Source organism: Sorex araneus, chromosome 1 (genome assembly GCF_027595985.1).
Source record: "Sorex araneus isolate mSorAra2 chromosome 1, mSorAra2.pri, whole genome shotgun sequence".
NCBI lineage: Eukaryota > Metazoa > Chordata > Mammalia > Eulipotyphla > Soricidae > Sorex > Sorex araneus.
The window spans coordinates 94,522,645-94,594,733 of NC_073302.1; the positions used below are offsets into that span (position 1 = coordinate 94,522,645).

Consider the following 72,089-nt stretch of genomic DNA (forward strand, 5'->3'; position numbering starts at 1 on the left):
CCTCTGGGACAGGCACCAGCACCTGCTGCGCTTATGCTTCTCTCTTGGCGGGTCTAGTAGTTTAGAAAACGGCAGAAGCAAGTGGCACTGGAAAGCTGAGTGAGAAGCATGGGGCACTCTTGCAACGTCCTCCCTCCCTCTGGCTTCAGAGCTGGAGTCTGAAGTCAGAGGCTCGTGCGTGACTAGGAAATGTGCTCTCCAGTCCCAGAGCAGTTCTCAGATCAGCCCTGGCCAACAGCTTGACCCCACAAAAGGCCCTGAGCCAGAACTGCCCTGCTAAGCCATTCCCAGATCTGGAAGTGACTCTGAATACAGATGAGATCATAAACGCTTGCTATTTTAAGCTACCAAGTTTCCCCCGGCACTGACTCACTAAAGCAGTGCCCTCCTCTGTGCTGTAAGTATTCTACCCTACCTGGTTGTGGCACTTCAGAAACTGTGCTGCAGTTACCTGTCTGCCTGTCTGCATCCCCCCGAGAGCATGACTTTCAGTCTCTGGATACTCATCTCCAGCAGAACGATCAGAACTCTTTGTTGAATGAAGAACTTGGATTTGTAGACAGAGAGAAGGAAGAGAGCTTCTCCCTTTCCAGTGCAGGTAACCTCAGGAGCAGAGCCAGACTGTGCCAAGTATCCAGCTAAACTATTGTGAATAGAATGACAAAAAGAAGAGAAAGGGGAAAAGAGAATAGGCCAAAAAAGGGGGGGAGAAAGAGAAAAGGAAGGGAAGAGGAGGGAAGAGAGACAGAGGGAAGGAGAGATGGGAGGGAGAGGAGAGGCGGGGGAAGAGAAGAGACTAACCTTATAGAAAGCTGAGCCAGGTTTGACCCCCAGCACCGCCTGGAGTGATCCCCAAGAGCAGAGTCGGGAGTAAGTCCTGAGCATAGTTGGGTGTAGCCCAAAACCAAGAAAAAAAGAAAAGGAAACAATTTTTCAGAAACATCACCTGACTCCTAGGACCATGCATTCCAAGCTCACCTCAATGGCAATTAGTACCAACTAATTCTGTTCAGTTAAATATGAAACATCAAATAATTATTTTTAACATATTTGTGAGCGTGTAACATGGGTAGCTCATACTTGAATGTGGTTTAATTAGCACAACTTGCAGCATCAATTCAAAATTCTGAAAACCAGGGATTTTTCTTTACTCACAAAAGAATTTGAGCTTGACTGCATCCCTCTCTCATGGAACATTTGTGATAACCCTAGAAGGTAAGCCTCGATGTCACCCCCACTCCATAGATGAGGAAACTGAGGCACATTGAGGCACTTAAATATCTCGTTAGAAGTTAATAAAATCAAGCTGTAAATACATACCATTCAATTCCTAGTCCGTTCTCTTCTCTCTACAGCAAATGACTCTTCATTTTGTTGTGAGTCAGGTGAGATGGTAGAAGAAAAATTGATGTGGACAGTGGCATGCTCTGCCTAGACAGAGCTAGATGGAAGGAGCAGAGGACAAGAACTCGGCTCATCTGGACACAGGCAGTTCTTTCTGGGTCCTCTCTAGCCCACATTTAGTCTCTGAATCAATCCTCAGGACGTGGGGCTGGAAGATGGCACAGCTGCTGGGGACCTTCTCCGGCACAGCCTCCACTCAGCCTCACTTGCCTGCACGCCGAGCCTCCCAAGAACGTTAACATGTAGGCGACGCCATAGCCATGCTTCCAGACCCTGTGCCAGGCTCTTTCATGTGGGGCAACCCGGAGGGGGCAAGTGAGGCCCCTCCCGCCCCAACAAAGCCAACCCCAATGGCTGAAAACCTTCAGAACTCAAGCACTTCCAGGCTCACAGCCACTCTCCACACTCACGGACAGGCCGCACCCATGAGGGAATCTATTCCTGAACATCTCACTTCACAACACTGACATGCCCAGAGTAGCACAGCACATATGAGGGGGCTTGAAGGAGAAGGCAACCGAACTTAGGGGGAAATATATTTATACAGATCTATATATGTACATATGAATGTATATATACACATAAGCACACAAGGGTCACCTTCTAACAACATGTTACCAATCTCTTATAGAAGAGTTTAATGGCTCCTGGGTGAAATAGAACAATCTTCACACACTTTCTCCTAAGAAATCTTTTTGGATCATTTTTAGCAGTTTATTCATAACAAGCAACAAGAAACAAATAATTTCAGTTCTGCTCTGGGGGCAGGGTTTGGGGTTCATGCTGGAACATCCAAAATATGGTAGTGGAAAGGTATAATGGTGGGATTGGTGTTCAAATATTAAATGTAACCAAATATTATGAACAACTTTTTTTAATTAAATTAACTTAAAAAAATAATTTCAACGTGTAGCCCTGGTGGCCCCCCAGCACTACCTTGGCGGTCCTGGTGTCCCTCAGCACTGCAGAGCCCAGGCAGCACCTGGCACTAACATCCTCAGACCCTGACACTCAACCACTGTCCAGCTGGCTGAGCATCACCAGGGGTCCACAGTACACTGCCCCCTACTCCAGCACTGCCTGGGAAGCCCTAACAACAAGCAAACACAACACAACAAACAAAAAAACCTCTAAAACTGGAAGTCAGTTTCTTTCTTCCCACTTTACAGATGAGAAAAATCAAGGCAAAGATCTCATATTAAGTAACAGAGCTGGAACATAAGCAAAAGTGCTGTAGCTCCCCATTCAGAACGTTTTTTGTAAAACTCTGGCTGCCTTTTTTAAAAAATTGAATCACCATGAGTTATAGTTCCAAAGCTTTCATGATTGAGTTTCAGTCATACAATGTTCCAACAGTTATCAGTGTAAGTTTCTTCTTGTTCTTGTTCTTCTTCTTCTTCTTCTCCTTCTCCTTTTTCTTCTCCTCCTCCTTCTCCTCCTCCTCCTCCTCCTCCTTCTCTTCCTCCTCCTCCTCCTTCTTTCTCTCTGTCTCTCTCTCTGTCTCTCTCTCTCACTGAGTCAACCATCATTGTCATAATGGTTTCTTCTCTATCCAAACTGTTCTCTGTCCTTGTCTCTGAAGCTTCCAACCATGAACCAATCCTCCTGGCCCTTGTTTCTACTCAGGTAGGGCACACAGTGGAAAATCGCTCTCAAACAAGGAGCTTATGTGACTAGCCAAGCTTTACCTGTGTGGCTTTGTTCCACCTCAAAGGTTGATTACTATTCTTTTTATTTATTTTTATTTTTATTTTGCTTTTTGGGTCACACCCAGCGATGCTCAGGGGTTACTCCTGGCTTTGCACTCAGGAATTACTCCTGGCGGTGCTTGGGAGACCACATGGGATGCCAGGGATCGAACCCGGGTCGGCCGTGTGCAAGGCAAACGCCCTACCCGCTGTGCTATCACTCCGGCCCCCACTATTCTTTTTATTAATGTAAGAACATTTGCCTTTGTGCATTTCTTGTTTGTATATATTTAAAATGGGGAAAATAATAGTAGTAGTGATGAAGTAAGATAACATGTAGAAAAAGGATTACACATAACAGGAATGCAAAAACTGCATGCAGATTAAAGAAACTTTGATACAATCTACACAATGGAATACTATGCAGCTGTTAGAAAAGATAAAGTCATGAAATTTGCATATAAGTGGATCAACGTGGAAAGTATCATGTTAAGTGAAATGAGTCAGAAAGAGAGGGGCAGACATAAAAAGATGAGTGCATAAAAAGATTGGACTCATTTGTGGAATATAAAGTAACAGGATGGGAGACTAATACCCAAGAATAGTAGAGATAAGTACCAGGAGGTTTGCTCCATGGCTTGGAAGCTAGCCTCACATGCTTGGGGAAAAAGCAGCTCAGATAGGAAAGGACCACCAAGTAAAGTATGTTTAGAGGGCCCGCTCAGGATGGGAGATGTGTGCTGAAAGTAGACTATAGACTGAACATGATGGCCATTCAATAATTGCATTGCAGACCACAAGCCCCTAAAGGAGAGAGAGAGTAAAGGGGAATGTGCCTGTCACAGAGGCGGAGTGGAGGGTGTGGCCGGTAGATCATTGGTGGTGGAGAATGGGCACTGGTGAAGAGATGGGTACTCGAGCATTGTATGACTAAAACGTAAGCATGAAAGTTTGTAAATTTGTAACTATAGACCTCACAGCACTGTGAGTTATCATGGATGGTCTTGGTCAACATGATGAACTCAGACAATCTCTCACCCTGTTCATTCCATTTTAAGTCATGGGTCCCAATGTGGAGTTCTTCGGGTAACCTTCTTGGTCCTATCTTGGCATTAAAATCACCAACAATGATCTTGTAGAAGGTGTGGTCTTCTTTATAGAACTTCTCCAGCTCCATGTAGAACTTCTCAATTTCTTCTTTGTCATAGTTGGATATTGGTGCGTAGATGACGAAGATAGAAACTGCCAGCAATAAGCCACATCTATTCAAAAGTAATCATCCATGCAGATCAAAACAACCATGAGATACCACCTCACACCACAGAGACTAGCACACATCCAAAAGAACAAAAGCAACCGCTGTTGGAGAGGATGTGGGGAGAAAGGGACCCTTCTACACTGCTGGTGGGAATGTCGGCTAGTTCAGCCCTTTTGGAAAACAATATGGACGATTCTCAAAAAACTAGAGGTTGAGCTCCCATTTGACCCAGCAATACCACTGCTGGGAATATATCCCAGAAAAGCCAAAAAGTATAGTCGAAGTGACATATGCACTTATATGTTCACCGCAGCACTGTTTACAATAGCCAGAATCTGGAAAAAACCCGAGTGCCCTAGAACAGATGACTGGTTGAAGAAACTCTGGTACATCTATACAATGGAATACTATGCAGCTGTTAGAAAAAATGAGGTCATGACGTTTGCATATAAGTGGATCAACATGGAAAGTATCATGCTAAGTGAAATGAGTCAGAAAGAGAGAGACAGACATAGAAAGATTGCACTCATCTGTGGAATATAGAATAATAGACTATAAGACTAACGCCCAAGAATAGTAGAAATAAGTACCAGGAGATTGTTTCCATGGCTTGGAGGCTGGTCTCTCATTCTGGGTAACTCAGGGAAGGGACCACCAAGTAAAATGTGGTTGGAGGTCATGTGGGGGAAGGGTGATGCGGGCCGAATACAGACTAGAGACTGAACACAATGGCCACTCAACACCTTTATTGCAAACCACAACACCTAATCAGAGAGAGAGAACAAAAGGGAATTCCCTGCCATAGTGGCAGGGTGGGGTGGGGGGAGATGGGACTGGGGAGGGGGGGAGGGGGGGAGGGATGTTGGGTTTACTGGTGGTGGAGAATGGGCACTGGTGAAGGGATGGGTTATCGAACTTTGTATGGGGGAAACATGAGCACAAAGATGTGTGGATCTGTAACTGTACCCTCACGATGACTCTCTAATTAAAAATAAACTAAAAAAAAAAAAAGGAAAAGGTTATCCACGACTTCTACTCGGATCTTTTTGAAAGCCACGTCCACCTGCCCACATAACAAATTCCCCAGGATGGACATATCATTCCCAGCGTTCTTCCTTCCGAAATCCGACATGCCATTTTTTCAGTAAAGAAGCATACAGCACTCGGTCCAGACAAGGTCAGACCCAAACCCCTAAAGACTCTGCCGCCAGTACTCGTCATTACACTGACTCAGCTCTTCACATGCTACCTGTCTGAATGCAAGGTTCCATCCCAATGGAAAACCAGCAGGACTGTCCTGTTGTACAAGAAGGGAGACATCTACAACATCAGCAACTATCGCCCAATCTGCCTGTTGCCCGTTGTCTACAAGTTATTCACTCGAGTCATCCTGAATAGGATTGGCAGAACACTAGATGAAGGACAACCATGCAAGCAAGCCAGGTTCCGAAGAGGATTCAGCATGATCAACCATATCCATATGGTGACCAAGTTCATTGAGGCTTCACAAGAGTTCAAGATGCCGCTCTGTCTAACATTCATTGACTTAAAGAAAACCTTTGATTCTGTTGAGACTGAAGCAGTTATCGAAGCCCTAGCCAAACAGGGCATTCAAACTCAATACATCAGGATCCTCCACGAGCTGTATTATGGATTCACCACCAGGATCTCACCATTCTACAAAGAAGTGATCATAGACGTAAAGACAGGGGTTCGGCAGAGTGACACCATTTCACCGAAATTCTTCATTGCAACCCTTGAGACTGGAATGGGAAGGAATGGGAATGAATGGGAATGAAGATAGATGGTCGGCAACTACACCACCTCTACTTCGTTGATGACATCATTCTCATAACACCATATATCAGCCAAGCAGCACGAATACTAGCCAACTTCAACCGTGAGTGTGGAAAGGTTGTACTGCAGCTGAATCGCACGAAGACAATGTTCATGAGAAACGGTCTAGTTCCTGATGTTCCATTTGCCCTCAATGGAATGAACATCTCTGAATGTGGCAGTTTTGTGTACCTAGGTCGAGAACTCAACATGACAAATGACCTGGCATCTGAACTGCACAGGACGAAGAGAGAGGCGTGGAATGCCTTCAAGAGCGTCGAAGAAGTGGTTAAGAGGATAAAGAACCTCCAGCTCTGGGCACATCTTTTCGACTCCACCATTCTTCCTGCACTAACATATGCCTCAGAGACCTGGGCCCTACGAAAACAGGATGAGAACGTTATTCGGGTCTCCCAAAGAGGAATCAAAAGAGCTATGCTTGGAGTATCATGTTTCACTCAAGTGAGAGAAGGAAGGAATCCGGAGTTCCGACCTCTGTCAATGATCAAGAATCAAGGCATCGAAAATCAGATGGGCCAGACACGTAATGTGATTTAGAGACGACTGCTGGACTAGAGCTGTTATGAACTGGATTCCATGGGACAACAAAAGACCACATGGCCGCCCACCTATGAGATGGTCAGACTTCTTCATCAAGATCCTGAATGAATGAATGAATGGTATGAGGCTCTTTGTGTTCCTGGAGTGAGCAGACACCATTGGGCTACACTAGCACGCGACAGGGACGAATGGAGATGTTACTGGCACCTGCTTAAACAAATCGACGAACAACAGGATAAAAAATGATACAAGTGAACACTGTGATTTACCAAGTTGTTCAAATGTCTAATGTTTCAACATCAATTCCATCTCCAGTGTGACATTCCCTCCACCAATGTTCCCAGTTTCTCATCACCTTAGCCTGCCTGCTTACAGGCACCAACAGATTTACTTCATGTTGTTTGTTTCAACACAAAGGCAGAGCCGGAGTGATAGTACAGCGGGTAGGGCATTTGCCTTGCACGCGGTCGACCCAGGTTCAATCCCTGGCATCCCCTATGGTCTCCCTAGCACCGCCAGGAGTAATTACTGAGCACAGAGCCAGGAATAACCCCTGAACATCACTGGGTGTGACCCAAAATGCAAAAAAAAAAAAAAAATGGGAACCAGAATTATCAAAACTTAGATCATTAAAAGTCACTGTCACTGTCATCCCATTGCTCATTGATTTGCTTGAGCGGGCACCAATAAAGTCTCTCATTGTGAGACTTATTGTTACTGTTTTGGGCCAATTTATGATAATTGTTAGATCTCACAATGGTGTTAGGATTTACTGGGTGGTTGGTGCTGGCTGAGCCATCTTTGTTGTCTTTGCTCATTGAGCCTGGTGTTCTTCTACACCACGTTCCCATCAGATTTGCTGTGATCCAACTAAGCTGACAGTATGGTGAAATTTGGAGGTGTCACATGGCCGCGTGTATGGAAGTCTGGTCAGGGAGCTCTGGAGCTGGAATGATTCGGTGTCTTGGGGCTTAATGAAGTTCTAGGTTGGAAGGTGTGGCAATTGGCTGCCTTGCCTTAAGGCAGGAAGAGAAGGCCCCAGAGTTGCCAGCCCAGACCTCTTTCCCTGGAAGATTCAGCAGCATCATGTTCTCTTCCAGATTAGTTGTGGAACTGGACAGTTTCTCTACTGGCAAGATGGCAAGTGGAGGCAGGGGGTGCTAAGCTTTTCAGAGATGGGGGTGGTGCGGTGTGGGGGCTATCCACCCTCCCTCTTTCTAAAATCATGCCAGAGTCTAAATGAAATGTTATTATAAGCAGAAAATGGGCAAGAGAAAGGAAGAGGAAAGTCTTTCAGGCTGAAATAGAAAATGAATGAAAATCTTGTGACTGAATGTCTTATGTTCCTTTGGAAAGTGCAGAAGATGGGTCATATGACAAAGTCCCATATGACCAGTTAGGACTACATTGCTGGGAGAAAGTTGAAACCACAAGGGTCTGAAACCACAGATAAATATTAAGTCTTGATGGACGTAGTACAAAAGTCTCACTTTGGGCCTGTTTTCTTTTTAGTAGATGATCGAGGGCAGTGGTAGAGGTAGCTGAGACTCCGGAGTCCAGCATCCCTATTCCTAAGGCCAAACACATACTCTGCCTACTTCCCTTGTGCACTTCAGCTCTACTCTCTAGTTAAGTCCAGAGACGGGGCAGAGCCCAGATCCATCCCCGGCATCCCACATGGCCCCTCAAGCACCACCAGGAGTAATTCCTGAGTACAGAGCCAGGAGGAACCCCGGAGCATTGCCGGTATGATCCCATCACCCACCCCCCAAAAAAGACTAAGTTGGTGCCTAATTTTCCCCCAATGTGCAGTTTCCTTAACATTTTTGACTTCTCATTTGGTGCCAAATGAGGATATGCTGAACTTTTTGCTCTGTACTGTTCCTCTAGCCATCACATACATCAGCTCCCTGGGACAATGGCCCAAGCTCCAATCTTGGCCCTTATTTCCCTATCAAGCCTTAGCTCGTGGATCAAATTCTGCTCTTCTTTCTAATGGTTTTACTTATCAAGTCAGAAAATTCTTCTTTCTGCCACTTATTTCCTATCAAGCAACTATAAGCATTAGGTCACCAGGCTTTCTACATTGGACATTTCTCTCCTCACCTGACTGATCCTCTGTGACATGCATCACTTCCTTCCCCTTCCTCTAGGTGCCTTCTGTGACACCTCCTTCTCTTGGGTCACATCCTACCTCTCTGGCATCCCAATGGGTAAGGGATGGTCATGACAAGCATCAGTCACAACTTTCAACCACACACCCCATAAACCTGTGTGGTACTTGTCTTTATCTCCTTAGCACACATGAGTACACATTTGATAAATGAATGGTCCATGAAAGAATGAACTGAAGACTCTGCCAAAACACAATGACTCTCAAAGGTAGGATAGAAAGTCAGAATGGTGGTTCAAACAGCTAGAGTACAAGTCTTGAAGATTAGAGACCCTTGTTCCATGCCCATGTTCACTCCTGGGCACAGTAGACCACACACATCCCTAGTACTCCTGGGTATGGCCCTGGTATTGCTGGCCCTCCTGGGCCTGAAAACTACTTCCTCATAAAGCGAGGAGCCATCAGGCCTGTTTAGCCAGGCATCTATCACCAACAGTGGCCCCTGGGTCCCTGAGCACTGCGAGGGAGTGCTGCTCCTCCAAATAATAGAGTGCAGAATAGCAAGCATCAAAAGAAGGAACAACTTTTGTCCACTGTGCCAGTGATCCAGAGATTGGGCTGGTCCACAAGTGTAAAAGTGTCCAGAACTAGGTAAGTTGAGAAGAAAGAAATGTTACTACTTAGAGCAAGGAAAAGGAAGCATCCAACATCTTCATTTCTTTGCACCTTCTCTGGTATAGTTTCTCCAGGCCCTTTTCTGTGCTACTTTGAGTTCTTATGCATGACCTAGGAACTATTAATGAAAGTTAATATAGTATCACCAGGAGCTGATACTATACTTGACCTGAATTGTGTTTTAACATCAAAGCTGTGAAATATTGAAGAATAGAAGGACCAAACTGGTATTAATAATCACTAAAAAGAAAATGATTAGTCCCTGTGCTATTATTAGAAAATCTCAGGCTTTGGTCTGAAAGAGGCTGGTCTTTTCCATTAAGATCTAAAATTAGAAAAAGCCTAACTGAAGAGCTACATGAAGCATATGTTGAGAGTCCTTAGCCAAAGCCATATATGTGAAAAGTCAAACAGTGTCTAGGAAACAAATAAATGAGTTGCAGTGTTGAGTAAACTGCTGTTTGGCACAAATCCACGAAAACAAAAGTGCCTGAGCAAAGATGTGAGAAATATCTGTGGAAAACATCTCAGCAGCAGATGCTAATTTGACCTGAAGCTATTGCCCTCCTCCCTCTTGTCCTTGTTGCTGCAATGACCTGGTGACCCACAGGAGCCAGGTCGTGGTTCTCACCATGGGCCACAGTCTCAGCAAAATTCCTCTGTACATTTCTTCTTCTTCTTCTTCTTTTTTCTTTTTTTAATGTAGGAGTACTGCTATTCATTCAGTCACTGATTAAACTGACTGAAGCAGACAGGCATGAACTCCACTTTACTTTTTTAATTTTCAAATTTTATTTTCATAAAGTTGTTCACAATAATTGTTTACATTCAACATTTCAACACCAATCCCACCACCATTACACCTTCCCACCACCATCATTTCAAATTTTCTCCACCACCACCCAAACCTGCCCCACAGGCAGATGCAAAATAATTTATTTTGTATTGCTTGTTATGGATAGTATGAGATGTCATGCGGCCATGAAAGCAGCCAAGTGCTTCTGGAATTCTAAAATTTTTTGAGTATTTGGGGTCAGAGACATCTCTGTGGCGTGCTGCTCTCTTCCTAGATTCACTTGTGAGTCTCTGAATTATGGCCATTAATGTGTTTAAGTGGCCTGATTTTGATCTCTTTCAAGATTTATTTATGTGTCTCTGAAATAGGGCCAATAAATGTGCTTGTAAAGCTGAGCAAGAGGAGGTTTGTATGTTCCACATACCTAACTTTTAGTTGTTTAATTTTCTCAGGAAACTTAATCCCAAGTTGTTGGGGTCTAGCCAGAGGCACAGCGGCAAATTTGGGGCATCAGGAAGCCTGAAGGCACCATCAGGCTGTGATGCTCTCGCACCGCAGGTACAGGTTGACCTGTTTGGGCTGCACTGTATCCCCCTCCTCTGCACATTTCACACTGTGCACGTGCCACCCCTTGGCTCAGTGTTCCACAGGTTACAAACTCTACTGTGGAACCAAGGCCCCAGACAGCAGAGCAGCCTGGACATGGAGGCAGCCCTGGCTCCGGCCGACACCTCACACTTGACAGGGGGCGCTTGATCCTGTGGCCCCTTGACCAAAGTCTTGACTTCAACATCATGAACAAGTGGTTTCCTTTAGTGCCAGTTTTGACCATTTGTTCTTGGATCACAGATGATGCTACTTCATGCAGAGTGTACCACTAGAGAATGGCCTCAGCAGGGCTAAGCTAAGGCTCAGTCATGGGAAACAAAGGGGATAGCATCTGACTCAGAGCAGTAAAGTAAAGCAGTAAAGTAGGACAAAATTAAGCAATGTGGAGCCCTGGGTTTGAGTAAAATCATCATTTCTCCCCACATGTATCGTTCATTAAAATATATGTGTATATTTTGTATATATATGTATATGTATATTTTAACGAACAATACATGTTCATTATATATACATATACATGTATATATGTATGTATGTGTATATATATATGTGTGTATATATACTGGGGCTAGAACTGGAGTAGGGTGCTTGCCTTGCATGTGGCTGACCAGATTCAATCCCTGGCATCCTATGCAACCCTCTGAGCACTTCCAGAAGTAATTGCTGTGTGAAAAGCCAAGAGTAACCACTGAGCACAACCGAGTGTGTCCCAAAAGCAAAAATCAAACAAGAACCTTCTGGGCCACATGCAATAGTATGCAATTAACTATAGACTGTCAGTCTAATATCTATTTGATAATTGATTATAATATGTATTTGCTAATTGATTAAATAATTTATGTCTTGGTTAGAATCAGCTCATAAACATTGGGGATGAAAAAGAAGAAATGACTTTGGCCAAAGATTCCAAATCTGTCAGATAATTAGCTTTGTATAGTTCTAGGTACTACAGGAGCCAGGAAGAAAAAAAAAAGAGAGAGAGAGAAAGAAAGAAAGAAAGAAAGAAAGAAAGAAAGAAAGAAAGAAAGAAAGAAAGAAAGAAAGAAAGAAAGAAGGAAGGAAGGAAGGAAGGAAGGAAGGAAGGAAGGAAGGAAGGAAGGAAGGAAGGAAGGAAGGAAGGAAGGAGAGAGAGAGAGAAAGAAAGAAAGAAAGAAAGAAAGAAAGAAAGAAAGAAGGAAGGAAGAAGGAAGGAAGGAAGGAAGGAACGAAGGAAGGAAGGAAGGAAGGAAGGAAGGAAGGAAGGAAGGAAGGAAGGAAGGAAGGAAGGAGAGAGAGAGAGAGAGAAAGAAAGAAAGAAAGAAAGAAAGAAAGAAAGAAAGAAAGAAAGAAAGAAAGAAAGAAAGAAAGAAAGAAAGAAAGAAAGAAAGAAAGAAAGAAAGAAAGAAAGAAAGAAAGAAAGAAAGAAAGAAAGAAAGAAAGAAAAGAAGAAAGAAAGAGAGAGGGAGAAAGGAAGGAGGGAGGAAGGCAGGAAGGAAGGCAAGAAGGAAGACAGGAAGGAAGGAAGGAAGGAAGGAAGGAAGGAAGGAAGGAAGGAAGGAAGGAAGGAAGGAAGGAAGGAAGGAAGGAAGGAAGGAAGGAAGGAAGGAAGGAAGGAAGGAAGGAAGGAGAAAAAATAATGGTGGAATTAGACCTATAGTCAAAAGGTTAAGGCACTTTCCTTGCCTGCAGCCATCCAACCCTGATCCAAGCCTTGTCTCTGCATCTTGTCCTGAGCACCACCAGGAATGATCCCTAAGCTTAGAGCCAAGAGTAAGATCTGAACACTGCCAGGAATGGCCCAACATATGTTCATTCTATCCCTCCATAAAAAAAAAAGGAACAGGGGCAAATCTTTGTGCTCTTGTGAAATGTAGAGTTTAGAAGAAAGTCTAAGACATAGATATTATATTTGTTAAATAAAGTAGAAGAGGAGTAAGATTGATAACCAACATCTATCAAATAAACACTAGGGGCAAGGCAGTATTTTAAATGCTTTATGTTTACTAATTAATTTCACCCTAGCAGAAACCTTAAGTCAATGGTACCATTTTCTCAATTTTATAGATCACGAACCTGGGACATGTAGAGGTCACAACCATGGACTCAACAGGGCCATGAGCTCAGGCCATGGAACCTGTGTGCCTCCCACCTGCTGTTTCTCAGCTCAGCTCACTGAGAAAGGCATCCCAGAACATGTCTGGGAGTCCAGCTCGGAAGAGAATCACTGCACCCCAGCAGGAAAATTCGTCACATTATGTGGAGACATGACATTTACAATAAGCCTTGAAAGATGGAGAGAATTTGGGCACACAAATATTGCCATGGGCATGGAAATAAAATTCAGAGAGAGAGAAAGCAGTATTAGCAAGTAAACATAAACCATGAGCAGCATACACACAGATTTTAAGAAAGTAGCCCAAATAGGCCAGCTTATACAAGAATGAGTGGAAGCGAAGTCAAAGGTGGGGGCTCTGGGAAGCTTAGCAGAGTGGAGTCAGAACTGAAAGGTTAGTAAAGGTGATTTTAATAACCTATTCAGTAATTTGTCCAACCAACAAACTTGTTTTTAAAAACTGTCTTCAGAGATGGCAGATGAGATCACCAAGGCTCAGTTTGCCCAGCCCGGCGGCGACACCATCTTTGGGAAATCCCAGCCAAAATCATTTATGAGGATGATCAGTGTCTTGCCTTCAACGACTTTTCCCCTCAAGCACCAATACATTTTCTGCTGATACCCAAGAAACCAATAACCCAGATTTCTGCAGCAGAAGATGAAGATGAAAAGCTTCTTGGACATTTAATGATTGTTGGCAAGAAATGTGCTGAAGAGCAGGGTCTAAAGAAGGGTCACCGGATGATGGTGAATGACCATTTAGATGGGGACAGACTGTCTATCATATTCATCTTCATGTTCTCGGAAGTCAGCAGATGAACTGGACTCCTGGTTAAGCACATTTTAGGAATAGTTTACCTTCTCTGGGCAATATAAGCTTCCAAATTCCAATGTTTTAATTATTAATATGCTTCATTTTGCCTGTCTGTGGAATGAAAAAATGATGTTAAAAATTCACATGTAATAAAAGACATTGCTAAAAAAAAAACTGTCTTCACAGGGGCCAGAGAACTAGTACAGTGGGTGGGGCTGTTTGCCTTGCACACAGCCAACCCAGGCACAATCCCCCGAACCCCATGTGATCTCCTGAACACTGAACCAGGAATGATTTCTGAATGAAGCCAGGAGGAACCCCTAAGCATTGCCAGGTGTGACCCCAAAACAAACAAAAAGTGCTCTCAGAAAGTAATTTCTTTGCTATCATGTGCAAGATGATTCAAATTCTGGTTCCAGTTTTCTGCTCTCAGGTGTGAATTCCCTTCCAGATGTTTCCTATCAGATGTATCAAACTGATACATCTGATCAGTTTGATCTTCTTCAAGATCAAACTCTTGAAGAAGTAAGTTCACATGATAGTATCAGATGATAATTGGATTTTTGGCAATAAATGTGGATGGTTTTAATACATTTGGATGGTTCTAGAACTTCTCTAGAAACAAATGGGGTTTGACTTATTGTGATAGATATGCAAGTGACATATAATTACTGGATTAAAATTCATGTACTTATTTTAGAATTGGCAGGATTTTTAGAAGCCATGTAATCTAGGTCCACTTACCCTACAAAGAAGCAAACAAACCTAAAAAGATTTAATGATTATTTCTAATCACTCAGTAAATCAACAGGAGAGTCATTTCTTTTTTCTTCAATGTAGGAGTACTGCTATTTATTCAGCCATTGATTAAACTAATTGAATGGGGCATGAACTCTACATTACTTTTTTTACATTCAGAATGTTAATTTTATTCTATTATTTTATTTTATTGGGCTAGAGTGATAGCATAGCTGGTAGGGCATTTGCCTTGCACATGGCCAACCCAGGTTTGATTCCTCCTCCCCTCTTGGAGAACCCGGCAAGCTACCAAGAGTATCTAGCCTAGTATCATGACAGATACTAGCTACCCGTGGTGTATTTGATATGCCAAAAACAGTAACAACAAGTCTCACAATGGAGAAGTTACTGGTGCCCGCTCGAGCAAATCAATGAGCAATGACAGTGATACAGTGATTTTATTTAATGACAGTGACAGTGATACAGTGATTTTATTTTACTATTATTAATTTTTTTAATCACTGTGAGATAGTTACATAGCTTCACTGTTTGAGCTTCAGTCATACAATGATCGATCACCCAACCCTCCACCAGTGCACCAAGGTCCCCAGTATCCTCCCGACATCCCACTCCTTCCCCTGCCTCCATGGCAGACAAGCTTCCCCATACTCTCTTTCGTTTTGCTTGTTATGAAGAGCATAAGATGTCCCGTGGCCACTCTCACAGCCACACGCTCCTGGAATTGTAAAACTTTAGATAATTAGAACTGCTCGGTTTGGAAATTCTTCTGCGTGCCTCTGGATCATGGCCATTAAGGAGCTTAGGTAGCAGGCAGAGGCAGTTTGTGGGTGTGACCTCCATGGTCCCATGGGGGGAGGGGTTGAGAGGGACTGGCCCATCCGCTATCCCTTGAGGCCTGGAGATTGCTGTCACTGAATCCACATACCTGCACTTCTCACTGGGTTCTGGAAGTTGGCAAGCCGCTGTGGGTTTTAGCAGGCAGAGAACAACTCCTGCCCCCATCTAAGGTACCCAGTGAAGTCGGCCTGGCTCAAAGTCTGGAGGCATCTCTGCAGCAAGCTGATGGGTTCAGAGACTTTTCTGTGTGTCTCTGGATCATGGCCCTTGTTTCCATCTTTTCCAGAGAAATAAACTATTGGCATCTGCCCTGCATATGCGCTGCTGGCCCTAACTGAGGCTGTTGATCTCTGTTGAGATTTATGGGTCTCTGATAAAAAGGCCAGTGAATGAGCTTATATAGCTGAGCGAGCCAGAGGTGGTTTGTGGGTGTGTCTCCCACATAACTAACTTTTGACCATTTAATTTCTTGGTAAACTTGGCCCCGAGTTTTTGGGGTCCAGCCAAAGGCACAGCAGCAATTTGGGGGTATCAGAAAGTCTGAAGGCACTATCAGGCTGCTGATGCACTCACTCCGCAGGTACAGGTTGACCTGCTGGCAGCACCATACCCCCAGCAGGTCATTTCAGGGGTTGTTTGTTTGGAGGGGACCCACACCCAGCAGTGCTCAGGGATTACTCCTACCTCCGTGCTCAGGGATCACTTCTGAGAGTGATCCCTAAGTGGTGCTGGGGATTGAACCAGTGTCAGCACTTGCAACTCAAGCAACTTAACCCCTGTTCTAATTCTCTGGCCCCTGCAAAATAACTTTTAAACACATTTAAAAATAATATTATTTTATTTTTAACACAAAATTTGGAAAGTACAAATTGTTTTATTGCACACTTATAAAAATTACATATGGTGTACTCGATATGCCAAAAACAGTAACAACAAGTCTCACAATGGAGACGTTACTGTTACCCGCTCGAGCAAATTGATGGCAATGAGATGGCAGTGATACAGTGATACAGTGATATAGTGATACAGTGATACATATGGTGAATTCCATGTATAGTTGCCTCAAAATACCTTCATGAAAAAAATTCAGTTAAAGCACAGTATCTAAACAGGGGCTTTTAAATGTGTGTAACACAATTTTTTCACTCCTAGTAAAACTATCTTATTTTATATACCATAAAAACTAAAATAATTTATATAGATATTAAAATTAGTAACAGTTAATGCTAGGTAACAACTTGCTTTGGCAATGAATAACTTTGTGATGAGCACTGTCACTGTCACTGTCATCCCGTTGCTCATCGATTTGCTTGAGCGGGCACCAGTAACTTCTCCATGGTGAGACTTGTTGTTACTGTTTTTAGCATATCGAATATGCCACAGGTAGCTTTCCAGGCTCTGTCGTGATACTAAACTAGATACTCTCGGTAGCTTGCCGGGATCTCCAAGAGGGGAGAAAGAATCAAACCCGGGTTGGCCATGTGCAAGGCAAATGCCCTACCCACTGTGCTATCGCTACCATTAAGACAACAAACCTCACTCTTCCTGCCACCTTCTGTGTCATCATGTTGGTGTATGTCCTCTTGAATGTTCTCAAGACAATCATGCCAAGAAAAGGAGCAAATGCAAAGTTCAGATCGGGCCTTGCTACAGTTACCATCCAGTTCCTAATACTGATGATAAAGTCTGGTTACAATGGTGAATCTGAAATCACAGATGATAGGAGATGTGGTGTAAAATTCCAAGATGCAGGGAAAAAAGAAAGAGAATAATCTCTTTATGAGTCATCAGTTTGCCTTTGTTTTACAGATAACGTCAGGCAGTATCAAAGAAACAAGCAGATCAGAAGAAATGGCAAAGGGCTTACAGCACCTGCCTGGGAAACCTATGGTCACAGATTCAAATCCCCCGTGTCCCTCCTGCCTGCAGCTCTGCTGTCCCCGATGCCTGGCACCAGAAGCAGTTTCTGGCTCAGCCAGAGGTATGTAAGTGCCACAAAGGGGGAGAAGGCTGTGAGCCCTGGCAACCACAACTGAAAAACAATCTGTGAGCACCAGAAATTTCCATTCCTTTGAGCACGATTGTGAAGACCCAGAGTCCCCCCGGCGAGTGACAGAGAAGGGACAGGGGCAGAGACTGTGCATCTGTATAAGATAAAGAAGATGAGAGTACATGGGTGGTATCCTGCTGTGAGTCTTTTTGTAAGGATTCAATACAGACATGCAAAATAAAAAATATAAAGCCTCAATGGAAGGGGTAAAAAGGTAGCAAAAAAGATTGTTCCTGTCTCATAGCTGCAAAAAACATCAAGAGATTTAAAAAGCTGCTCAGGGTTATACAGTGACTACTAGCTTGGGCTCAAACCCGGGACCCCTGGCACCAAAGACTGTTATCAACTTTAAAATCCTTTTCTTCCAGGGCTTGGGGGATATCACAGGGCTCAGGTTCTTGCCTCTGTGCCACAGCATGCCTGGTGGTCCCTGGCACCACATGGTCCCCTGAGCACAGCCAGATGTTGCCCGAACTTGTCCCCCTAAATAAATAAATAAAATACGTAACTTCCTTAGCTAGTGGGAAAGGGGCCTTACCTTTTATAACTGGGGATTTTTAATTGTCCAGATGAAGTGCAAGCACTAGGTTTAATCTTAAGGATTTCTGCTTTTAATTGAAACTCTCCAGGTGACTAGCACATCTCTCTCCATGTCATACCAGCTCTTTCTATGACATTATGCTGGGCAACCAGATATCTTTGGTTTACCATCGGGCCATAATTTCATGACCACTAGTAACTGCTAGTAACTGTTGGCAGCTTTGGCCTGCCCTGTGCTATGACCGTCACATACTAATCGTGAGTGAAGCCTGCCCGAAGCCCTAGCAGGAGTCTAGGATCTTGAGAGGTTGCACCTCTGCCCTTCCCAATCCCACCCATCGCGCTGCTGACTACAGACAGACTACAGCCACTGCTTGTGTGTTCATCTCTTGGTTTTTCTTTCTTTGTTCCCTCTCATTGTTGTCTTTGCTGTGAGGCCTCGGGGGTCACAGTGCCAGAAATCCCAAAGGCAGTGTTCAGGGTCTCACAGGACCTTGGTTTGTGGGACGGTGTTGGGGATCAAACTTGAGGTGTGAGGCTGTTCTGCCAAGGAGCCACTTCCTTGCCCCCTGAATGAAAGACATAGCCATTGAAAAAATTGCCTTGGGGGCCGAAAGATAGCTCAGAGGAACGGAGTATGTGCCTTGCTGTGGGAGACCTTGTGTGCCACTGCCCCACCCCGTTCCCTAGCTTCCAGCATCACTGGTTGTGGCCCTGGTGGCCCCCACACCACTGCAACATCCTGGGAGCTTCTAGCACTTGCTGTCTGTGCAGCAGCACTTGGCCAGGAGGAGCAACAACAGTGAGGCTGGACTCCAGGCCAGACCTTTCAGGAAGTGGTTCTTTCATATCTTCAGAAAATCACTAAAAATTTGGAGAATTAGCAAATGTTCTCCTTTTCACCCGGATAGCCTCAGTGTGATGAATTTTAACACTCACTGTGTTTTTACATCGGATCATGAACACAACTATGGACATGGATTTGGAATCTTGCATTTTTGTGCAACTCTGGTCTTTCCTCGGTCTGTGGATTTGGTCAAGCCATTGCCCCCCCTCTTGCACTGCCTCTCAGGCTCTCATGCCCACCCTCCAGCTCAAGCACAGCACTAACACTGAGATCTTCAGTGGAGGACCGGAGAGGGGTTAGAGCAGGTGAGGTGCCCACCTTGCACACAGCCCACCGTGGTTGATACCCAACATCACATGGGTTTCCCCAGCATCGCCAGGAGTGATCCAGAGCACAGAGTCAGGAGTAAGGCTTGAGTACCACTAGATGTGGCCCCTAAATTAATTGATTTATTAAATCTTCTATCTAATTTTAGGCTGGGTCAGAGAGATATTATAACACATAAGTGGATCAATCCCTGGCGCCACATGCAGTCCCCCAAGCAACTACCCTGAGCTCTGATGGGGGTGGCCAAAACACAACTAAATAAATAAAATAATAAGCCCTGGAACTGAGGCGATCAAACTCTGAGAGCCTTCAAATATGATCTCATCTTCTGACCAAGATTGTTCTGGTCTGATTGCTCAGGCCTAACCAGAAAAGGGGAATTTAAAAAGATTTCTTTTTAAAGCCCCCTTTTTCAGGAAGTGCTAGTGTTGACTCAGCACACTCAGGGCTAGGGTTGGGGCAGGAACTGTACAGACTGGCGAGAACTGTACAGGCTTCAGCCCAAAAGGAAAAATCCAAGCCCAGGAGAAACAAAGAGGGCAAAGAGATTTCCAGAAAGGGAAGGCAGCAGGGGAAGCGTGAGGGAGAGTCTTTTACCGAGAACCTCGTCCCTGCCAGGTACTTTCAACAGGGCCGACAGCCAGGCGTCCTCTAAGCTCCAGAGAGTAACTGATATTACTCTCAGTTACTGTCAGGATCCCGGGTTACTCATAAGGATTACTCATAAGCAGCTGAGGAGAACACCTGGGAGGAACTTGGGACATTTGAAGATAAATTGCTCAGAATCTCAGGGTTCACTCACCAGATGGCTATTTTAAGGACATGCACAAGGTACTGAAGAGGAGATAGCATGGGAAAATCAGCAGCAGCTCACCGGGAGGAGAGGGAGAATCCCCATCACCATGCTGGCTGGATTTTGGTGATTAGTGCATGCTGTTTTTTGGCAAAGGATTCAGGATGATGTTGTTAATCCCTTGAACACGATTGTGACTAAAACTCTGGGTGTGACCTCAGGCATCTAGTCCTCACAGCTGTCTGGGCCCGCTAATCTGTGGCAGGCATCCGGTCTGCCTGGTGACGCTCTCTTCTAATCCCCAGCATCTCTGCTGAGTCTGACTCATTTGTGTCCCAGCTTTGGTTGTTCTGTGCTGGTGCCGACTATTTGTACAGACAGGATGTGAGCGTTGGCCATGCTGGCCTGAGACGGTATGGAGTGGGAGCCCTTCTTGATACAAATGCAGGCTTGCACCCCACACAGGGTTTGGTGACATCTGAACTCCAGTATGTGATGTGTGAAGGATATGTGGCCCCTGCAGCCGGGGGTACTGGCCGTGGTGAGGAAGCGGGAACTGCTGGGAGCTGGTGACAGAAGCCTGCTGTATGGTTAGGGGCTGTGACAGGGCTGATAGACTGGGCAGGGCCTGGACTTTCACAGCAGGGAACTGTGGGGGAAGCGGGGGCAAGTCTGAAATTCATTTAAAAGGACAGTACCCAAGAAGGCAATGGGTGGAAAGAAAAGTCATAACTCAGACTATTGAAGTGCAGAGTTCAGGGGCTGGAGCGATAGCACAGCGGGTAGGGCGTTTGCCTTGCACGAGGCCAACCCGAGTTTGATTCCCAGCATCCCATATGGTCCCCTGAGCACCATCAGGAGTAATTCCTGAGTGCAGAGCCAGGAGTAACCCCTGTGCATTGCCAGGTGTGACCCAAAAAGCAAATAATAATAATAATAATAATAATTTTTAAAAATAATTAAAAAATAAAGTGCTGAGTTCAGCTGAGGTATAGTAAAGTAAGACTAGAAGCAGCCTCCCCACACCCTAAGGCCAACCCCCCTGCAGTGGAGGAAATAGGAGTCCAGCAGGGAGGCCAGGGTGTGTCCATCTGCCCTGCGCGGAAGTGTCCACCCACTCTGCCCCCCAGGGCTTCAGGGATGCCCCTTCCATTTCTTTAATTGACTCCAGCTCTGGTCATCACCTCCTGAATTAGATGTGCTAGCTTCTGGGACAGCAAGTAGTGCCAGCTGCATGCCTCAGGGCGAGCCAGGTTTGATCCCTGAACACTGCCAGTTTCGACCTCTAAGTACAAAGCCAGGAGTCAGCCCCGAGCACCATCTGGTATGACCCAAAAACAAACAAGAAAGAACTTAAACAATGAGTGATCATCTTTTACCACTGAGATTGGCCCACATCAAAGAGAAAAAAATGAAAAACAAAAGGAAAGGAAAAAACAGTGTCCACATAGCTGTGGGGAACGGGACCCTCAGCCAAGGCGGTTAGAAATGTTGCATGGTCCAAACATTTTGGAAGACAATATGAATCCTTAGAAAAACAAACACTGAGGGGCTGAAGCAATAGCACAGCGGGTAGAGCGTTTGCCTTGCATGCAGCTGACCCGGGTTCGATTCCCAGCATCCCATATGGTCCCCTGAGCACCGCCAGGAGTAATTCCTGAGTGTAAAGCCAGGAGTAACCCCTGTGCATCGCCGGGTGTGACCCAAAAAGCAAAAAAAAAAAAAAATACACTGAAAAAATTATTGATCAAGCTTCTATCCCTGGCAACCCATATGGTGCCCTCAGCACATCCAGGAATAATTCTTGGTTTCAGGGCCCAGAGTGACCCCCGCTGAGTGGTTGAGCTGAAGAACAAAAGCTGAAAACAAACAAACGAACGAAAGAGTCCAGCTTCCATATTCCAGCAGTTCCGCTGCTTGGCAGCTGCCTTGGCATCTGCCAGCAACCTCAGAGAACAACAAAGGGTGCGGCTATAGAAGCACCGTGAGCACAGAACCCTAACAATAACAGTATTGGATAAAGTTTTTAAATGAAATTTTAAAATAAATTTTAATGATTCTTTTATTTAAATGTTTTACTGAATCACCTTGACATAGAAAACTACCACAGTTACAAAGTTTTCATGATTGGGTTTCAGTCATGCAATGGTCCCACACCCATCCCTTTACCAGTGTACATTTCCCACAACCAATGTCCCCAGTTTCTCTCCTGCCAACCCCCCCACCACCCCCCCACCCCCAGCCTGCCTCTATAGCAGACACTTCTTTCTCTCTCCTTTTGGGCATTTTGATTTGCAATACAGGTACTGGAAGGTTATCATGTTTGTCCCTTTACCTAGTTTCAGCACTCAGTCTTATACAGAGTGCTCATTTCCAACTATCATTATCATAGTGGTCCCTTCTATACCCCGACTGCCCTCCCCCTCACCCTTTGTGGCAAGCTTTAAATGAATTATTTTTTACTGAACTCTCTTATCCTTTCTTTCCTCAAAACCTTCCTATTGTCACCCTGAGTGATATTTCTATGGCCTATCAGCATGCCCCTTGTCTTCCAGAAAGGGCGGCTGACTTGCTTTGCCTAGCAGCCTTTCTCAGCTGATTGTGTGAGAATCAAACCCTGTGAAAACTCAGGGTGAGTTTCTTAGTTCTCTTCAGTATGGTGCATAATTAGCATAATTCATGTCAAACTAGGAGATTCATACAATGGGCCCCTTAAATATAGATGATTTGGGCTGTTGTTGTTTACTGCAACCCTATCTGAGAAAGGCTGGAGAAAATAAAGCCCAATGTCTATACCTGACACAATCAGCACTTTAGCACTCCACAACCTTCAAGCCTGACGTCCCGCTTTTTCTACCAAGCCTCTTGGCCTCTGATCACCACAAATTCTTCCATTTTTTCATAAGGCATTTTGTTCATGTCTTAATCTTCTTCCTTCTGCCTGGACTTCTTATTATCTTGGAAAATGTTAGGTATCCTTCAAAGCACAACTCAGAAGTCATCTATTGTCTCTTATTGTCTTTCACCTTCAAAGTCTGATTTAATTGTCCTTTCCTCTACATACCCATTTTTGGTTTGTGGATATGTGTATCAAGTAGCACATTATTCACAGTTGTAGGGTTACTGCTTTGTGTGACTTACAAAATTTTGAGTTTCTCTACAGTGGGAATAATCCCCCTTCTTCTGACCTGAATAGACATTTGTTGCATGGAATGGGCCAAAGTTCCCTGGAGAATGATAAGAAAAACTAATTCTGAAACATAAGAGACTGTATGTAGTCCATCATTAGTTGGGTTTCTGCAGAGACAACAGGAAGATTAAACATTAACTATGGCATCCTGGGTTTGCAGCTGGGTGTTGTGATAAAACAGACTGGGAGAAAGCTTCCAGAATGACTCCTCTCAGAACGAGGGGGCAGGCACTGGTAGGCCCTCAGGAAAAGAAAGGTGGATCTAAAAAGATGTTGGCAAGGTTTAGGAGTAGACTCCAACAGGTGTGGGCATAAGACCAGTTTGCTAATTGCTGTAGGAAAGTTTTTAAATGGTGGTGAAAAGGAGAGAGAGTAAGAGGTAAATTGTCTGCCATAGAGGCAGAGGGAGGGGTGGGATGGGGTGACGGGATACTGGAGACATTGGTGGTGGAAAATGTGCACTGCTGGAGGGTTGGGTGTTCAATCATTGTATGACTGAAACTCAAACATGAAAGCTTTGTTGCTGTATCTCATGGTGATCTAATGAAAAGGGAAAAAAAAGAAAGAAAATGGTGGTCGGGCAAAGTGAAGGAATGAATTAAGAACTGAAGTCTGAAATGACTCATCAAAGTCAAAATGTGATAATAATGAGGACTTACATTTCCCTGGCGCAGATACTGTCACGCACATGAGTTCATATAGTTTTCAGAGTAACCCCTGTGGCGGGGGGTGAGACGTGAAGTGTGCGGTATGTGAGTACCATGCCTGGTGGGCATACACACACGCACACGTGCTATTGCTACCACTCCCTGTGGCAGAGGAGAAGACTGGAGAGGAGTGACACCCCCACCACTCACGGTCCCCAAAGTGCACAGCTGGAGCTGGAAGGCAGGCCTCTCTGCCCAGGACCAGGTGCTTAACTCAAGAATAAGACCATTATCAATGCGAAAAAGACGGCATGTAGAGTCCTGACCCAGAGGAGCGATCCCTAACTCATGACCTTTCGGGGCTGTTTGAAGATAAAGGCAGAAAACCACTAGTCCATACGCCAGCAGGAAGCTGACTGGCACACAGCAGTTCTCGGCTTGAGTGAAACTGGACTCCGGTTTGGCTGAATAATCTGGGACAGGAAGAAACACAGAGGGTGCTCCTGGCTCGTTCTCATCGTCCTGCAGCTCTGCCAGGGCACCCTACACTTCAGGTAGAGAGAGACAGGCCTCTGCTGGAGAAAGTGCAGGAGGGAGGCTCTGGCCCTGCATGCTGCAGACCTTAGTTCAAATCCCCGCACTGCAGATGCTCCCCCTGGAGCCTGCCCAAAGTGCTCCCTGAGCAGAGAACCAGGACTAAGCCTGGAGCTCCGCTGGGTGTGGAGTAAAGACAAAGAAAAAGAGAATGAGTCAGAAACACAGAATGAAAAAGTTAGGACCACAACAGTGGCTTGACTGGTGCTCTTGCTCTCAGACTTATCCCTGAGCGTAGAACCATTAAGGCCTTTCGAATACAAGGACCACCAGCGCAAGCCTGTCAGGAATTTTCTCTGCAGTCATTTAGTGCCTGCTAATGTATTTCTTGTTGCCCCAACAGAAGAAAGAGCCCTGGGGGGACATCATTGGTTTAAATAACTTTGTATCCCATTATATAGTCCTCTGACCTTATATAAAAAATCTCAGGAAATTCTATTTTACTAGAATAAGATTTCAAGTTGTTGTTTTTTCAAAACCTTTCTACATAAACTGGAAACAGTGATCGTGGGAAATGCACACTGGTCAAGGGGTGGGTATTGGAGCATCCGAAGACTGAAACCCGATCATGTAAAACTGTGTAACTGTGTATACCACAGTGATTCAATTAAAAAAATTTTTTTAATCTTTCTACATGACTCTACAGATGAGTGTTTTCTTTCACACCCTTTTCCACCACTTTTCTTCCCAGCCTTTCAAAAGTTATGTAGGTTGACTTTTTCAATTCATCATTAATTTTCAATGCTAATATTTATCTAGTATCTAGTCTTTGCTTACTGCTACTACACTGCTCATGTGCTATATTAGATGCCTAGAAATAAACAAGAGACAGTTGTCTTCATGGAAGTTCAAATTTAAAGTGACAAAGATGGGGTGATTGAAAAATAACACAAAACCCATCTAATTCAACAGCCTCGTGTTTTTTTGTTGTTGTTGTTTGTTTGTTTGTTTTTACTAGCAAGGTCAAGCATTGAACTCAGGACCTCATATATGCAACGCAAATGCTCACCACTGAACTTCATCCCTGGCTTTTAACAGCCTCCTTTTAACAGCGAGAAAATGAAGGTCCAGAAAATGGCAGTATCTCACTGAATGTCCTATGGCCAATTCACCTCAGAGCTAGATAAGTTGGGCTTTGATTAAGATCCTGATGTGAAATTATTCAAGAGGCCAAGGAAAACATTAGTCCCTTTCTGCTTTTGTACTGAGTCAATAAATCTCTTTCTTGGCTTCTTAGTTATTAAAAAAAAAAGTCAGCATTTTCCACCCTATATTTTCCCAAACTAAACATTGTCTATTAGTACCTGAGATCTCTTATTTTCTAGAACTCTTCTTTGTTCTTTGTAAACCACCCTCTCCATAGAGGCTCTAGGTTGAAAAAAAGCTGGTTGAGTTTTACTTTTTCAAAAGAAAAAACATATTAATACTCTTTCAGAAAATACCATTAAGTTCTGCTTCACTGTTACACAAAATGTTCATTCTATAATAAATCTAGTAATACTGTATTAGTTAGGGTTCTCCAGAAAAACAGAATGAAGATGGGGAATATATGTCCCCAAAGAAGTCAAATAATGACCAATAGGTAGAATACAAAAGTGCTTATAATCACTCTTAGTTAGAGAAATGCAAATCAAAACAATGAGATCTCATGCTTGTGAGAATGGCACATATCAAAAAAGTCTGGTAACAGTCAGTAATGGCAGAGTTATGGTGAGAAAGAGACTCTCATTTACTATGTTTCTGGCTCAACCTTGATGAAAAGCAACATAGAAATATCTCCAAATAAAAGTTCCACATGACTCAGTGATACCGCTTCTTGGTTTCTACCTCAGAAAACAAAAACATTAATTTGAAAGGACATATGCAACACCTATGTTCATTGCAGCAATTAGTACAAGAGCCAGGATAAGGAAACAACCTGAGTGCCTACATCCACATGAATAGATCAAGAAGTTAGGAGATATATGTATCTGACAATTGGACCTATTGTGTCAGTCAAGAGGTGAGCAATAGACAGACTCTTCTCTCAAATGTGAGATTTGGGGGCTGAAGCGATAGCACAGTGGGTAGGGCGTTTGCCTTGCATGTGGCCGACCTGGGTTCAATTTCCAGTATCCCATATGGTCCCCTGAGCACTACCAGTGGTGATTCCTGAGTGCAGAGCCAGGAGTAACCCCTGTGCATCGCCAGGTATGACCCAAAAAGCAAAAAAAAAAAAAAGTGATATTTGCAGATGCAAAATAAGGGAGCAGCAACTAGAACTGAGTTGGTGGAGGTGAGAGGGTGTGGGTGTTAAAAGGGATAGGAATTTAGGAACTTTGTGAGGGGAAAGTACTCTGGTGACAAGTATGGGTATTGAATGTATGGTGTTGGGTGTTGGATGTATGAAACCATTATTGTGAATCACAGTACATCAATAAAAAGTCAAAAAAGATGGAGGTGTTGAGGGGTGTATGTATAATGGTGATGATGACAGATAGATAATAACTTATCTATTTAAATCAGTGTTTCACTTAATTCTAGAGATCAGCAAACCCAAAATCTAAAGGACAGGGAGCTGGAGGTACAGGAAAGCGACATTGTTGCAGTTCAAAGCCACAAGCCATGGCTGACAGAATTCCCTCTTGCTTGAAAGGATCAGTCTTACTCTTCAGACCTTTTAACTGCTCCAACCAGGCTACCCATATTATGGAGACCAACCTGCTCTATTCCAAGGCCGCTGACCAAACATTAGTTTATCCAGAAACATTCTCACAGAAACACCCACGTTAACTTTCACTTCATATCTAGGCACCATGGCCTAGGCAAGTTGAAATCTAAAAGGAGTTATCATGATACTCTAAATTGTATTAATGCTATAAATTTTATACTCTAAATCTTTTTTTTTTTTTTTTTTTTTTTGCTTTTTGGGTCACACCCAGCGATGCTCAGGGGTTACTCCTGGCTTTGCACTCAGGAACTACTCCTGGCGGTGCTTGGGGGACCATATGGGATGCCGGGGATCGAACCCGGGTCGGCCGCGTGCAAGGCAAACGCCCTACCCGCTGTGCTATCGCTCCGGCCCCTATACTCTAAATCTTAATAATATTATCAGAATTTTGCAGTAGTTTGGAGGTGTCAGTTGCTGGGGGAACCACAGGATGTAAAGCACTTGTGAAACCATAGTCTGGTATGAAGAGAGGAGGAAGGAAGCCTGGCAAAGATGGAAAAACTGTCAGACAGGCAAAAAGATCTGAAGAGGAATTTATTTAGGCCAACCTAAAGCCCACAGAGCCTCAGCCTGTCCTTTTTGTCTATGAAATGGAAAAAAAACAGAAAGAAATGAGAAATGCACTATCTTCTCAGCAAAGAAATGGCCTGGTTCCACAACTAACTCCAAAGGAGCACAATGCCCTGGGATCTTCCCCGGGGGACAGGTACAGGCTGACAGCTCTGGGGAAGAGGCAGGAAGGCAGATTCCGGCCATACGTAACACTCACCACATAGACATGCCCAGCTGCACAGCTGGACCTCATCACACCGCCAAGCCACCGAATCATTCCAGCTCCATAGCTCCTGGAAAGCACAGGCCCCACACTTTCAAATTTCGTAGTACTGACAGCCTAGTAGGGTCATAGCAAATCTGATGGGGAAACTGCACAGAAGTCCACCAAGCTCAGTGAGCAAAGGCTCAGTCAGCACTAACCAGCCCAGTAATCTTCAGACAAGGACTGCAGCAATGCATTGTGAGATATAACAATTATCAGAGTCTTATTGATCTAAGTTTTGATAATTTGATTTTCCTTTGTGTTGTAACAAGCAATATAAAGTAACTTTGTTTGTGCCTGCAAGGGGGGAGGCTGGGGTGGTCGGTGGGAAATGGGACATTGGTAGAGGGAAGGTCACACGATGGTGAGTTTGGTGGATGCTGAAACTATTGTATTATGAACAATATGGTAAATATGGTCTATAATGAAAAAAAATTTATTAATGAGCAGACAGGAGGACAGCCTTGCTCTTCCTTTAGAAATGTTTAGTACTAGGAAATTCTAGTTTCCTCATAATTTCTTTCTTTGAGAATTGAGATATTTAAACATGTGGCTGTTGGGGCCAGAGAGATAGCTCAAGAGGTTTTGCCTACAGGTCTGACATTTCATGTCCTCAGGCACTGCCAGAAGAGACCCTTAAATACAAAACCCCTAAGTACTGAACCTAAGTTTCCTGGCTGTAGCCTTCCACCAAAAACAATTATTAAAAATAAATAGATAAATAAAAATAGAGATTGTAGAATCAGGTCTGTTGGGTTCTGACCCCAGTATCCTTGCAGTAGTATCAGACTTCTAAGTATGTCCCATGAGGTACTTGAGTGTCAGACTCTTGCTTGCCTGTCCAAATGTGATGAGTTTCCTTGGTGTTCGACACTGTTCTATTTTGCTGGCAATTCATCAGTGGACAAATACCAACAAAATGCCTGCCTTCCCAGAATTTATATTCTACCAATGCAAATTATCAATAAATTAAATATAACATATAATGTGCTTGTGACAAGGATGAAAGAGAAAAATTTAGCAGGAGAGAGGACTAGTAAATGTTGAGAATGGATGTTACCAAAGAAGATTTTTCTGAGAGTATGACATTTGAGTAAAAAGCAGAAATAGTTTTTAAAAAATTGTGGATATCTGGGGGAAAACATTGCAGACAGAAGAGGCCACGACAAAGACCACTGTTGAGGGTTGCATTGTATTTCCAAGAGAGGTGATGAAATCCTAGCCCTGGTACTGCTGAGCAGGAAATAAGGTCTGTGCAAATACAATCAAGTTGACAGGGCCCTGGTACTGCATCGCCCCTGCAAACATCTCGTCCTATAACAATAAGATGAGGTCAGCTGGGGATGGGCCCAAACCCAGTTTGTATGACAGGCATCCTTTAAAAGACAGAGTCATGGACAGAGGAAGAATGTCATGAGGTGGCACGAGCAGACTTGAGTAAGGCAGCATCACACCAAGGAAAGCCAAGGTGCACTGCTCATTATCAGAAAAGAAGGAGGAGCTGGAGCGATAGCACGGCGGGTAAGGCATTTGTCTTGCATGCAGCTAACCCGGGTTTGATTCCCAGCATCCCATATGGTCCCCTGAGCAGCACCAGGAGTAATTCCTGAGTGCAGAGCCAGGAGTAACCCTTGTGCATTGCCGGGTGTGACCCCTCCCCCCAAAAAAAGAAAAGAAGGAAAGGCAAGCTTCTCCTTTTGGATTCAGAGGGATCATACCCCTGCCAAGTCCTTGATTTTGATTTCTTGATTTCTGGGCACCAGAACTGTAAGACAATAAATTTCTTTTTGTCTTATGTCATCTAACTTGTGATCCAAATAGAACTAAGATAGCCTGAAGAGAAGTGTGCTGGCTTTAGGAAGGTGTGTGGAGACCAGCGTAGCAAGGTGGGAGTAATGGGAGCTAAGAGGGTTGTCTAACAGATGGAATGATAGCACAGGCCTCAGGGGTCAAAGGCAGCTCTGCCTCATCCTTTGACACGCTCAAATAGAGTTCTATGTTGTGATCATGGATGAGCGGAAGTATGGAGAAAAACCAAGATTAAGCAGATGAAATAATGATAAATTTTGAACAAAGCATTAAATGATTTAAATCCTATCACTATCATCCATTGATCATTAATTTTCTCAAGTGGGCCCAGTAACGTCTCCATTCGTCCTAGCCTTGAGATTTTAGCAGCCTTTCTTTACTCATCCTTCCCAACGGTGCTGCACTAGAGGCTCTTTCAGGGGCAGGGGAATGAGACCCATCATTGTTACTGTATTTGGCATATAAATATGCCACGGGGAGCTTGCCAGGCTCTCCCGTGTGGGCAGGAAACTCTCAGTAGCTTGCCAGTTTCCCTGAGAGGGAGAACCAGGCTATAAGATGTCGCACTTCCAAGAGCTTGGTTTTAAGTCTCTGGATGTTGGCCATTGATAGGAATTCACAGGGGTTGGGGGGGAAGATCAGTTTGTGAGTGTGACTGCCTAGCTACTGGAAAATCTATTTTCCAGATTTAAATCCTAATACCATTAAATCTTTTATTTGTATTTTAAGTAGTTTTAATCTAATATTTGATGTGAAGTTAATTTTTAAAATATAAAATTTTTATATTCAAAGAGGATTGGGTGAATTACTCTTGTCTCATCTCAGTTGATTGCACTTTAGTTAATAGGGTTGTTCACTAGAATTGCATGATTCCAAGAGAAGCGCCCAAACGTCGACCTCAGTTGCCCTTATTCTGGCCACATCCTAGGTCCAATTCTACAGACTCAGATCAGGCTCTCTGAGTCGAAGGGGAGACGTCAACTGGCTTCCCTCCCGTCAGACATCTGTCACTGAGCCATGCTGAGCTCTGGGTCATTTTCACTGGAGACTTTTCCTTGCCAGTGTGGTAGGTGGAGCTGATTTTCTAGGGAGAGGATAAAAGGGCAGAACAGATATGAAGCAAACTTCTAGCACAAAAATCCTCAGAGCTCTGAGGTTGTGTAAGAAATGCTCAAGTTGTAAATCAGATAATAAGTTTTGAGTCCCTCTGCTATTTTTTGTTGTATACAAAGAGTGGAATCCTTTAACTTGGGCCTCTGCTTCCTCAGCTGGAAAATAATAGAGATAACATCTTAACTTCAAAGGTTTGCTTTCTTTCATTTATTTTTAAAAAAATATCCTCATCTTTTGTTTGAGACGGTACTAGTCTAGGCACCAGAAATACAATGGGAAAACACACACACACACACACACACACACACACACACACACACACACACACACACACACACACACACCCCTACTGGGACAATGTTTGCACTCTGGTGGAGGCTGTGTAAAAGCACACGGTTATGTTTCTAGATGATACGCAGTGAGAGAGAGGCACATGCACTTAGGTGTTTTTTTGGTTTGTTTTTTGTTTGTTTGTTTTTAGCATGTCTCCAGGGGGCAGGCATCTCTGTGTGTGTGTGTGTGTGTGTGTGTGTGTGTGTGTGTGTGTGTGTGTGTGTTTGGTAGACATGATAGAAAAGAAAAGCAGGGTATGTGGAAGGCTTTCAGAAGAGGACAGGCCTGGATGGAAGCCTGATTGACAGTAGCTTACTTGGAGATAAGCATGGACAAGAGCAGTGGGTGCTGGATCACAGTTATAAAAACCACTTGTCATTTCAGCGGCGTGCCTTGGGAGAATGGGGCCAAAGTGAAGAAGGCCTCACATCATGAAGAGGGCTAGATCCAGAGGAAGCTGAAGAGGAAGGCTTAGTTCTGGTTAAGAAGAAAAAAGTGAAAGAAGGTAGTGGTAAATTCTCTAAAAGTCAAAAGTGGTACCCATGGAACAGTGGATAACACTTCCTAGGTGCTAGTTATGTGCCAGAAATCAGGCCCCACTCTTTCAAGAATTTACTCTATGGAGTGAATATCTTATCTTCGTTTTACAAGTTGCTCTTACAGTAAACGTCCCCAGTCAGAGGGTGTTAGCTTGGATTTCCTTCAAAGCAGAAACCAAGAAAATGATTTAAGGATAAGATGCTTATTAGGGGGTTAATCCCAGGATGTGCTGCTAAGGAGTAGGTGAATGAGTGGAAAGAAGTGTGAATGTCATGTATGATCCCAGCACATTGCTAAGGGTAACTGGAGCTCCATCCTATTGGAGAATTTAGAAGGCAAGAGCATTCCTCTGAGTTATTCCCATGAAGAGTGACAATGCTGGTCCATTTTTCACCACTCTTTATCATTGTCAGAGGACCATTCCTGAGGACATGGGCTCTGGTACATGAGTTCTGGTATTCCCAGAGCTTCCATGCCCAGAAAGTAAGCACCCACTGTGGAGGGTGAATCAGTGTTCTCAGTAAGCAGGTGAAGAGATGATGGGCAGAACACTTGCAGAGTGCCCTATGGGCAAGTAGTAAGTTTGGCCCCAAGAAACCTGTCTTAGATTTTAGCACTAAGATTGTACTGCTTTCCAAATGAAAGTGTGATTAACATATCAAGAGCACTTTTCAGAAAGTTCTCTTATACTTAAATAACATAATAAAATAATCCTACAATCTTATAATAATATACTTAAATAATCTTAGGTATAAGATTTAGTAATGCTGAATCCATTGTCCTCATCAATCAGTGACACATCGTAGATTATGAATATTTATGAATGAATGTCTAAAAATGCAACATCAGTAATTCATTCAGAGTTATTTGAGCTAAAAAGCCTTTGACTGGGAATCAAGAAATGTGGGTTTTCATCTGGGAGTAGTTTGAAGTGTCTCAGGGTAGCCATTTATTGGAAGTCACTTTTCCTTCTATTTACCTCATCTGCCTACAGGAGGAGCTGTTGTGAGGACAAGAAGTAATGATGGATGGATGGAGACAGCTTAGATGTAGAAGACTGAAAGGAAATTCTGTGTTTCTTCCTTGGATTTGACCCAGAAAGGGCTTACTTGTTGGCCTTGAGCTTCAGAGGATCCAGGACTACCTAGTGTCTGCCTACCTGCTCTATCATTCAAGAGGCATAATTGCAAAGAACAGGAGTCAACTCTGATTTTAACAAGAAAAAAAGAGATTATTTTAGAAATGCTAGGAAAGTTCACAGAATTGATAGGAAGACTGTAAAATCAAGACTTGAAATGAGCATGAGGAAACCATGATAGGAAAACAAAGACCACATCACAGGGTTAAGATCCTTCTAGCCACATTGGCCTGGTCACCTCAGGTGTTGTCACCAGCATAATTCTAAACAGCTCCTGTTTCTTGAATAAATTACTTCAGATTCAAGGGTTGGGGCAGAAGCACTATGTGGGACAAGCTTGGGTCAATGCTTGATCCCTGCTACCAGGGAGTGAGGAAGGAGACAGTCTCTTGTTCAAGTTCCATTGAGATCTATACTCTGCCTTCAATTGTAGCTCACCTACACACAGGAAAGGACACAGATGCTGAGATAAAAAATAATCCATGGCCAATTCAGCCTTCATAAGATATTCAAATGGACCGCCCAGGACAAGGTGCTGGCAAAATAAGGACCTTAGTTAAAATTCTGAAAATTAAGATAGGGAGAAGATGATGGTTGACTAATAACACTGACCATGACTTACCAAAAAACAAACAAGGTGCTGGTTACAAAGATGACAGAGACAAAGGTGCTGACCTCATAAGACTCTATCCAGATGGGTAAGAATAAGAAATAAAGCACCAAAATGCTTTATTTTATGAAACATGATAAAAGAAAACATAACTAAGGTACAATGAAGTAGGAAGGGAGCTTAGAGAGAAGGATTAAGACTGATGATCATGTGGGTGCTTAGAAACTTGTCCAGAAAGTGGCTCTAGCGGGGTGGAAGCAGGGAGAAGGAACAAACGCTGGGGGAACAGCCACCTCTGGGGTCTGTACGTCTCCCTAACGAGCTGCATCTGTCTTCTGCGTCCTGCTGTGTCCCTTCCTGCAGCCATCTACCACAGCACAGCGCTGCCACCATTCAGGTCTAACTTAGTCCTAGTGAGCGCCATCAGGGTACTCTTAGGGCCAGACTTTTTCCTTTGTTTTTCCCCAAATTTCTGGTGCATCATGTATTGGCACACATTTACTTCTGCCTCTCCTACTGTAAAAAATACAAACGTGCACAGAAGGGGGGATGTGATGTGTGTGTGTGTGTGTGTGTGTGTGTGTGTATGTGTTCTCGGGCTCTCAGGGTGGCGCTCTCGATCTCTCACTGCTCACATTCGGTGCTCTCAAACTGCTGTGTATGGACCAGATCGGGATGGCTCCTCCTTTGTGCACTGCTTCTGTGTGTGCCGCTGTGCTCTCTTCTGTCTGTCTCTGTATCTCTGTCTCTGTCTCTGTAGTTTCTCTTATGGTCTCTTCCTATCTCTCTTCTTCTGATCTCTCTCTCCGGAGCCCTTCTGCTTCAGTCTCTGGAGCCCTACTCGCTCTCACTTCTCACTCGCTTTGTGCTCTTTCTTTCCCTTGCTTCTGGCTTCAGTGATTCTCCTTCGCTCTGTGCTCTGCTTCTGTGTCTTCTTGCTTCTGTGTCTTCTCTCCCCCTTCTGGGTCTTCTCTCTTCCTTCTGTGTCCCCTCTCTCTGCTTCTGTGTCTTCTCTCCCACTTCTGTGTCTTCTCCCCTTTCTCCTACAGTCTTAGTTTATATAGCAATCACATAGGGTGGTGACACAAAGGTGGTTTGAACATTAACAAATCAACAAAGAGAGGTAAAACCAATCCTCCAGGAGATTAACAAAATCTCATCTAAAGAGATTACTCCAGATTACTAGGAGATCTGCTCAAGGGCAGGATCCCATCCAGGGTGTGTCACTTTCTTCTTTCTTCAGCTAGTAATCCATTTAAATAGTTATAGTAAATCTACTTCTAGTATTCCTAACAATGTTATTCTGTATGAGCACAGTAAGAGATAATATCAAACTTAAAGTTTGGTTCTTCCTGAGGACATCTCACTCTATATTCCAGACCACAGTCCTCAGGCCAGGTTAGTCTTCCTAACCCCATCAGGGTCCTAGTCTAGTCATTACTTTTGGATCATGACAGCATTTGTCTATGACCATGTTCTCAATTTTTTAGAGTATTGTGGCGCTTTGGCCTGGCCCATTTTGATGTCAGGGTAACGCACAGCTTGCCCTGGGTCCATTCCATCCCTCGTCAGGATCCTGCTTTTGGGGTGCTAGGAACTAAGGACATCTGAGTTGAGAAAGCAGATGCCCAGGATTAAATATTATTGGAGTCAATCAGCTCCCAAGTTACAAAGCATAATGTTAACTGTCTTCCTGTGTCCATACAGAAAGGCCATTGCTCTAAGGTATACTAAGTTCCCTGCAGCAACGCTAAAAGGACAAACCCAATGTTATCCTACATCCTACTTTAAGCTATTTTAGCTGGAACCACTGTATTCTCAGACCTCAGTTTAATAGTGGCTCAGCCACTGATTAATTATAAGAATTCTCTAATCCTTGATTTCCTCACTGGTAAAACGGGAGTCAAAACTATTGCCTTCTAGAGCTGCTGTACATGTAAGATCAACTGAAAGAATTTTTGCCAAGTATGCCAAGTAACTTGGCCCCATGGTTGGTAGATGTTATAATGGCTGTGTGGGCTTGACGCAGTTCCCCACAGTCTGGTGACAACGAGCTCTCTCTGGCCCTCACTCTTAAGTTAAGGCATTTTACACCATGGCTAAGGAAGCATGAAGAGGCAATGTCTTCCTGAGTAGCCAGGGGGTTGCAGAGGGCGGGGATAACAAATCTTGTTCTGCACACTGTGCCCCTTTCCAAAGTTGGCACCTAGAACCAAAGAAGGCTTTCCAATCCCACAAGAATGATTTTAAAAACAGTCCTCCTGGAGCTAGGGATATTTGTCTGGACTCACTCTGAGGAAGGAATGATTTACCCAGATGCAGACTTGGTTGGGTTCTCTTCACTGTGGAGATAAAGCTCCAACTCTGCTGGGTGGAGACAGGATATTCATTAACCAAGCATTTCACATGTTCCTGCAAGGCATTTAAAAATGTCTAGTAGACTGAATGCCACTGGTGATGTAACACTATGGTCTTTTAAAATAAAATCATAATATTGGAGGAAAACTTGCTTCAGGCTAAAGAGTTTAATAAGTGGGGCAGATCCAGATGTGGAAATGCCATGTGGCTTGGAACAGACACCAAATTATGTGGAGTATGTATTCAGAGCTCTTTGAAATTTCTGGGGCACAATTTGTCTCTTCTTAGCATAAACGAGAGTGTTCTAGTCCAACCTTGGTCCAGATAAATTCTGGTCATTTCTTCACTATACAACCACTATCAAATGCTTGTTGATGCCAGGATTTGTGAAGGAATTGGCTCTTGATTCTGTTTCTGAAGAGAGGAAAGGAAATTATTTTATAAAAATTCAGAGGGCTTCTCCCTCCAAGCATTTATGGTGAGAAGCATGAACGCCCACCTCCCCATCTGCATGTGGAGAAAATACTTTCATAAAGAATGGGCTCGGTGTCTTCACTGGGTCCCTGCCTCCTGGGGCCAGTCCCAGGATAGGAGGACTGAGTGTAGAGCATGTTGTCATAGTAACTTGGCACGAGCATACCTTGGCTTCTTATGTTGCCGCCAATTACCTTTAGAATAATGCACATTTTCAGAACAGAAAAGCTTTTTAAAATTTCCACATTTAAAATTTTATTATCACTAGTAATAAAAGCATTTTTCCAAGCATGTAAGCAGAGAGAGAGAGAGAGAGAGAGAGAGTTCTTTCTTTTTGAAGCTCAAGCTATGTTGATGCTGTTACCTAGGTCACAAGCATAGAATCAAGACTAAGACTTCTTGGGAACTGGGGGAACCACTCTCGGTGGTGCTGAGGCACATGCTAAAATCTTAACTTTTATTCTATCTAGCTCGATAGCCCACCCCTTTTTGGGATCCAGACTTCTTTTTTTTTTTTAATTTTGGTTGGGGGATGGGGGTTGAGAATTAGAATATATGGGACCGGAGCAATAGCACAGAGGGTAGGGTATTTGCCTTCCAGGCAGCTGACCTGAGTTCAATCCTCGGCATCCCATATGGTCCCCCAAGCACCACCAGGAGTAATTCCTGAGTGCAAAGCCAGGAGTAACCCCTGAGCTTCGCTCAGTAACCCCCCCCCAAAAAAAAAGAAAGAATACATGTCTCTATGCTCAGGGCTTACGGTTGGTTCTGTGCTCAGGAGTCTCTTTGGCAGTGTTTGGGGGCCACTGCAGTTTTGCAAATCAAACTGAGGGCCTCTACATGCAGAACAAGTGTCTTAACCCCTATACTATCTATTCTTATTTTAAATTTTTTTTAATTTTTAAATGAATCACCGTGAGGTGAAGTTACAGACTTACAAACTTTCATGCTTGCGTTTCAGTCATACAATGATTGAGTACTCATCCCTCCACCAGTGCCCATTCTCTTCCACCAATGATCCCAGTATCCCTCCCACCCCGCCTCTTTGGCAGGACATTCCCTTTTGCTCTCTCTCTCCTTTTGGGTGTTGTGGTTTGCAATATAGGTATTGAGTAGCCATCATGTTCTGTCTATAGTCTACTTTCAGCCTGCATCTCCCATTCCGAGCGGGCCCTCTAAGCACCGTTTACTTGGTGGTCCCTTCTCTGTCTGAGCTGCCTTTTCCCCCAGCATGTGAGGATGACTGGAGCAATCCACCTGGTACACATCTCTATTACTCTTGGGTGTAAGTCTCACATTCTGTTACTTTATATTCCACAAATGAGTGCTATCTATATTTGTCCCTCTCTTTCTGACTCATTTCACTTAACATGATACTCTCCATGTTGGTCCACTTATATGCAAATTTCATGAGTTCATACTTTCTAACAGCTGCATAGCATTCCATTGTGTAGATATACCAAAGTTTCTTTAACCAGTCATCTGTTCTTGGGCACTCAGGTTTTTTCCAGATTCTGGCTATTGTAAACAGTGCTGCAATGAACAAATACAGATGTCATTTCTACTACGTTGTTTTACATCTCTGGGATATATTCCCAGAAGTGGTATTGCTGGGTCAAATGAGAGCTCAATTTCTAATTTTTTGAGAAATATCCATACAGTTTTCCAAAAGAGCTGAACCAGTCGGCATTCCCACCAGCAGTGAAGGAGAGTCCCTTCTCCCCACATCCTCGCCAACACAGTTGCTTTTGTTCTTTTGGATGTGGCCCAGTCTCTGTGGTGTGAGATGATATCTCATGGTTGTTTTGATCTGCATCTCCCTGATGATTAGTGATGAAGAGCATTTTTTCATGTGCCTTTTGGCCATTCAGATTTATTCTTTGAGAAAGTTTCTGTTCATTTCATTGCCCCATTTTCTGATGGGGTTGGATATTTTTTTCTTGTAGAGTTCAACCAATACCTTGTATATCCTTGATATCAGCCCCTTATCAGATGGGTTTTGGGTGAATATCCTTTCCCATTCTGTAGATTGTTTTTGTATTCTGGTCACGGCATCTTTTGAGGTACAGAAGCTTCTTAGTTTAAGATAGTCCCATTTGTTTAATCTCTGTTTCCACTTGCTTGGTCAGTGGCGTGTCATCTTTGAAGATACCTGTAGCTTCAATGTCATGAAGGGTTTTGCCGACCTTGTTTTCAATGTACCTTATGGTTTGTGGTCTGATGTTGAGGTCTTTAATCCATTTTGATCTGACTTTTGTGCATGCTGTTAGATAGAGGTTTGAACCCGTATTGTTTGTTTGTTTGTTTGTTTGTTTGCATGTAGCTGTCCAGTTTTGCAAGCATCATTTGTTAAAGATGCTTTCCTTCTTCACTTCACATTTCTTGCTCCCTTATCGAAGATTAGATGATCATGTATTTGAGAGTGTGTGTAAGGATATTCCACCCTGTTCCGTTGGTCTGCGACTCTGCCTTTGTTCTAGTACCATGCTGTTTTAATTATTACCACTTTGTAGTAGAGTTTGAGGATGGGGACGGTGTTGCCTCCTGTAAAAAACTAAGGAACGCCGAGGGGTGAATGCACTCGCGGGCTCTCCGGGTGGCTCTCTCTCACCACCTGCGTTCCGTGCTCTGGAACTACAGCGTGTGGACTGGATCGGGACGGTCAGTGGTCAAGGAAAGGTGAAGGAACAACGAGGACCAACCTAGTTGCTGATTAGTTACCGTTTATTCAATCTTCCATCTTTCTCATCTCCCGCACTCCTAGCTCCATCCTCTCTCTAGATCAACTCTCCTCTCCCTGGCTTCTCTGTCTCCTCCCCCTTCTCTCTCCCACCTTGCCTTCTAGGCTACACCCAGCCAGGTAGCAAAATCAACATAAGAAAACCCTTCCTGAGGGCAGGGCATTCCAAAGCCCTTCCTGACTCTTAAGGTTTTTTTTCTTTTCCTTAGTCCAAGAACTTTTTCACATATGAATGCTAGTTATTTTTGTATGGACATAGCAAGGGATACATTGAGGCTTGCAAGGCAGCTCTCCTGGGAACATCTTGCCACAGGCTCAGACCACAGCACTCAGGCCAGATTAATCATTCCTCACCCTAGCAGGGTCCAAATCTAGTTATCACTGTTTGGATCATGACAGCATTTGTCCATGACCAAGCTCTTAACTTATAGTTAAGCATTAGGCACTTTGGCCAGACCCATCTCGATGCCAGGTTAGCACACAACTCATTGCTTGCCCTGGGTCCTTCTTGTCCCACGTCGGGACCCTGCTTTGGGGATGCTAGGAAGTAAGGGCAGCTGAGGCTTAGGTCAAGAGAACAGATGCCCTGGAGGAAAATATCATGTAGAGTCAAATGACTCCCAGGTTACAAAAGCATAACATTTGTTAAATCTTCCTATGTCCATACAAAAAGGACTTGCTCTGAATAAACTTTGCAAAGGACTCAAGGAGAAGAGAAAAACATTATTTACAAGTCAACAGAACACTAAGAAAGAAGCTACAAATAAACAAAGAGGAATAGGAGCACTGTAACGGGAGTAACCCAATAACCCTAAACTACCTGAGGCTATGTTATCCTACAGTCTCCCATTTTCTTTTTCCCAAGAATTGCTTTAACTATTCATGGGGGTTTGTCGTTCCATATGAATTTCAGGAGTGTTTGATCCATTTCTTTGAAGAATGTCATGGGTACCCTTACAGGGATTGCATTGAATATGTATAATGCTATGGGGAGTATTGCCATTTTGACAATGTTAATTCTCCCAATCCATGAGCAGGGGATATGTTTCCATTTCCTTGTGTCCTCTTTTATTTTGTGAAGTAGCATTTTGTAGTTTTCTTTGTACAGTTCCATTACCTTCTTAAGCTGATTCTGAGGTACTTGATTTTCTGAGGCATGATTGTGAACGGGATTGATTTTTTCATGTCACTTTCCTCTCTTTCATTATTTGCATATAGGAAAGCCATGGACTTTTGGGTATTGATTTTATAGCCTGCGACTTTATTATACAAGTCTATAGTTTCTAGGAGTTTCTTGGTAGAAACTTTAGGGTTCTCTAAATAAAGTATCATATCATCTGTGAATAGTGAGAGGTTGATTTCTTCCTTTCCTATCTGAATGCCCTTAATATTTTTTTCTTGCCTAATGGCTATTGCAAGTACTTCCAGTACTATATTGAACAGAAGTGATGAGAGTGAACATCCTTGCCTTTCCATGATCTTAGAGGGAAGACTCTTAGTTTTTCCCCATTGAGGATAATGCTTGCCATAGGTTTGTGGTAGATGGCTTTGACTATATTGAGGAAAGTTCCTTCAAAACCCATCTTGGTGAGAGTTTTCATCATAAACAGGCGCTGGATCTTGTCAAATGCTTTCTCTGCATCTATTGATATGATCATATGGTTTTTATCTTTTCTATTGTTGATATGATGGATTATGTTGATTGATTTCCGAATGATAAATCATCCTTGCATCCCCGGAATGAATCTCACTTGGTCGTGGTGTATGATCTTTTTGATGAATTGTTGGATTCGATTTGCTAATATTTTGTTGAGGATCTTCACATCCATGCTCATTAGGGATGTTGGCCTGTAGGGTTTTTTTTTGTGTGTGTGTGGTGTCTTTGCTTTTGGTATTAGGGAGATATGTGCCTCATAGAAACTGTTTGGGAGAGTTTCTGTCTCTTCAATTTCCTGGAAAAGCTTGAGGATAACTGGCAATAGGTCCTCTTTAAATGTTTGAAAAACTCGCTAGTGAATACATCTGGACCTGAGCTTTTTTTTTTGGGAAGACTTGATTAGAGTTTCAATTTCCTTGATAGTGATAGGTCTATTCAGTTATTCCAAATCTTCTTGGTTCAGTCTAGGTGGAGTATAGGAATCCAGGAATTCATCCATTTCTTCTAGGTCCTCTTGTTTCATGGCATACAAACTCTCAAATTAGTTTCTGATGATGTTTCATTTTTTTTTTTGGTTTCTGTTGTGATGTCCTCCTTTTCATTTCTGATTCGGTTTATTAGGGTTCTCTTTCTTTGTGACTCTTGCTAGTGAGCCCCTGTACTAAGTATTCTTTTGAAAAAATTTGTCTTTCAAATTCATTCACGTTGTTATCACTTTTTATTGCCAACTTTTCTTAACCCCACGCTTAAGCACCCAAAAGGACAACAAACGAATCAACTAAATTCGTATGCCTCAAAATAATCATGTGACACGTGAGCTAATATCCGCTATTGAACAATTAAAAGAACTAAAACTCAAAGGGTTTCCATGATCTCCACAAGATCACATAATTAGAAATAAAAGGAGGAGAAATAAAACCAGGCCTTTAGCAGAAGGGTAACTGGGGGCATTGGTGGTGGGAAATGTGCACTGGTGAAGCGATGGGTGTTGGAACATTGTACGACTGAAACCCAAACATGAACAACTTTGTAGCTGTATCTCACAGTAATTTATTAGAAAAAGAAAGAGAAGGAGGAGAAGGAGGAGGAGGAGGAGGAACAGAAGAAAGAACTCTACTGTTCCCAGTCTCTGCCAGCCTGTGCTATTTTACTCTATATGTATACGCACACAGATATATGGATAAAACAGCAACTACTTTGTGCTTTGCTTTAAAAAAAATCTTTATTAAAGTATACTGTGTTAAAAATACAAGTGTCAGAAACTGTATAATTCAATGATTTTTAATGTTATTTTATTGAAATGTAATTCACATACCACGTAATTCACCCATTTAAAGTAAAAATTAATGGAATTTTGTATAATCAAATTTACATAACTATCACCACTGTAAGTTTCAGGACCTTTATTATAAAAAAAAAAACTACAGTTGTCACCTCCCAGTACACTGTTTTCCCCACCCCCACCATCCAGTCTTGCCTAAGCAACTGTAAATCTACTTTTGGTTTTTAGCAATTTGCCTATTCTAGATACTGCATTGAAATGTTATTATGTAGTTTCTGGTTTTGTAACTCACTTCTTTCACTTAGCATGATGTTTTCATGGCCCATCCATGCCAAAGCATGTAAGACCACTTCTTCCCTTTGTAACCAAATAACATCACATTGTGTGGCTAAATATTCTGTTTATTCATTTATCAGTTTATTGAAATTTCGGTTGTTCCATTTCTTTGGCTATTAAGAACAATTAAATTCTTTCTAATTCTCAAAAGAATTGAACATTAACATAGTGTTGAATTACTGTAATTCTTTTGTTGCAATCTGCTTTTATATGCTAACCTAATGATTTTCCAACCAACATTTTTGCACAAAATACAAAATCATTTCCTTTTTTGAGGGGGGGGGTCACACCCAGTGTTGCTCAGGGGTTATTTCTGGTTTTGTACTCAGAAATTAATTCTGGAAGTTTGGGGGGAACCATAAGGAATACTGGGGATCAAACCCAGCACCTGCAAGGCAAACATCCTACCCTACTGCTCTGGCCCCTCTCATTTTCTTCTTAAGCATCCTTCTTAGGAAAGCTTCAATCCACTACTGACCTATAATCTTGAGTAGGTCATTCATTCCTGAGTTTCAGTGTTTGTACCTACATAATAATAAAATAGTACTGGCATTGTTATAACTAGTTTAACAAATAAATAGATGTTAAATGCTCATAAGTTTATAATTGTTGTCATAAATATTACTTGGGCCAATCCCTTTATGGTTTTTGCTTTTCACCTTTTAGGGGAAGAAGGTTAGATAACATGATTGCAGTGGTGGTAACATCTGTGGGTATTTGTTGTTCCAAGCAGGGCTCAGGAGAACTGAATGGCCTCTTCTGATCGCCACTCCTCAGCCATTGTGCCAGTGACTCTGCCGGGCCACACCCAGCAGTGCTGGGGAACATCCGAAGAAGACCTGGGGTCCTGCAGGGCTGTATCCAATGAGCCTAGAGAAAGGGCCAGGGTCTTACCAGGGCCAGGTTCACACAAGGCAAGTGCCCTAGACACTCTCCTATTTCTCCAGCCCCATAGTTTTGGTTGTGATGCACGAAGTCACTGCAGCTTCACCATCACAAATGTGCCCAAGACCCTCCAGCACTGTCATTATGTCACATCAAGCCCACCACTTCCTTTCCCAACCCTCCCCAATCCTCCTATCTCTTGGTAATAACAGTTCTTCTATCAAAGGCCAAGGATTTGTCATTGTTCAATATTACATATTCCCTTGTTGTGGTCCTCAATATTTCATAGCTGAGTGAGATCATCTGGTATTTGTCTTTTTCCTTTGTCTTATTTCATTTAACATTATGCCTTCCAAGTCCATCCAGGTTGCAGCAAACTGCAAGATTTCGTCCTTTTTACAGCTGTATAATATTCCATTGGGTAAAGATGCCATATCTATCTTCTTTATCAATTCATCTGTGGCTGGATATTTGACTTGCTTCTGTATTCTGGTATCCTGGCTATTATACTTTCTTCTTCCCCCACTCACCATGGCCCTCCTCCCACAAAACAAATGCACTTCCCTTGTGCATCTCTTCTGTTTTCAGTCTTTGAAACCAGGTACTTACTCATTTATTTCACAACCTAGTACTTAACACGGGGTTAACCACAGGGTTAACTATGGTAATTCAGTACTTACTGAGGCAAAATAGGAAAATAGCACTCGCTATGACACATGCTAATTCTAGCCTCAGAATATTTCTTTAAATAATTCATTTCATGCTGACCTTCCTGAAGTACCTGTCTAAAAATATTTCATTTGCCCACTTTCTATTTAAATAATAATGCAGCTTTCACAAAACCAACCCTGCTGTGCCAAATTTTCTTTTGTCTTCCTTTGCCCTATGCATTTCTTCTTTTTTTCTTTCTACTTTCTCTTAATAAAAATCATCTTTTTTCATCAATTTTTTTAAAATCAGGAAGCATTTTTCCTAAACATTGCATTATTACAAGTTTCCCAGAAAGCTGTGAAGTGTTTCTTGTAACAAGGAAAGCCTCGCCCTTCCCTTTCCCCTTGGCTCCGCCCCATCACCAGAACACCCAGAGCCTGCTAGGAGTCAGCAGAAGCTCCTTCTGCCCACAAGGTCCTGCCACACCAAAGCAAGATCAAGGGCTAAAATATCCAAATCAACACCTCATAATTATTAAAAAACACAAAGTAACTCGGGCCTTTATGCCTGGAGCTCAGATTTGAGGAGGTTGTGTGGCTATCTTATGTATTCATGACTCATCCTCCTGACAACATCACAAATGTTCAAATCTTTTATTTCTCACAGAGGAGAGATGTAGCATATTTTTAGCGAAAAAAGAGCAAACTGTAGCACGAACTTTAGATGTTTAGGACTCTAAACATCTAGCTCTGGGCCCAGATCTACCAGTCACTTCACTGGCTGCTGTTTTTGAAAATCCACCAAATATCTCTTAGCCTCTAGATCTTCATGGTAACTTTAAACCCATTCCAGCTCTCTTACACAGTAGGTGGAAATCTTGAAAAAGAACAAAGGGCCAGCGAGATCATCAATAGGCCGAGCATATGTTTTGCATGCAGGAGGCCCAGGTTGTTCTAGTCTCTGGTATAGCATGATGCCCTGAGAGCAGCCAGGAGCCGTGCCTGAGCACTGCAAGGTATAGCACCAAAACCTTAATTAATTCCAAAGAACATTTAAAAACAGTTATCCCAAGAATAGTAGAGATAAGTACTAGGAGGATCACTCCGCAGTTTAGAAGCCGGCCTCACAATCTGGGTAAAAGGCAGCTCAGAGAGAGAAGAGACCACCAAGTAAAGGGTGCTAGGAGAGACCCCTCAGAATGGGTGATGCGGGCTGAAGTAGACTGTAGACTGAACATGATGGCCACTCAATGCCTCTACTGCAAACCACAACACCCAAAAGGAGAGAGAGAGAGCAAAAGGGAATACCCTGCCACAGAGGCGGGGTGGGGTGGAGGGTTCGGGGTGGGGTGGGGGAGCGATGCTGGGACCATTGGTGGTGGAGATTGGGCACTGGTGGAGGGATGGGTACTTGATCATTGTATGACTGAAACGCAAGTACGAAACTTTATAAGTCTCTTACTGTACCTCATGGTGAATCATTATTAAAAAAAATTTTAATAAAAAATAATAATAAAATAAAAACACTGTTACTTACTAAACACTAGCTATTCTCTAGCTCTGACTGGTGCACCTTTCCTACCTTATTAGGCGAGAAAACCAAGGTTCAAGAACCTATCACATGGAGACACTCAGCTAGTTCCTGGAGAGCCAATATTTAAACTCAGGTCTTTCTAACTCAAAATTTCTAGTCATTGTTGGTGCTCAGAGATCATGTTATCAGCAAACAGTTTTTTAAATAAAAATAATTATGATTTCTTAGATTAAGTAACAGAGTCCCAGCAAACTGCAGTTAGGAATGTAGGAATGGACAAGTGTTAATCCTTCTGTATGGGCTAGCAGTGCTCAGTGGGGCTAGCGGTCTGCAGATCAATCGGAAATTAAGGAGTGGCTTCATTCAAATTAAATAGCAACTCAATGGAGGTGGTTTGTGTTTAAGTCTTTTTTCACATGCTTCCTAGCTTGTATTTTTACTAACCCACCCAGATGATGTAATCTCAGTGACACTAGATCCCGAGGATTTCTGGAGTCTTGCTGTGGAATGCAGAGTCCCTCAGGGAGTTGGACCAGCAGAGACCTCCGGGCCCCTCTCTTGTCCTCTGCTCTGCTTTCTCTCACTTCTCTCCTCTTCTTTAGGCATGTGCATTCCTGGAACACACACCATGCTTTGGCCCCCAAACCCCTTCCTCTTACCCAGATGCACTTACTTTCTGGGTACTCAAAGGACATCTGCCACGTTGAGGACTGCTGAACTGTCCCTTCCCCACACTAGAATTAAGTGCCCCACTCGCCTCAGAGCCTCCAGTAACCCTCCTACACGTTTTTATATGAGGACTTAAGACATTTTATTGCATCTACTTTTGCAATAAAGCTGCTAATTTCCCGGGCTTCACCTATTACTGCCTTCCTGGCTAGAGCTATCTTTGCCATTGCGTGTCATTACTCTTTAGTCTTTCATCTCATGAGCACTTGGGGTCAGAGTCAGCAGCTGGCTGACCCAACATATACTGACCAATGGTTGATCTTTCTTTCTCCTGCCTCTCTGTAAAGACTAAAAGAACAAAAATCTGGGGCTGGAGCGATAGCACAATGGGAGAGTGTTTGCCTTGCCCGAGGCTGACCCGGGTTTGATTCCCAGCATCCCATATGGTTCCCCGAGCACTGCCAGGGGTAATTTCTGAGTGCAGAGCCAGGAATAGTAACCCCTGTGCATTGCCATGTGACCCAAAATGCAAAAAATATATATCTCTTTTCAAGTTCCCTTGTAAAGACTATGGGATATAAGCAATGTTGCAGGGGAAAGTAAAGGGCTTCTAGGAACTTTAACATTTTTCAAAAAAGGCAGAGTAATATGTCTGACCTATCCCTTCTTCTTCCTGCCTTGACTAGACACATGAGCTACCATGGTGCTGGTTCATATGGAGAGTCGTGGGCTGGCACCATTTATCCTCCCCTTGTACCCGTAAGGAAATAGCAATGACTCTCTCCTCTCTAGATGTTTTGCTATGTTAGAAAAATGATCCACATGATTTCAATCCACTGTCACTGGGGCTTCTGTTAATTTCAGTGAATGAATAATTAAATGATTGAGGATTAATTAGTTTTTTTGACCAAAAGGGGTAAATCCTAATTTTAATGAGCTTTAGGTATTTATGTACAAAAGTCAGATCAAAATGGATTAAAGACCTCAACATCAGACCACAATCTATAAGGTACATTGAAGACAAGGTCGGCAAAACCCTCCACAACATTGAAGCCAACGGTATCTTCAAAGTTGACACACCACTGGCCAAGCAAGTGAAAACAGATATAAATAAATGGGACTATCTTAAACTAAGAAGCTTCTGCACCTAAAAATAGTGTCCAAAGTACAAAGACAGCCTACAGAATGGGAAAGGATATTTACCCAATACCCATCTGATAAGGGGTTGATACCAAGGATATACAAGACACTAGTTGAACTCCAGAAGAAGAAAACTGCCAACCCAATCAAAATATAAGGTGATGAAATGAACAGAAACTTTCTCAAAGAATAAATCCGAATGGCTGAGAGGCACATGAGAAAATGCTCGACATCACTAATCATCAGGGAGATGCAGATCAAAACAACAATGAGATATCATCTCACACCACAGAGAGTGGCCCACATCCAAAAAAACAAAAACAGCCATTGTTGGCGTGTATGTGGGGAGAAAGGGAATCTCCTTCACTGCTGGTGGAAATGCTGACTGGTTCAGCCCTTTTGGAAAACAATATGGACGATTCTCATGAAACTAGAAATTGAGCTCCCATTTGACCCAGCAATACCACTCCTGGGCATATACCCCGGAGAGGCAAAAGGGTATAGTAGAAATGACATCTGTATTTCTATGTTCACTGCAGCACCAGTTACAATAGCCAAAATCTGGAAAAAAACGGAGTGCCCAAAAACAGATGACTGGTTAAAGAAACGTTGGTACATCTACACAATGGGATACTATACAGATGTTAGAAAAGATGAAGTCATGAAATTTGCCTATAAGTGGATTAACATGGAGAGTGTCATGTTGAGTGAAATGAGTCAGAAAGAAAGAAACAGACATAGAAAGATCACACTCATATGTGAAATATAAAGTAGCAGAATGAGACACTAACACCCAAGAGTAGTAGAGATTAGAACCAGGAGGTCTGCCCCACAGATTGGAAACTGGCCTCACATGCTGGGGGGAAAGGCAGCAGAGACAGAGAAGGGAACACCTAGTAGAGAATAACGGGAAGACCCACTCGGGCTGAAAGCCGCGTACCAAAAGTGGACTATAGACTGAACATGATGGCCACTCAATACCTCTATTGCAAACTACAACATCCAACAGGAGATAGAACAAAAGGGGATGCCCTGCCACAGAGGCAGGGTGGGGTAGTGGGGGTTGGGGTGGGGGTGGTGGGAGGGATACTAGGAACATTGGTGGAGGAGAATGGGCACTGGTGGAGGGATGTAAACCAAATACAAATGTGAAAGTTCATAAGTTTGTAACTGTATCCCACAGTGATTTACTAATAAAATTTTCTTTAATTATCTTTAGGTGTTTAAGACCCCTCAAAGGCCAGAACGATAGCACAGCGGGTCGGGTGTTTGCCATGCATATGGCAGACCTGGGTTTGATCCCTGGCATCCCATATGGTTCCCCCCAGCACCACCAGGAGTAATTTCTTTTTGTTTTTTTAATTAATTGTTTAATTTTTTTATTAATTCACCGTGAGATACAGTAACAAAAATTTCATGTTTGAACTTTGATCATATGGTCATCCAACACCCATCCCTTCACCAGTGCACATTTTCCACCACCAAAATCCCCAGTATTTATCACCCCTCCCCCCATTCCATGCCTCCCCCTGCTTGTGTGGCAGACAATTTGCAAGGTATTTTTTCTCTACTTTAGTTACCTTAGATATTTTGAGGCCAGTCCTACTGCCCCTATCTGCTGAAAAAACAATTGCTAGACAATGTGTTTTGTATTGCTTGTTATGGATATAATATAATTTCGCTTTAGGAATTCTAAGATTTTAATAATTAGGGTCTGAAGAAATTTCTGCCACAGGTTGCTCGTGTTTGAGATTCCTGTGTGTGTCTCTGTATCGTGGCCACATGGGAGCTTTAGTAGAGGGTGGGTGGATGTGGTGTCATCTCTGTGTCCCATCGGGCGAGGGGAAGGCCAGCGCACTCCTCCCCTGTCCCTCGAGACTTGGGATTTACCGTCACCAAGGCTCCTATCTGGTACTTCTTGCTGGCTTCTAGAAAATGGCGACCACTGGAGCTCTTATAGGGCAGGTGGTGGGATGGCACCCGTCCCCATCTGGAGCCGCCCAGTGGAGAAGGCCTATTGCAAAGTCCCAGGCCATCTCTGCCACAAGTTGCTCAGGTCCGAGATTTCTGTGTGTCCACCAGGAGTAATTAATGAGTGCAGAGCCAGGAGTAATCCCTGAGCATTGATGGGTGTGAACCAAAAAGAAAAAAAAAGACCCCTCAACAGCTGTATTACACTCTGTCCAGTGATTTATCATAGCTGAATTTCTCTCATTGAAGAGGGAAGGGGATAAAAGTGTATAAGTTCTTTCCTTACCCTTTTTTCCATGATCCCTAAGATTATCTACATGGAACTGCAAAGGCTTATCTAGACATTGAGAACTCTCTAAAACTGCAGAGGACAATATAAATTGGAGGAACTACCTTTTTTTTGCATACAATTTCACATTTTGAGGGCAATCTATCACACATATAAATTATATCATTTTAGACTCTGCAACTCCATTCTAAGTTGTTATCCTTCAGAAAATTAGCATTTTTGTACAAAACTTTAAGTATGTTTTATACAAGGTAATTAATTTTTTAAAAATGGAAACAACTTAAATGTCCATCTTCAGAAACTAACTACTTTATAGAAGATATTTCTTATGGTATATTCTGTAGCCATTGTTTTATTTTCTTTTTTACTGTAGGAGTACTGCTATTTATTCAGCTGACTGAAGTGGGCATGAACTCCACATTACTTTTTTAAAATTTTAATTGAATATCTGTGAGATCGGTTCAGTCATACAATGATCCAGCACCCATCCCTCCACAGGTGTACATTTCCTACCAGCAATGACCCTGCTTCCCTCCCACCATCCCCCAAACCCCACACCCCAGCCTGCCTCTGTCGAAGGCACATTTCTTCTTCCTCTCTCTCTTTCCTTTCCCGTTTGTGCATTATGGTTTGCAATACAGGCACCAAGAGTTTGTGTGTTCAGTATTGTTATTAGGATGGTAAGGCTGGAGTAGCTTTTTAACGGGGTGGCAGCTTTGGGGTGTGGATGTGACTGCCGAGGCTTCTGGAAGTATAGGGGTGGGGAGGTAGCCCTCTCAACCTTGAGAGGGCCTGGAGAGACCAGTCACAAAATCCACATACTCGAAATGAACTTTCAGCTGGTTATATCTCAGTGAGGTCTGTCCTGAGATAGTGGAGTCCAGCTGGGGGCACGGCAGCAATTTTAGATTGTGGAAGCAGCTGCCAAGGACTCTGCTTGGAGCGCACCAGACTGACCCACCCCCCTCTGATTTACCCTGGTCTTTTCAGCCTTGCACTGGTCCAAAATTAACTGAGGCTTTTGATCTTTTTCAAGATTTATTTGTGGGTCTCTGAAGCAAAGCCAATAAATGAGCTCATATAGCTGAACCGGAGGTGGTTCCTGGGCGTGGTTCCCACATACCTAACTTCTGGCCATTTAATTTCCCAGGAAACTTGGTCCCAAGTTGTTGGGGTCTGGCCAAAGGCACAGCGGCAATTTTGGGGTATGAGTAAGCCTGAAGGCACCATCAGGCTGCTGATGCATTAGTCTCGTGGGTACAGGTTAACCCGCTGGAGGCACCATACCCCCCCATTATTAAATATTAAGAGATGTTCAAGTTACATTAGAGTAATATAACCTTAAAAACTGAGGAGGGGTGACCTGTGAAATTGGACAGCAGAGAGGGTGCTGGTCTTGCATGAAGCCAACCTGGGTTCAATTTCTGGCATCCCATATGGCCTTCCACCCATGCTAGGAATGATCCCTGAGCACCAAGCTAGGAATAAACTCTGAGTACCGTTGGATATAGTCCAAAAATGAAAACAAAACAAAATTATTGGTTTTAGTTTTGTTTCTTAGTGGTTTTCTTTTTTTTTTCTTTTTTTTTTTTCAGTTTTGGGGCCATGATCAGAAGTTCTCAGGACTTAATCCTGGTTCTGTGCTAGTGAATCAGTCCTCGGGGGCTTGGTACTCTTTGGGGTGTGGGGATTGAGCCTGGTTTGGCTGAATTCAAGGCAAGTACTTGCCTAATCTTTCTGGCCCTTTAACAAATATATATATTTTTCATTGAACAACTGTTATTTACAAAGCTATTGATAGTTGGGTTTTAGGTATATAATATTTCAACACATCCCACCATCGGTGTCAACTTCCCTCCACCAGTGTTCCCATGTACCCTCCCCACACCAATCCTTACCACGTCCCTGTATGTCTAATTGACAGACACATTGTGGTTCCAGTGGTGGCAGCTTAGATCTTATGTTTTCATTTTTGTTGAGTCTGTGTTTTGGATCTATGGTTATCCCCTCACCCATAACACAAGTATAGCTGAAGCCCTCACGCCTGTTCACCCATCACTTCCCATTCTTTTCTTCCCCCTTGATTTCTTTCTTTCTCTGTCCTTCTCTTCTCTAAACACTGGGGTCAAGGGTGATCTAGGCATTCCCCTTTTACCAGAGTACATTTCCCCATCCAGTATTCTATATACCACAGATAAGTGATACCCTGTGTTTGTCTTTCTTCTTTTGGCTTACTTCACTCAACATGAGATCTCCCAATTCCAAATGGGTTGCAACAAATAGCATGATTTCATCATTTCTTGCAGCTGCATAGCATTCCATTGTGTATATGCATCACATCTATAAAATCCATTCACCTGTCATTAAACACTTAGGTTGATTCAATATCTTAGCTATTGTATAAAAATTCTTAAAGTAATCTCTTAAAAGCTGTGTGATTGTTTAAAAATATGTAAATATACAGGCTTGTAAGGGCTTTAAAAATGTCCTAAAGAATGACTGGGAAATCTTAACAGTGATTACATTTAGATAGTGAGATTAAGGAAAAGAACATTTTAACTTTTTACTTTTTAAACTTTATAATGCTTGAAATCACTGGTATGTGTTTATTTTGTTATGTCAGATACAGAGAATAATATCTCAGCAAAGAAAATATGCAAAAGACAAATAATAATATGAAAAAATGCTCAACCTTATGTTATTTGGGAAATTTAGTTTAAAGCAAGAGGACACCACTTTTTTTTTTTTGCCTATGTTTTGTTTTGTTTCGGGCCCCTGGACACCTTTTTTAACTAGACATGGCAAAAACTCTAACACTATCAACACCAAACACCAGCAAAGGTGTGGAACTGTTTTTCTTTCACTCATTACAGGTGAGACTGCAAAGTAATTCGTCCCTTTAAAGTTGTATACAGGACAACCATGAGTGGCATACCAGATTAGGTGGGTTAATGTAGTAGGCATTTTGTTAATCCAAACTCAATTAGTAAAATATCAACACATAATGGTTAACATTTTAGTAATCTCTTATACAAAGGTTTAATGGCTCCATGATAAGATACAACAATCTTCACTAACTTTCTTCAGAGGAAACATTTTTGATCACTTTTCTAACAAATTATAACATGCAATTAGATTATTGAGGGCCTGTCATAGGGGCAGGCTTAAAGGGTGGTTGGGAAAATTGGATATAATGGTGAGATTGGTGTTGATATGTTGAATATAACAAATCATCATGAACAACTTTGTAAACCAGTGTTTATTTAAAGTGCAAGGGAAAATAAAATTTTAAAATAATAATTAAAAATTATATTTAGGAGCAGCACCAGCCCGCCTGCCACCGAGATGTGATCCCAGGGGCTGCACGGGTGCGGCCCCTCCACAGCTGCACGAGCATGACTCCAGAGGCCAGCTAAACTACTTTTGGTATGGGCAGCTCCTTGCAGAATGTCTCCAGACTGAGAACTAAGCCGAGACCCCATGCCTGCCCAGGAGGGGAAAGGTATTTCTCTCTCGCCTCTTCCTTGCCGGGGGTGAAGGGTGTGGCAACCGCCATATTATGACGACCACAGATCAGAGTTACAAACTTGCAATGATCCAATAGCTGGAAGAAATCTCCCTTGACTTAGTTGCTAAAGTACAGAAATCCAAAACTGCGCGGCCTCATATCTCTTCACAACAGGTCTGGCTCTAGTGGGGAACTCCTAACAATAATAGTGAGGTTTTTGTTGAAATATTGAATGTAACCAAAGTAAAGAGAAAGTAAAGTGAAATTTATCAGTTATGGGTTCAGGGGAGGGGGGCGGGATGGAAGGTGTATTGGGGTTTTCGGGGGTTTTTTTGGTGGTGGAATATGGGCACTGGTGAAGGGATGGTTGTTTCAGTTTGTATAACTGAGACTTAAACCTAAAAGCATTGTAATCCCCCACATGGTGATTCAATAAAATAAAATTTTTATTTAAAAAAATTACACTTAATAGAAAGATTGCACTTATTTGTAGAATATAAAGTAACATCTAACACCCAAGAACAGCAGAGATAAGTACCAGGAGGATTATTCCACAGCTTAGAAGCTGGCCTTGCATGCCAGGGGAAAAGATAGCTCAGAAATAGAAGGGACCACCAAGTAAAGGGTGTTAGGAGAGCCCGCTCAGGATGGGAGATGCATGCTGAAAGTAAGCTATAGACCAAACATGATGGCCACCCAATACCTTTACTGCAAACCACAACACCTAAAAGGAGAGAGAGAGAGAGAGCAAAAGGGAATACCCTGCCACAGATCACCCACTTCTGTGAGTGGGGGTGGGGGGAGGTATGCTGGGACCATTGGTGGTGGAGAATGGGCACTGGGGGAGGGATGGGCACTCGACCATTGTATGACTGAAACGCAAGCACGAAAGTTTGTAAGTCTGTAACTGTACCTCACAGTGATTCACTAATAAAAAAAATTTTTTAAATCATCATCATCTTGTTGATTGTCGAATTTCTCGAGTGGTCACAGTAATGTCTCCATTCGTCCTAACCCTGAGATTTTAGAAGCCTTTCTCTACTCGTCCTTACCAATTTTGGCATATTAATAGACCTTGGAGAGTTTGCGAGGCTCTCCTATGTAGGCAGGAAACTCACGGTAGTTTGCCAGGTTCTCCCAGAGAGAGAAGTAGGCTATAAGATATCCGCACTTCTGGAAGCTTGCTTTTAAGTCTCTGGACGCTGGCCATGGATTGAATTCCACAGGGCCAGGGGCAGTCCCTGGGTGTGACCACCTTGGTACTGGGAAATGGGAAATCTGAGCGGAGGAGACCCAGTCCTGATTCCAGCAGGCTTGGAGGTCTCAGCCCCAGATCCCACACACCTGGCTTCCTCTGCCAGTATATTCATGCGTGAGGCTCATCCAAACGTGTGGAGAGGGGCCTTGAGCATGGCCGTGGCTAGGCTCCAGAGGTCTTCGGCTGCCAGGAGCTCTGCTCGGGGCGGGAAGGGAAACTGGAGCCCATCCCCTCTGAGGGGCCCCGGGGAAGACAGCCAAGCGTGCGGGCAAGAGACTTACTTTAAAAAATAAGTAGAGCAAATGGGAAAATAAAAACAAATGAAAAATTATCCAATTTTAAAGGGTCACAGAAATTTACAAGAAGTACAATAAAGAAAAAATCGGGGGCTACAGTGATAGCACTGCGAGTACGGCGTTTGCCTTGCACGCGGTCAACCTGGGTTCGATTCCCAGCATAACATATGGTTCCCTGAGCACCACCAGGGGTGATTTCTGAGTGCAGAGCCAGGAATGACCCCTGTGCATCACCGGGTGTGACCCAAAAAGCAAAAAAAAAAAAATCAGGAAAAAATTACATTTAAATATTATATACACCATTAAAAATAAAATGAAGTTTCACACAGGAGCCAGAGAAGATAGTCCAGGGGTTGAGGTCTCTTGCCTTGCATGTTCCTGACCTGGGTTTGCTCTCTGGCACCACATATGATCCCCAAGCCCTGTCAGGAATGATCCTTGATCATGAAGCTAGGCATAAGCCCTGATCACAGCCAACTGTGACTCAAATAAATTTTTCCTACTAAGCTAAAAAGCTTTCCACTGCTGCACAAGCATGATCCCAGAGGCCAACTAAACTACTTTGGACACCAGCAGCTTGAAATAATGTCTCTAGATTGTGAACTGAGCCACTGCCCCATGCGGCGCCGGGGGGAAGGGTTTCTCTCTCCAGGCTTTTCCATCTTATGAGCAGCACAAAAGGGAAGTAAAATCTTGCAGTGATGCAATCCCTGGCAGAATTTTCCCTGGACTTTATACAGAAATCCAAAACCACGTGGCCGCTATCATGGCCACGCGACCTAATATCTCTTAATTATCAGCAATGTGAAACGGTTCCTTTTTAGCAGGTCTGACTTTGGGGGTAACTCCAAACAATAATAGTAAGTTTTTTGTTGAAATATTGAAGGTAATCAAAGTAGCAGCCATGTCTCTAGACTGTGAACTAAGCCATAGCCCTACGCCAAGGCCGAGGAGAGGAAGTATCCTTCTTTCTCAGTTTTTTTCCTTTTCAGGGAGAAGCAGCGTGGCGTCCGCCATATTATGAGGTCTCTTAAGCAGGTACAAACGTGGTGACACGGTAAGGAGGAAAAAAGAAAAAAAGAAAAAAATTTATGTACTTGGAACAGCAGGATGCTTGGGCAGTCTCGGGCCAGGGCCGATACCGACACGCGCTCCAGCGAGATTCAACCCAGGTGGCCACACTTTTGTGCGGCCGCTTTGCTGATGATCAACCAGGATCCGGAGGCCAACTAGACTACTTTTGGTTCCAGAAACTGCTTACAGCCATGTCTCTAGACTGTGAACTAAGCCATAGCCCCACACCTACCGAGGAGGGGAAATATCCTTCTTTCTCGGGTTTTTTTTCCCTTTCTGGGGAGAAGCGGCATGGCGTCCGCCATATTATGAGGACTATTAAGCAGGCACGAACTTGGTGGCACAGGAAGGAGAAAAAAAAAGAGTTATGTACTTGGAACAGCGGGACTTCATATCTCTTCATTCTCAGCAATGGAAAACTAAGTATCAAATGCTTCCTTGGCAGTAGGGCTGTCTTTTTTAGGGGGAAACTCCAACAACAATAGTGAGTTTTGTGTTGAAATATGGAATGTAATCAAGGTGAAGAGAAAATGAAGTGAAATTTATCAGTTACACAGGTGGGGGTGGGGAGGCGGGGGTTGGAGATATATTGGGGTTTTTGGTGGTGGAATATGGGCACTGGTGAAGGGATGGGTGTTTGAGTATTGTATAACTGAGACATAAGCCTGAGAACTTTGTGACTTTCCACATGGTGATTCAATAAAATAAATAACTTTAAAAAATCATTTTACCATATAATCCTGCAATTGCATTCCTTAGTGATATCTGTATGAATTAAAAACACAAAAACCACTACACAGATATCCATACCAATTTTATTTATAATTACAAAATATTAGAAAAAATCAAGACATCCTTAGTAGATGAATGGATAAATAATAGAAAGTGATAAAAAGAAATACAGAAGAATCAATTAACAAAGGAAGTAAAAGGTTTATAATGTAAAAAAATCTATAAATCACAGCTGAAAGAAATAGAAGAAGATATCAGGAAGTAGAAATGCATTTTCATTCATGGATTAGAAGAGCAAACATTGTCAAAATTTAACTTCCTACTCAAAGCATTATACAGAATTAATGCAATACCCATTGAAATTCCAAAAATGCTTGTTAAAGACTTGAAACAAATTACTAATTTGTATGGAAACATAAACTTTATAAATTGCCAAAGCAATTCTAGAAACAAAAGAAGATGGGATTTATTGAGTTTCCGAATTTTGACTTGTATGCCAAAAACAGTAACAAGTCTCACAATGGAGATGTTACTGGTGCCTGTTCAAGCAAATTGATGAACAATGGGATGACAGTGCTACAGTGCTACCACAAAGCTATAACAACCAAATCATATGGTACTAGAGTACAGATAGACCTGCAGGCCAATGGAACAGAATTAAAGTACTGAATAAAATGCCCATATTTATGGGCAGTTAACCTATGACAAAAATGCTAAGTGCATAGAGTGGAGCAAAGGAAGTCTCTTCAATAAATGTGTTGGGAAAACTGGATAGCCACGTGTAAAATAAATAAATAAAATTGGAACAATAGTTCACACCATTCACCAAAGTAAATTCAACGTAGATTAAAAACCTTGATATTAGGCCAGAATATTAGGCCAGAATTCATAAAATACATTGAAGAAAACACAATGCAAACTCTCTGGGAAATGGACCTGAGAGGGTGTAAAAAATAAACAAATGGGACCACATTGAGTTGTAAAGTTTCTACTTAACAAAAGAAAATTAAGCTAAAATTTAAAAAGTACACTACTGAATGGGGAAAAAAATATGTGTTCAAAATATATCAGATAAATATATCCAATATCTATAAAGTACTCACTAAGTTCAACAATGAAAATTCCAACAACCCTATTCCAAAAAAGTAGAGGAAAGAGGTGAATAGACATACAGATGGCTAACAGGTGTGTAAAAAAATGTTCATTAATATTTGGTAAATGTAAATCAAAACAACAATGAAATATCATCTCACACCAGAGAGAATGGAGTGTATCAAAGAGTCTGGAAGTGGCAGTGTTTGTGGAGCTGGAGTGAGAAAGGAACCCTCATTAATTGTTGGTGGGCATGTCGTCTGGTTCAACCTCTGCATAAATCAATCTGGAGATTCCTTCAAAAAGTAAGAACATAAATTTCATATGATTCAGCAATTTATTTCTTGGCATCTACCCCCAAAGCACAAAAACATTAATTAAAAAGGACATATGCACAAATATGTTCATTGCAGCAACTATCACAATAGCCAAAATACAAAAACAACTCAAATGCCCAAATATAGAAGAATGGATCAAGAAGTTGTGATATGTGTGTATTGAGATATATACACACACACACATATATATATATATATATATATATATGAATACTATGAAGCAACCTAAGCTTGCCACCACTGGTGCAAGGGTATTTTAAAGAAAGGCAAGGAAAAGTTAGTCTGCTGGGGAGTTTCATAGTTCCCTTTTAGACATTAGTCTGTCTAAATAGTTCCACTGGAAATGGTTCAAGACAAGCCCTCCCAGGAAGGGAGAAGGAGTCAGACTAGCAGTGGCACAGTGACAATAGTGGAATAGTGGAGGGACTTGGAAACTCAAGTGGTGGTAAAGGTGCAGAAGCTTCGGCCATCAAAACCATAGGCTTTGACATTATTGTAGCTATGTTACTTAAACTACAATAAACTTTTAAAATGCTTAAATACAAGGTTGGAGAGAAAGCACAGGAGGTAGAGGGATTTCCTTCATGTAGCCGACTCCTTAGAACCCCACATAGCATAGTCCCCGAAACACACCAGGAGTGATCCCTCAATGCAAAGTCAGGAGTAAGTTCTGAGCACCGCCAGCATATCCCCAGAAACAACAACAACAACAAATAAATAAATAACTAAATAAAAAAATACAGTTAATGCATTGGTTATATAAATCAAACTTATGTATACATATATGCAATTTTAATCACTTGTACAAAATAATTTTTAAGATAAAATCATAAAAAATAAGCATGTGTGTCATTAGAAATGAGAATAACTGGGGGCTGGAGAGATAGCACAGCGGGTAGGGCGTTTGCCTTACACGCAGCCGACCCGGGTTCAAATCCCAGCATCCCATATAGTCCCCTGAGCACGGCCAAGGGTAATTCCTGAGTGCAAAGCCAGAAGTGACCCCTGTGCATCGCCAGGTGTGACCCAAAAAAAAAAATAGAAATGAGAATAAGATTGTAAAAGCAAGATATATAGCTTTAAGTCTTTCATACTAAAGCAACAGTTGAAGCCATGAAAATGGATGCTAGACCTGGAGGATAATATTACAAAGAGAAAGATATATATAAATCATCAGTGTAAAAAGTGGACAGGTTCAGAGAGATAACTCAATGGCTGAGTGCATGGCCCAGTTTGGTCCCCTAGTACAAGTTCCCCAGAGCACTGCCAGTTGTGCTCAGAGTACAAAGCTGGGGTGTGCCCCCTAAAAACAAAACACAACAAGAAATCAGGGTGGAAAGGGGAATCAGATCTTTCACAATTCCTCAATTGTCTTTTGGCTGTTATTGTAGTTCCTCTTTAACATCTCTCAAGTTTTTGGCATAAATGTTAGTAATCTTTTCTTTGTATGTATATTTTTTGAATCACTGTGAGATAGACGCTTTCAAAGCTGTTCATGACTAGGTTTCAGTTATACAGTGTTCCAACACCCATCCCTCCACCAGTGTACATTTCCCAGCACCAGTGTCCCCAGTTTCCCTCCCATCATCCCCCCGCCCCCGCCTGCTCCTAATAATCTTTCCATGTCTGGACAATTGTATGTGTACATATACTTTAGCTTATGCTCACACTCAAAATTGCAATGACTGAAAAGTACTTCTCATTCACTTTGCATGTTTAAAAAAAATGTTTTTTATTTAATCTATTTTCATGCTTTTTGTTTGTTTTGGTGCTCAAGGACTACTAACCCCAGCGGTACTCAGGGTTAACTCCTGGAAGCCAGACTTGGGGACTATGTGAGGCCAGGGATTGGACCCAGGGCTCCTGCGTCCGAAGTATGTGTTCTAGCCTACTGTGCAATGCTATCATCCTCCTTTGTTCACAGTTTTTGGTGAGTAAAAAGCCTTGTGGCCACATTAGTCTTGCAAACTGCCTTGAACAAACTTTTGCTGCTTTTTCCCTATGTTGTTGTTTTTTTTATATTTTGGTGCTGAGTCTTCCTTTAGACCCATAGCTGGCTCTCTTTTCCCTTTCTTTTCCTAATCCAGAACTGAAGACAGTCAGTAAAATCCCACACCCTCTCTCTCTTCCGCTGGTTCCCCTTCCCTTCCATCTATTGCAAGAATAAATCCCTTCCCTTACAAGAATAAATCCCTTCTCTTGGTCCTGCCACACTTCCTCCTTGACCATCTCACTTCCTCTTCTCTCAAAGTTAAGGCCCTTTCAGCTCAAAACAACCTGCTGACAAGTAAGTAGCTATTACTTAATTCATTGTTTATTCTATCCAACAGTAATTGTCTGGTTGCCCACGACTTTCCTATCAGTTGTTGACTTAATTATTCTGATCAAAATACCTTTTTGATTCCCCACCAGAATTTCTTTAAACATTGTACCTCAAATATGGTTGTCATATTCTGCCCGCCTCAGGGTCATTGTTTTTTGTGAGTTTTGTTTGTTTGTTACGGGGCCACCGCTGCTTGTGCTGTTCAGTGTTTTGGGGTTGCTTCAGGTAGTGCTCTGGGGAGCACACAGGTGGTGGGAATCAATCCGAGAGCCTCCCATCTGCAGGGCAAGTGTCCTACCACTGAGCCACATCCCCTGACCAGCAAGATTCTTTTTGTATGTGATCTCTCACCAAATCATGATGATACAGCCCCAAAAAGTAGAAGTTGAATTCAGAATTAACAAACAGCAACCTCTTCTTGACAGGAAAGAGTTGTTTTTACCTTGTCCTTGCCTGAAAGCCTAAGGAAGGTAAAGACAGGTTGAATCAAAAATTTTTGTTTAGATGTGTAGATATAGCAGTGGGACCAGCCCAGCAGGGAATTTATTATCCATTTTGGCACCAGCCAGCTTGCAAGCTGCCTTGTACAAAAAATATGTCTCCTCAGACTTCTTTTATTATAACCATTTCTTGAGACCATGGGGGCCAAGTTAGTTACTTTGAGGATCTGAGTCTCCCATCTTACAAGCTGCTTGCTTGTTGCAGTGAAGCTCTTTCTCACTCTATCACTGTATTTTTCTTTTTTCTTACCTTTTGGATCATACCTGGCGATGCACAGGGGTCACTCCTGGCTCTGCACTCAGGAATTACCCCTGGTGGTGCTCAAGGGACCATATGGGATGCTGGGAATCTAACCCGGGTGAGCCTCGTGCAAGGCAAACACCCTACCGGTTGTGCTATCTCTCCAGCCCCATATCATTGTCTCTTGATTGATCAGTCCCTAGGGTAGTAGCAGAACTGGATCTTGATGGTTCTAATAACATTCTTATAGTTTAAGCTGTGATTTGCATGTAATTGCTATTCAGTAGTTACTAGCTCATTGATGGATCCTGTGTTTGTCTGAATTGACCATTGATTTTGGTAATATTTGGCAATGTTTCAATTCTGCAATTAGTACTTTAAATTCGACTCCTGCTCGTATGTAGGGAAAAGGAATATGTAGGACTTTTATTGATGAGCTCTGTCTGTCTAGTCTCCCACATTGGACTGCAGAATTATTGCTATTTTTGCTGTTTGCTTTATGTTTTATAATTTATAACTCATACTACATGTGACGCCCCAAAAGACTTTGAATTTTTGAAGTAAGCAGAAAATGTACTTGTGTTTCCATTAACTAATTTATCCAGCCATTATTAAGTGAGTGCCCATTATGAGTGAAGAAGAGGGGAGAAAACCAAAGATATAGTGGCATCTTTCAAAATCTGGGAGTTATGGGACACATATACGTAAAGGAGTTGTCACAGAGGAAAAGCACCTACATTAGACTACAACATCTTCAGAATGGAAACCCCATCCTTTGCCTTGAGGGTAAAAGGAGAATAGGGGGTGAATCAAGGATAAGATATAAGATATGAGAGGGGAGCATATATCAGGAAAAACACTAGATGGGAAATAAAATTTCAGAAACTGCTCAAGAAATTCCATGCGACTACAATATAACATGCAAGTGGAAGGATGTCTGGAGGTAGAATCATAAAGATTAGCTGCATCAGATCTGGAGGGCACATGGACCGAACTAAGGAACTCAACTGAAAAGCTACAGACACACCTGAGCTCCTCTGCAGGCCAGCGGGACTCCAGGCACCAGTTAGGGATGTTAGTTCTAGAAGATGGGCCTACTATGGGTTGAGTAAGAATTCTCCATAAGATGCAAGAAGTGGCTCTGAGAAGGTCTGAAAGTAAAAGCTTATGGGCAAATATAGGACTTTTCAAAGTTAAAAAGAACACAGGTACACTTAATATGAAATATGAACTGAAGATACTAGAAAGTGCAAAAGTGTCAAAATAGAAGGCCTGGAGTGATGCATCCCTTTCTAGTTTCTGGGTTGGGTAGGGATCCAGAAAGTTCTCCAATCATTTCATTAAACACTTCAATGTAACATTGATGTGAAAGGGAAATTCCTGGGGCCAGAATTACAGTCAGACTGCAGGGGATTTCTCCAGGTAATCTGATTTCCACTCTCATCCCAAACATGGGTCTTGTCTCTATGTCCAGGTTGAAGTGTGTCATGGTGACTATGGCCCCGTCTGCTGGAAGGGGGTCTTTTCCAGAGCTGCTGGAAAACCCCCCGTCACCAACAACACAGAATTGAACATGTAAGCATGCTTTCAAAAATACAGATGCTTGTCTGCTGTTAGACAAATGTGTGGCCTCTTTATTTTGTTGTTGAATGAAATTTTTATGACCAGAAAAATGTTTTAGGACCTTAACTCCTATTTATACCAAATAACCTATGCTAAAATTGCTTTCATGATACTTTGTTTCACTTCAAGTCAGTTTCCAAGACTTTATTGTGAAGTGAATGAAGATACTCTATTTTGAACCAATTTGGACCAAATACCATACATAAGCTTTCTTTTCATTTCTGTTCTTTTCTTTTCTTTTTTTCCCATTTCTTTTCTCTTGGCTTGGGGGCCACACCTGGTAGTGCTCAAGGGTTACTCCCAGCTTGGAATTTGGAGGTTGTTCCTAGCAGTGCTCAGGGTTCCAGGTGTTGCTAGGGATCAAACTTTGGGCTGTCCTCAATGCAAGGCGCAAAGCATGTGCTACAGCTCTTTGATCTACCTCCCTATCCCTTCCAGGAACTTTAAAAAGAGTAATAGAGGTTGTTGCTGGCGTCTTCACGGTAGTCACAGAACATCTTGTCATGTCTTGTGAGTACTTCTCAATGTGGATCTGGCCAAGAATAAGTCCCTGATAACTATTCAATGAATACAACAGACTTGTTGCTAATTTTTAAGCACAGGAATGCATTTGTTTAGTCTATTTCATATGTTGTGTCAGTATGCTGCCACAAGAAAACTGATTTCATATGAACTCAATAACTCACTCTTCTCTTTTATTTATTTTAATGTCAGCTAAAATTATTCGCCAGATGTTAAAGTGTAAAACCTCCCCTCGCCCAAGTGTTTCAGGCATGCGATGTAAATCATATGCGTTACGAAATAAAGCAATGAAAGAAAAACCCCAAAACGAGTACTGCTAAAGTAGAAGAACAACTGGAACAATGGACTACACGTAAATTTAGTCATTCAAGTCTCCAGAAGAGCAAAAACACAGACACTGTTGCTGAGAAAATTCTAAAACACACATTTAAATAATCCAAAGCAGCTCGTAAATTCTGAGCGTAAGTACGCAAGAGCCGGCTGCTCTGCCGGGATCGTCCCCCAGCCTGCCCCACCCCTGCCTCGTGGCGCAGCTGCTTCCGCCTCGCCCCTGCTGCTGTCACTGCAGCCACCGCTCCTGCGGCACCTGGACCAGTCATGACCGAACCGTCTCACGCGAACACGAGCAGGCAGCTGCAAGCAGCGCCCCCAGCAAAGGGTTCCTTCTGGAGGAAGCAGGAGGCGTCAGTCCCGCGGAGACCGCCCAGCCGGGCTGGGCTCTGCCGGAGCAGGGCGGAGGCTGGACAGCCTCCGGGGGAGGCAGCTCAGGCCGAGTCAAGCCCACGGACCCGGGCCGACCAGAGCCAGCCACCAGCAGGGAACCTGGTCGTCGCTCTGGGGTTGCCCGCCAGATCTTTCCGTCCCAGAACCCGTTCCCTCCACAGCGCAGCCCCTGCTTCGTCTGGGAGCGCGTTGCCCAGGAAACCCTTCTGAGCGAACAGGAGCAAGCCCTTGGAACCGAGGAGAGCCACCCTCCGAGCACTGTCTCCGCCTTAGTGTACTATCACTTACTTTTGGGCGGTTTGTAACAGTCGCTATCCCTTGCCGTGTGCCAGGGATCCCATCTGGAGTTTTCAGTGCCATCCTGGGGCTGAACCACTTTAACCAAATCAAAGGTGAGATAGGTTCGTGAAGAGGCACTGTTTCTTTTAAGAAGCTCAGTCAGGGTTTCTGCCGTCCTGACGTCTGTGATCTCTTGTCTCAGAGAAATAACATCTCGAGTCCAGCTTTGTAGTGCCATCCTTCCCATGTCCAGAGCACAAATATACTGCCCACACCCCCAAGTGGAATAGTGAAAAGCAGTGGTGGCAACACAGCAGCAGGAATCCCCAGGGAAATGTGGCACTGTTTGCAAATCATCCTCACGCTGCGTGTCAGGGTGCATTGAAGCCGAGTCTGTCAGAGGACCTTTTTGGGAATTTACAAAGCTTTTCTTAACAGACTCTTCGGCATTCAATGTCAGAAGACTGCAAATAAATAACAGGGGATGGCCAGCCTGTACACACACCACAGTGGTGCCATCATGAGACAAACCCGTGTAATGTAAACAGTGAGGGAGGGAAAACAGCCTTCGAATGAAGGTCAGATGGTCACAACTTCCACAAATACCAGACCAGGATTTAGTTCTGTGGTATAGTACACTTCTCGCATGTATAAGGCCCTGAGTTTGATCACCAGCACTGAAAATTTTAAAAGTTGTGATCTTATTTTGATGACGCTTTTATGAAAGAAAATAGAGTAAGAAAACTCCCCATTGTCTGTGATTGGCTAGAGATAAACTATGCTTTTCAGCTAACAAGATCTTGATTATCTGCCTTGGAGAATTAGTTTTTAGGACATATTAGAAGCCCTGCAAAATCCAAGTATTGTCCCATACTCAAAGGAATGGCTGAGATGGAAGAAATCTCAAGATAGAAAGGGAACACATATTGTTACATGGTCTGTAATGATTGACTATTACTGGATGAAAATTTTCTTTCATCAGACTCAGATGTTCTCTAATTCGGGCTGAGAGAACACCCTGCATTCTTCAGGGAAACTATGAAAGTCCAAAAGGAGAATGAACCTATCTGGGAGGATCTACCTCCCAACTACCCACCCATGCCTGAGGACAAACAACCTCAGCAAACAGGCCAGGGGCTTGAGGAAGAGAACCTGAACTCAGTGCTAAGCCCCTGATCAGAGATTGTCATTAATGCAATCGATTGAATAAAATATTAAAATCTAGGCTATTGATAATAATGATGGCCTTAAAATTTATGGCATTTTCTCTTTGAGATTGCTTGCTGTTGTATACAATGCAAGTTTGGGATGCAATAATAAATGAGTGGGGGGAGAGACATACTGGTAAAGAAGAAATCTTTTTCTTCTGGTTCCTCTGACATCTCATGGATGAAACTTAGAAGTTGTTCCCAAGCTCTGAGTTTTGTGTGCTCTTCCTCTCTTCCCTCCCACTGCCTTTCAACCACCTCCTCTGAAATTCACGTTGAACTCTCCAAATCGTGAGCTCATTGCTATTCTAACACATTTTTCTCTACCTCATTGAACATTACCCTATCTTACTCAGAAAATAGTGGTGCCCCTGGGGCTGGAGTGATAGCATAGCAGGTAGGGCGTTTGCCTTGCACACGGCCGACCCGGGTTCAAATCCCAGCATCCCATATGGTCCCCTGAGCACCACCAGGAGTAATTCCTCAGTGCAGAGCCAGGAGTAACCCCTGTGCATCGCCAGGTGTGACCCAAAAACAAAAACAAAAAAAAAATAGTGGTGCTCTTTAGTGGAGGCAAGCACACAGCATTTGCAGCTCACCCTCTGAGAAGAATCTGTCTGTGGAAAATGCTCAGTGTGGTAATGAAGACTGAACAAACCTCGATGTCACACACTGCTTCCCCTTCCCTCTGAGTGGGGAATTATTTTTCTCTGTGGCTGGGGAAATCCTGCTTAGTCATTTCTGATGACCTTTGAATCAAGAGTTTGATCTTCCACTAAGCTTGTTTTTAGAGAAGAGGTGACTGCAGCAACAGTTCCCACCTACACCCAATCTTTTTAGATCATCAACTCATATTTTCTAACCCTCCCAAATGCACTCAGAGTAAATGTGCACCCAACAAAGAAGAAAAAAAGACTCCATCTTCAGAGGGTGAGTGCCTGGGAAAGTTATGTTGGGATTCTCTATCCAGAAAGTCCTCTAGTCACCAACCACCTGTTAAGCACTGTCACCCCCTCAACCCCTCATACACTTGAGAAGAGAACATGAAGAGAAGGCAAGTATGACTCAATCACTTTATAGGCTACATAAACAAAGTTATCAGAAAGCCTATTTGGGGCCTAACCAATAGTTCAGTGGCTAGGGCACTTGCCTTGCAAAAGGCTGGCCGGGGTTTGATCCCTGGCACCCCATATGGTTTCCCAAGCCACTAGGAATTATCCTGAGCACTGAGATTAGTATAAACCCTGAGCACCACTAGTGAGATCTAGAAAAAGGGGAAAAAATTCTAATTGGTAGAGTATAATCAATAACATAGCATCAGATACAAATGTTCATTGTCCCCTTCTTTCTGTTGCTGCTATGATGAGCAGGAACCGCACATGCTCTGGCCTTGGTGCACCCTGGGACTTGCTGCAACTGCTCGTACTCAGGCTCGTCAGGGGCCCAGGTGCTACATGTCTTATTGGTATGGTACTCACACATCTGCACCTGCATCGCAGCCTCAACTCACCTGTGGCACTGGAGACTTCAGAGCAGCCAGAGACAAACAGCAGAGCTGCCAGGGCCTCACACCGTTCATGTGGCACACTGACAATGCAACTTGTGCCTCACACTTACTTGCAAGTCAGGTGCTTTAGCTCCTGGGCTATCCCCTGGAGATTTCAGCTTAAAGCTGGACATTCTATGTCCTTTGAGTCTTTGGAATGACCTCCACTTGGATAAAGGTTGTGATGCTGAGGAATACTTGTGCTGGGACTTCAGGCTACAGCCCCCACCACCTTTGATCCTTCTGTGATGCTGGCCCTTGCCTTGGGCCACAATTCTGGGCTCCACTTTTAGCTCTATTATCTCAGGCAGATTCCTTGGTAAGCAACTGAAATATTTTGAAACCTTCAGCCTACACAGACATCACTTAAATTCTTAAAAGAAAAGAAGTTCAAAAATCTATACCTCAGTTCTCTCATGAAGTTTTTATTCTCCCTGAACCTACTATATACATATATAGGATCAAACCCAGGTTCTCACGTATTTGAGACATGTGCTCTACCACTGATCCACACCCTTCTGGCCTTGATGATCCTGGCTGTCATTTTTTTTAAGAAACATGTTTTAATAGTTTTAACATTTGTTGTCTTGATATACACAGTTATCACACCTCACCACTACCAAATTTCCCAAGACCCTTCACCAATGCCCTTATGCTACTTTTAGTCCCAGGCTATCATTATTTTCCATCCCAGGAATTAGTAGTAACTTTAGGACTGATGCCATGAAAGATCCTCCCCATGCCTTTTTGCCATGAAAGATCCTCCCCATGCCTTTTTCTACTGGCTCATAGAACTTCCATCTTCCCACCAGAGCAGCTGAAACAGACTATAATAGACAAATGTATTATTGCAACATAAAAGCATGACTTTACTTGGAAAGAGTACTTGCAGTTATGATTTAATTTAAGTTTCTGGGAGATTACCCTGAATAACTATGAACCCTGACTACAGCATATGTGTCCTCATAAAAAGAGGTGGAGAAATTTTGACATAGAAAAGTAGATGAGGAGGGCTGGAGCGATAGCACAGCAGGTGTTTGCCTTGCACACGGCCAACCTGGGTTTGATTCCCAGCATCCCATATGGTCCCCTGAGCACCACCAGGAGTAATTCCTGAGTGCATGAGCCAGGAGTAACCCCTGTGCATTGCTTGGTGTGACCCAAAAGGCAAAATAAAAAGTAGGTGAGGGGTTGGAGAGATAATACAAAAGGTAGGATGCTTGCCTTGCCTTGCACATGGTCAACCTGAGTTCAATCCCCAGCATTCACCAGGAGTAATTCCTGAGTGCAGAGCCAGAAGTAATCCCTGAACATCACCAGGTGTGAGGAAATAAAGCAAGCAAGAGAGAGAGAAAGAGATGGTGAAGGGGAGGGAAGGAGGTAGGTAGGGAGAATGGATGGGAGGTTAGAAGAAGGAAGGAAGATAACACAGATATTTGCACATATTAACCTTGAAGATTAGAGTGTCATAGTCCCAAGCCCTTGAATGTTGGTAGTCACCAGAATCTGATTTAAGCAGGAAACTCTCTCCTTGAGAAAAAGAAGGTCTCCCTGCTGACCCCTTGATTTCAGCTCAGTGGTGATTTTGAGCTCTGGATCCCAGAGCTGCAAGAGAGAATAACCATCCATGGGATGGTGACTTAAACCACTTAGCTTGTATTTTCTTTTAGGACCAAACGGATACAAATATAGAAATCATGTTCAGTACAACTTTTTACTGACTTTCACTGTCTATGGCATAGTTAGTTTAATTTTAAGGAACTCTCATAACCATCCCCCTATGTTTTGTTTTGTTTTTTATAGGAAAGAAAAATTTTTTGTCAACAGTAGCATATGACATTTTCCAAAAGTACTTTCAAAGCATTAGGCTTTAGGGTATCTTCTTTTTGCTATCTTAAAATAATGAAAAATGAAATATTTGAAAAGCTAGTATATCTGGGTTTTTTTTTTCAGCCATACTCTCCATTAACTAGCCAATGCTTTAGAGATCTTGAGTGTATGATTTTTTTTTAATGAAGGCCTCAAGATTTTGCAAAACCTAGAAATAAATTTAAGACACTGAAAGAAAGATGAGACATATAGTTTCTCTATCTGTAGAAAGAGCATATGCATTTAACCTGCCTGGTTTATTTGACTCACTTTAAACTATATATTGAAGGTTTTGAGGCCAGGAGAATAAAAAATTGAAGTACAAATATGAAAGACTGGATATCTTAATGAAGTAATACAAAATCCAAGGAAAGGGAAAAACTACTGTAATGGAAAAGAATGACCAAAGGTGTTTAAGACTTGGCTTAGAGTTAGGGTGGGATATATTGTGGGTGATATCAAGTGTCCAGAGAGGATTCAGAAGCTTAGATGCAGTGCAGGCAAAGGGCATTGATGCTGGAGGTCATGTAACCAGGATCTCTGGGGATTGGGTCAATGTTACATATAAGCACTGAATTTATCAGGGATGTGTGAATTTAGGACATAGAGGGAGGGAGTCCTGTGATCAGATTGGTAAACCCTAGCAAGTGAAAATTAATGAGGGTATATTGAAGAACAGAGATCAAAGAAAGGAGAGGTACTGAAAAGCTTTTTTTTTAATGTAAAATGAGGGGCTGGAGCAATAACACAGCGGGTAGGGCATTTGCCTTGCACACAGCCGACATGGGTTTGATTCCCAGCATCCCATATGGTTCCCCCAAGCACCCCCAGGAGTAATTTCTGAGTGCATGAGCCAAAAGTAACCCCTGTGCATCGCTGGGTGTGGCCCAAAAAGAAAAAAAATGTGAAATGAATCAGAGAATTGGAAGAATAATAAAAAGAATTAGATAATAATAAAAATAATTTAAACGTTTTTAATAACAATTAAAATTCAAGTCAAGGGGTTACTGGTGAACTTCAAATAGTTCCCCCATAATGACCTAAGATAGTGCCTTAGATCTTACTCTAAATCTTTCCTATTTCTTTTCATTTCTAAAATTGAGAGTTTCTCTGCCTTGTGTACAAATGGATCTTCTTGACTCAAGCTTCTTAATTTTGTGTTAGCCCTTCTATATACCACCACCAGGATAAATCTTCCTTAAATGCAGTATGAGTATGCCATTTCTTTGATCTATATCCCACAATCCCACAAGCTACTCAGGGGGTCTGAGAAATAGCACAGTGACTTAGAACATTTGCCCTGTAAATGTGTGACCACAAATTCAAACCCCTGGTGTTTCCATGCAAAATCCTGGCAGCACAATGTGGGTTAAGCACAGCAGGCTGGCTATAGGTGCTATCTGGCCACACCTCTGCCCTGTAGGCATTAGCACGGACAAGGAGTGTTTCCCTCCCAACCCCCACCCCCAGAGACCATGGCTAGGAAAAGATTCACAAGTCCATAGGCCGAAAAGAGAGCTCAATGAGTTGGGCACATGGTTTACCATCAGTTAAATTTCTGGCACTGCATGGCCCCCTAAGCACAGAGCCAGCTCCCTGCAAGCACCACCAGAGGTGCCCTGCAAAAGAGGCAGAGCCAGTCCTAGGAAACTCCATCTGGTTTGTACCCAGGAGAACTGATTCCAGAAAAGAAGTCTCTATTTCATCAAGGATTGAGTGTTAATAAGCCCCAATAGGACATTCCTCTACTAGAAAAACTTAATTTTTGTTGTGTCCTTCATCTTTACTTTCACACGTAATACTTCTGAAAGTCTGGTCACCAAATGTGTGTAGGTTTTTACCACCCCAATAGTTTGATGCACTAGAAGCATCTCCCACAACTAAACTGAGTTCTGATACTGCTATCCCTTCGGGTATAAACAGAGGTTCCCATGAACAGAATCAGGAACAAACTTGTGTTTACTAATTTATTAAAATATATCATAAAATACAGATCAACAGTCAGGTGAATAACAACAGGGTAATCTGAAGGGCTCCCAAGCACGGAAGCACCTGTCCTCACAAAGCTGGGCTGCCCCACCCTCCCTGGACAGGGACACACTCATCAGCATGGAAGCCCACTGGACCCTATACTGACTGGCATTTCTATAGACTTCCTCACCAGACACAATCAGCCCTTTCAATTTCCAGACCTTCTCCCCTCTCTCAAGAGGGGCATGGACAGAACTGAAAACTAAACTTCTAATCATAGTTTGCTGTTTCCGGTGGCCAGTTTCAATCCTGGAGTCATCTAAGCGTCCACCACTGTATCACAATCCTTCCTGCATGTACTACACCCACATTACCCAGAAAATTTAAGACCAAAGAAAAACAATAAAATTGCAGAACTGAACCATAGACAACTGCAACATCTTATAATTACCAGGCTTCCATAAAAGAATTTAAAGCAAGCTCAGAGTCCCCAGAATAACATCTGCCTTTCTTTAAATCTAGAAACATATTGCTAGTTATCAGGTGACCAACTGTCTTGGCTATAGCACTACAAGTCTCCCATCTCAGAAAAATTAAGTGTTACCATGACTTTGTTAGATTTTTTAAGAAGTCTGTGACTGCACCACCACGAATCTATAATAAGAAGAAGACAGAAGAAGGGTAGAATTCAGTTCATTACCCTGCAAGTATGAAACCCTGCGTTCAATCCCAGCATCTCAAGTAACAAGAAAGAAAGGAAAGAAAATGCCGTAAGTGCACAAATAGCAGGGACAAATATTAAATATATGTCACAATGGAAGAAGCTGATATGAAACAGCTACGTGTGCATGACTGCAGTTATGTACCATCCCAGAAAAGCCAAAACCGCAGACCATAAAAAATATTAGTGATGGGCCCAGAAGAACTGGCTCTAGCTCCTGCCTTGCAAACCTATGGTCTGGGGTTCAAATCCCCAGAGGCCCATATGTGCTGAACATCAGTGTAGCAGCTCTGCAGTGTCTGACACCTGGCTCTGAAAGCAATTTCTGACACTTGAGCCAGGTATGGGTGAGCACCACAAAACGGGTGTGATTCCCCACTCTCCCCCCCCGCAGAAAGCACTGCAACCAAGTATGCGTGCCACAGCCAGGACGTGCAGCCCAGGGACGCACACGTGTGAGTCTCACGGTGACCACCCCCTCCCCACAGCGGCTTCACTATCATAACGTGCTCTTCAAGGAAGAGCATTATCCCGAGCATTATGCAAGTACTGCAAGTGAGAGGAGTACAAACCTCAGTGAGCACCCCGGTCACGTGTGCAAGCACCCTGCCGTGACATCAACTCTCAGGGAACCCACAGCTAAGCACGATGGGAAAGTGTGAGCAGCACCCAGCCACTGGAGAAGCAATATGGAAGGGAAGAGGCAGAAGGAAGGGGAGGGGAAAAAAGAGACCAAGAGAAGCCAAGATCATCTGTAGAGCCTTGCACAGGTGAGGCCCT

At 43.0% G+C, this 72,089-nt stretch overlaps 1 long non-coding RNA gene and 1 pseudogene across 2 annotated transcripts; both read left to right on the forward strand.

Annotated features, from left to right (window-relative positions):
• The first annotated feature begins 13,504 nt into the window (after positions 1–13,504).
• LOC101557125 (adenosine 5'-monophosphoramidase HINT1-like) lies at positions 13,505–13,868 on the forward strand (annotated as a pseudogene).
• Positions 13,869–29,383: 15,515 nt separating this feature from the next.
• LOC129399774 (uncharacterized) lies at positions 29,384–55,836 on the forward strand. Of its 2 annotated transcripts, XR_008627293.1 has the most exons (4): positions 29,384–29,478; positions 45,473–45,549; positions 52,803–52,987; positions 55,540–55,836. It is a non-coding gene; the product is annotated as an uncharacterized LOC129399774 (long non-coding RNA). The 2 variants fall into 2 exon arrangements; XR_008627292.1 differs by lacking the exon at positions 55,540–55,836 and having other exon boundaries at positions 52,803–53,252.
• The last annotated feature ends 16,253 nt before the right edge of the window (positions 55,837–72,089 follow it).